The sequence below is a fragment of the Musca vetustissima genome, unplaced genomic scaffold, assembly GCF_032173495.1.
Source record: "Musca vetustissima isolate MV318-11 ecotype Yass unplaced genomic scaffold, APGP_CSIRO_Mvet_v1 utg38055, whole genome shotgun sequence".
Taxonomy (NCBI): Eukaryota; Metazoa; Arthropoda; class Insecta; order Diptera; family Muscidae; genus Musca; species Musca vetustissima.
This window is the reverse complement of record NW_026877003.1, coordinates 122,398-194,486: the sequence shown is the minus strand read 5'-3', so window position 1 is coordinate 194,486 and position 72,089 is coordinate 122,398. Positions and strand designations below refer to the sequence as shown.

Here is a 72,089-nt window from a genome sequence, read left to right as displayed (position 1 = left end):
AATCAAATATTAGAGTGATTTCTGTATTTCCTTTAATTATATATGTGTATACTTATAGTAGTCTTTGCCGGTTGATAAAATATGTAGCCGGTCATCCCACCGGTTGGGGCGGGTGTGAGTGGCGTGGGACCGAACGAAAGACGATTTTTCTATGCAATGAGCATCGAAATATTAAAAAAACAATTAAGCTTAAAATGGACAGAATAATCAAAATACCGCAAATTATGTTGTAATGTTATATGGAGGCTACCTAAATTGGACATATACATATATAGAGTTCAAAATACTTATTTACTGCCAATTTTGTAATTTTTGATAAGGGGCTTTGCTACCCAATGAGAATGTAAAATATGTGGACCGATATTTAAAATTCCGGTAAGACAATTTATTAATCAATGGACAACCAAAGTTACATATTGCAGCTAATTTGGTTGTGACATGACCATAATTCTCAAAATACCGTCAATTTGCAGATACCGTAATACGTAGGTTAAACCCAAAAGAGAAACCGATATATCCCATTGTTATACCCTCGGCCTTATGGCTGATGTGGGGGATATACACATTGGTGCACCAAAAACTGAATATTAGTTTTAGACCTCATATTTACTTGGACCAACTCCTTTTCAGACAATTTTGAAAAGATTTACAAATGTCCGTCCCATTGTGTCTGGCTGCTTGGTGCGTACGATAAATCTCAAAGTGAGTAACCGGTTTTCATCAAAAACTTTGGACGCATTACTATTTTTACCTAAGATGGTCCGATATCAAAGATGAAACCCACTCCTTCTGGCACCTCTTCCAATTTTTCAACATTTTCAAAATTTGATAATCCAATAACACTCGTAATCGGTCAAAATTTTTCTGAATATTAGTTTTATAATATCAAATAATAAAAATAATATATCAATCTTGAAATGGGTCCCGTTGGTCCACTCCTTCTGAAACCCCACCCACAAAGTGTAACATTTAAAAAATTTTGTAAATCCAATATCGTCTGAATGTCTGATTTAATCCAAACTTTACAAATCGTAATATTTTTCCAATCCAATCCGCCATACATTCATAGTTGAGTTTTGACATAATCTACCTTAGCGGTCCAGAAGGAGGATTTTACATATAGAAGGTATTTTACCTGAAGAAACAGCCATTTCTTCTACCAGACTATAAACAAACGTTTAACTATTTGTGTCCCGAAATGGCAACTTACCACCACTTCAGTTCTAATAGTGTGGGTTGAATCTACATATATTTGAAAGTCCTCCTTTGTCGACATGTCGATTTAGAAGGTTGAAACACATTAAATGCTAAATATAAGGGTAGAATATTGTTACTTTATTTATACATTGATATTTTATGTATGTATATTTAGCAAATTACTATAGAAACATTTAAAAAAAACTACAACTGCAAATATACAATCCTCCAAAATTAATAATGATTTTTTTGTTTCAGAAAATTTCTACATTACCGATCAATTTTTATTCAACCATGTCGTCGACTGCACTCGGAACAAAACACAATTGTTATAGCATCGGCAGTTCGTACACCATGGGGTTATCCTTTAGGTGAAATATCATTGGTGCGATCAAGTTCGCTAATGACTGTGGCTCTGGAGGCAGCTGTCAAACAATCCGGTGCCCCATTAGAGAAAATAAAATACATTTGTATAGCTGAAAAATTTAGCAAAGATTTACAATTAAATGTAGAAGAATTGTGTAATGGGTATTTAAAGAAAGCTAACTTTCAAATTGTAAAAGAGGAAGATAACACGGCCTATACATATATCGTGAAAAGTATTGGCTCACTACTGGCTGGTACTTCTGATTTTGTAATTGTTGGAGGTGTGGAGACGGCCTCGGAAAATCCAAATAAACAGGAGGGTATACTTAATGGTGATTACTACAAAGCATTACACCATAGGGCCACATTTCAAGGTTTCTATGATGCTGAATTGGTACCGTTGCGGATACTACAACAATTACCGAATCAAAGAAGATTTCAAATTGAAATTGAGCAAGATGAAGTTAATGAGGAATATAGCTCAACATATAATGGAGCTGCGGCATTGGTACTTACCACCATGTCAAAGGCATTGGAGTATAACATAAAACCTTTAGCTAAACTAAAACATTATAATATTGTGAACAACTCCCCTGTTGAGAAGATACCCCAAGAAGCAAGAAATTTAGTGGAAAGATCAAATTTGGATATAAGCCAAATAATTCATTGGGAAATTAATAATAATGCATTGTCCACAATTCAGGATAAATTTAATATAACCGAAAATATAAACCCATATGGTTGTAGTTATTTAACTAATAACTCAGCAGCTTCATTATGTCGCATGCTGACCCACATGAGTCACAACTTGTGGCCTAACAATTCTGGTGCTGTAATTCATTCAGATGACAGCAACACATTTATGGCAATCATGGAAAAATTGTAAGTAGTACACCCATTTACTATTGTATGCACTTAACTAACATAATTTTTTTCTAGACATTATCCTAATCCAAATGGTGGTCTACCTCGTTTAACATTGTTCACCAAAGATCCGTGCCATTTGTGTGAAATGTTGGTGGTCGATTTAGAAATGAACTTCCTTGGAGAATATGAACTAGAAAAAGTATATATCGACAAGAAGGAAAATGTAAGATTTTTACGTTTATATCGCCATGATATCCCAGTTCTATATTTGAATGGTCAATTTTTGTGTATGCATCGTTTGAATGCTAGACTTTTACGACAAAAATTGAACTTTTTGAAGAAACGACAAATAGAATAAAGGAAGAATTATTACTTACTCGTGGTGAGAATTCATTATTTGTGGATAATAATCAATTTTTGATCTCAATAAATTATACTAATGCGAAACTGAAGACTAAATTATTTTTAAAGATTCTCTATAACTTGCAAATTCGAACACATCACTGTTAAATTCGATAAACAATTTTACATAATATGGATTTTTAAGTTTATATCGCCATGATATCCCAGTTCTATACATTAATTGTAAATTTTTGTGTATGCATCGTTGAATGCTACACTTTTACGACAAAAATTGGAAATATGCATCATATATTCAATCTTGTGGCCCTTTCTATGCTAGAAATATAAAAACACCCTCTACGAACTTCAAATAAAAATGTCATTGAATATATAGGCGGTCAAGTTGCTCGGCGGCAGCATTTGTGTCGCATCAGGCTAGAAAATATAGTGTCTCCTCATTGACAGGCAAAACCTTTCCAACAGACTCCTGCGGACAGTTCGAGAAAACAGCTATATATATTTTTTTCTTGTTTTCGTTAATTTAAAGACCCCCCTCATGATTCAAACGAATGACACCTATTGTATTCAGCAACCCCTAAACTATAACGATATATTTTTAAACTAAGCGCACAAATGTAGGTGCAATTGAAACCTTATAAATGCCAACGTAAAATTGATTTGCGACATTAGAGTAGCAAATGTGAATATTCTTTTCACAATCTGCTCTCAACATGGAACGTTGGCACAATAAATTGGCAATTGTTACCGGAGCCAGTGGAGGTATAGGTGCTGCATGTGCCAGAACTTTAGTTGGAGCCGGGCTAAGAGTTGTTGGTTTGGCTAGAAGGGAAGCCAAATTGAAAGAGTTACAAGAGAGTTTACCTGAAAGGCAAAAATCTCTCTTTATACCACGAAAATGTGATGTCTCTAAAGAGGATGAGGTCATTAAAACTTTTGAATGGACTGAAAAACAATTAGGCGGTGCTGATGTTCTACTAAACAATGCTGGGTAATAAAAATCAAATTTGTAATTACTCCAATTTAATTTTATTCTTTTTATTTTCCGTACAGAATAACACGTGAAACGGAATTAATTGCTCCCGGCAATACCGAGAAAATACGGCAAGTAATCGACACTAATGTCATGGGAGTACTATGGTGTACACGTGAAGCATTCCAGCGCATGCATAAACGAGGCAATGAGGCTCATATATTGATTATAAACAGCATTGCAGGTCAACAAGTGTTAAATTTTATAGATGTCTTACCATCATTTAACATATATCCGGCTACAAAATTTGCCATTACCGCAATGACCGAAACATATCGTCAAGAATTTCAATTACATAAAAGTAAAGTTCGAATTACTGGCATTTGCCCAGGTGCTGTCAATACAAATATCTTTCCCGAAGAAATACATTTTTATGTTAAGGATATGCCACGGCTGGATCCGGATAATATTGCCGATGCTGTAGTGTTTGCACTGAGATCACCACCCAATGTTCAGGTATTTTCAAAAATAAATTATGAGATTAAAATTGAAATTAATTTTTTTTGATTATTTTTAGATACATGAAATTACTTTGAAGCCAATGGGAGAGATGTTTTGAATTCATGAATGAATGCTAATTCGTATACTGAAATAAATATTCATATTACAAAACAAAATAAAATACGTATGATTGGATTATTTTAGTAAGAATCCTTATAAAGAGAGTACAAGTTATTGCTGCTATAATGAATGGTATTTTCTGAAAAAATATATGGAAACATATTACTAATTCGCTGTATGAAGGAAATTAGGATTGGAAGATAGTCGGAAATTTGTTGTCACATCTATTCACTTTAGGCACAAGACTGGGGAAGGAATATTCTGTACATTTGAATATTGAATAAATGATGCGTATCGTAAGGGCTTGTAAAAACTCCTATTTATTTTTTATCTATTTATTTATTTCATAGTGCCCAGGCTGTAAGCTACATTTCACAATTAAATATAAATTTTATTGTATTAAGCGGCTTAAATGTAAAAGGGAGGGATATTGAACTACTAAAGAATATTATACCGATTAAATTACAAAAAAAAAAGTTTTTGATTATTATAGGTTATGATTAAAAAATTTGATTAAGTGGATTATGACTACTCCAGTAGGAATGGAATGGAAAATTATTATATATAAAAATGAGTTGTGTTTTTATCTAAATAATTTGTATCACAAATATAAAAAAATTAAACATACATACGTACATTAAAAAATTTAATTGATAACAGATAACAGAATACCGGCTATGTCGCAGCTGCAGGTGATCGGTATGGGCCAAAGGGTATTTATAGGGCTTGTCTGATATTATCATACATACCAAGTCTATGGGAAAATGTAACTTAAACCTTAATCCGAAAGCTGGGAAGCCAAGTCATACGTTGCCTTTGGGCTATATACCGATTATCCTCTGCCTTGTTTCTATTCAAGGCACTTGAAGGGTTAATAGACCTCGAAATTAGGAGCACCATAAATTCGAACAATATCAGCAAATCCCAACATGCCTACATCAAAGGCAAATCTGTGGACACTACCTTACACGAGGTTTTCGGATATATCAAGAAGAATATGAAGAATTCTAATTATACATTGTATGCGTTCCTCGATATCGAAGGAGCCTTCACCAATGTGAAGCTGGACATTCTGGGGGGTTACTCTGTATTGCGTTGCGAAAGCCAGTGCGATGCGAAAGCTAAATGCGTTAAGAGTGCAATTTGGTACTCTGTATCGTTCACGCAAATGCATTCGCAAAATAAATCGAAAATAGGGCAAAACTGGCACCACAAAGTAAACAATAACGAAGAATGACAAAAGGAAACGTCAAAAAATTGTAAATAAAAACATATTCTTATGTGGTACGAGTGTTTTTTTTTTTTAAACAAAAATGATGAACCAACTAAAAAAAGAATTTTAAGAGATCGATCAAATATACTCTACCTAAGTGAACACGGGTATGAAAATAGAAGTACGAATAATGTGACAAAAAATTTCAAATATTTAATTTTTATAAATTTTTACAAAATGTTAGTCTCAATAAAGATGCGTTTATGTTTTTAATAAACGCTATTAAAAATGACCTCGTCGTTCCAAATAGATCCACAGCAATTTCAACTCCAATAAAAGTGGCCACTGCTTTGAAATTGCTTGGACAAGGTGGCTATTAACACCAACCTGTAAATATGCACACATAGTTTCACATTTTATATATAAAATATTACTTTTTTCCAACCAGCGACATCTCTTACAGGAGGTCCATCTGAATTAAGGTCATCATTCAGTTTTCTCTACAAATTTTTGGCGCGTCGTTTCGCATTTGAACTCTGCAACTGGCCCCTTGCCAAATCGCTGTATTGCACCATAAAATCTACTAAAGTTTGGAACTGACGGTGCTGAGTCGTCAACTGTAACTTTTTTTGGCTTTCACCCAAAATAATTATCAATTTAGATATAAATAAAAACTTTAATTGTGCTTACTTACATGTTTCGCTTCAGTTGCGTTTGCTATTTTGTTAACGCAAGATATTTGCGTTTAACGAACGAGTTTGACATGCGTTTTCGTATTACAGATTGCGGTGATGCCACATTTGTGTAAAGTATATGCGAAAGGAGATACGAAAACGAATTAGAGAGTACCAATTACGCGATGCGATACAATTTTTCTTACGCATCGCAATACAGAGTAACCCCCCTGCTCTCGAATCTTCAGCTGTCTCTTCTCGCATAAAGGAATGCATTGATAGAATCCTGGAAAGCAAAATTATCAATTCATCTATTTGAGAGAGTTACGTGAGGAAATCTGTCAACTGGGGAACACCGCAGGAGGGAGTACTATATCTTCTGGTGATAATTTTTGTATTCAGAAGACAAGAATTGACCTACAGATTTGTATAATCATTTCAAATTTTAGATATGTTTGTTTGACTGCTCACCACCATTGATGCTATCTCAAAAATGAATTTTTTTGCCAGATTTTTACTCTATAATATTCCATATTATAATAACACACATTGTTTGTTTATTTTTATTAATTTTTCATTTTATTTTTATAATAGTTTATCTTTATACGACAAAAATTGTTTATTGTTATTATTTTATATATATATATATAGTTTATATTATATATACTTTACTTTTCACAAATACTTATTTACTTACTAAGCAGTTTGTTTTATTATTTATAATTAAATATATATTATTTATATTGTTATACATATATAGGTATATTTATATATATTATTTTAAACTTATATAATATTTCACAAAATAAACATTATTTTTTATGTTTGTTTGTTATCTTTTTCATACATGATACAACTTTTCGTTTTTTTAATTTATGAATATTTTAATTTGTTATTTTATCAATGTGTGTGTGTGTTTAGCCAATTGGGGTTTTTTATTGGTTAGCAAAATGCGGAAATATATTTTTTTTGAATTTATGATTTTTTTGGTTATGTGGCGGGGCGGGTGGGAAATTGTTCATTATTATTTTTTATTTATTTGTAGACTTAAAAGCAACAGGTGGAAGGTTATGCATACATGTAATACAGGAAGGTAATTTTAACCATTGTCTGTCAGTTGGATGGGCCGACTCTGTATTGAATTTTTATTATATCTTTAAAAATATTTTTAAACATAAATGAAGACTTGCTGATAAATTACATAAATAAAAAATACATTTTACAAAAAAAGAAATACAAAAAAAAAAAATATACAAATAGGTAATGGGGGTTTTCTGGGAAATTTTGGGATTTTTTGTATTTTGAGTTTTACTGCTAAAATCATAATGGAAGATAATATTATTAAAAAAAAATATTAAGAGGATAGATTTTCAGCCTTTGTTTTTAGTTTTGGTAGACGACAAGTGTTGTTTTTTTTGCTAAGCTAAAAAAAATTAAATTTTATTATACCCTCTTAATTTTGTTTTTGGTTTATAAATTAAAAATTGTTTAAAAATATTTTGAGTTTTATCCATCTACATACATTTTTGTATTGTTTCAGATATTTGAAATTTTGTAAACTAGAGTTTTTATTTTATTTTTGCTTTATTAATTTTTTTGTCAACAATTTTATTTTAACTAGTTTCGTGTCATGGTGGTTTTCTCAAATTTCAATTCCATATTATTCCTCAAATAAATAGATTTGTATGTAGTTCTAAAGAAAAAAAATTAAATTTTAAAAAATTTATTTTTAAAAAATATTGAAGAAAAAATATCATAATTGGGAAATAAAAATACAAAAGCGAAGACTTATGTGGAGTTTAATGCAGCAGCGAGCCTTGGACTATGCGATGCATAAATTGAAATATTTTTTTAAAACAAATTAAATTATTTTTTTAATAAAATGATTTTTTTTGTAAATAAAGAAATATAATTAACCGTTTAAATGCAAAAAATTCTAATTATATTTTTAATACCAAACACCCTGGGAGTAGTGGCAATGCATGTGTAAAATGTTCAAGTTATATTGCGTGCTCTACGTTTATCTTCTCTTGATATTAAAATAATATTTTAATTAAATTTTCCACACTGTTTTTTCAAAATCCTTTGCATTTTAAATAGTTTAAATTTCCATGTGAATATTACGTGTGGCCAATATACTGTGAAGATGGATGTATGTAATTATCATGTGTTTAAAAAAATAATTTTTTGGGGGATATTCATTTCTTCAGTTTAAAAAGTTGCATATTATTGTTTTTCTCTTTTCTGCAAACGGTAGGTAGGTTAGGTCTGTTTGTTTGGGTAAAATGGATTAGTATATATTTTTTGTTTGTTATTGTATATAGATTGCAGTTCTACATTCAAATATATATAGAGTAGTTGTAGTAGTAAGTTGTATTTGTTTTGTTGTTTCCAATATTTTGTAAAGAATATTTTTGTTATAATATATGTTTATTTTGAATTTTTCTTTTTTGTTTTATTTTCAAAAATCGTATTTTTGTTTTCTATTAATTTTTGGTATATTTCTCTTGTTAATTTTTTAGAAGGAGGACTGCATAGTTTCCGGTTTTTTTATATATAACATGCAGTATATAGCTCTGGCTTAAGATGTATTGTTATGAGTTAAGGGTGATGGGATGGGGGGAACAACACTGACAATGCTTAAACACAATAACTGAAAAGTCTGTAGGTCAAGAGGAAATAGTTGTTTAGGGATTTATTGTAACATTAATTTCATAATTTCAGAAATGTATTTCGGAAACTCCGACTATGGCAAATTTTCTTAAAAGCAGTCGACTTGTTTAAAGATAAACAATATTAAATAAATGATCGCTTTATTTCTATCTTTCAATTAAAAAAAATTCTGAGTCAATAGCCTTTTTTTAGATGATCCAAATAAAATTATTTAGGTTTCGATTTTGTTCTATATGAATTGGCATTGTTTACAAAATGTGTTATGTACCCCTTAATACAAAAACATGATATTCTGCAATTCTACTCCGCCTCCAAGATCTAAAACGACAAATAGATCTGAATATATTCTAAGCACTTCTATAAATGTATGAACTTTTGGAAGTTTTCTACCAAAGGAAAGACTTCAACAGATATAAATAACAAAACTGCCTTTTCGCCGGTCTTCAAATTAATTTTTTTTAATGAAAGAATGTCTTCAAGAGGTCTACTATTAATAAAAGGGATGACAATCAAATCTGTCTACTATAGATAGAAGGATTGCGAGAAGTTATTCTAGAAGAATATTAACAATAAATGCCCACAGGATTTCTATGAAAAACACTTATTATTACATCTACTGATAAACGAAAGGACTACAGGTCTACTATATTCTTTCACTATCAAGAAGGACATTCTACAGATTTTCTATATAAGTAATGTATCCGTCAGTCCTAATATATTACAATGTTTTAGAAATTCTACTGAAAAGAGGCCATCGAACAGGACTTCTATGAAAATTATACCTTCTACAGAGAGACATTCTACAGATCTTATACAGAAATAATATATCCGTCAGTCCGAATATATTGAAATTTTTAGGACCTCTACTGGTAAAAGGCCTTCTATGAAAAGTATGCCTTCTATAGTTCTGCTATATCATTTAACTTTGCAAAGAGAGACAATCTAAAGTTCTTCTATAGAAATAGTATATCCGTTAGTCTTTTTTATTGAACATTTTTAGGTCCTCTACTGATAAAAGGCCATCGAAAGGCCTTTTATGAAAATACTGCATTCTACAGGTCTGATATGTCCTTTTATTATCAAGAGATTTCTAAATGACTTTCACCGATCATAAAAAATCTTCTGCAATCACAGAGACCTCCTATTTTCTATAGAAATTATGTATTCGTGAGGTAAAATAAATTTAAAATTTTTAGGACGTCCACTTATAAAATGCCATCGAAAGAAATAATGTATTCATTAGGTCTAATATATTTCTAAATGACTTTCACCGATCATAAAAAATCTTCTGCAAACATACTTCTATAGTTTATATTGAAAGTAGTTTAAGTCCATTTTTTCTTATAGTAACATATTTCAAGGTTTTTGGTTTGATTTGTTTCAAAAATATTTTTAAGTGGTATTATTTTTGTTTGTGGTTTTGTATCCTTAAACACGATATAATATATAAACTTTTCTAGAAAACCTAGACTTTTATCAAAACCTAAAATGGACTTAAACTACTCTCAAAATAAACGACTCATTTATTCTATAAATGGAAGGCCAATTACTTTTCCTCGTCTTTGGAATAAGCTTTCAGTGATAACTTTACCGGCCTGTTACTCAGTCTTACATCTGACACACAGACTAAATTTCAAATCGTTTTGGGTCGCCAGTATAATTTATTTCTATATGAAACACCTGACAGTATTTTCATATGGAGTGAACCACCATATAAATGAAAAACCTTATACATATTTATACAAAAATAAAATCTTGAGCCGATAGAAACAAATCATCAATAAGGCCTACTACAGTAAAAGCAGTAAGGCTGCTACAACAACGATAATAGTTTGGCTCACCTTCAAGGGGTTTTTAAATCACTGTTGGAACTTATTTCCATGTGAAAACCTTGATGCCTTTTTCATATGGAAGAGCGAATCACTCACAACCATTGGCCATTGACCGAAGACATTTTGATTGTGTTTTTTTTATACACGAAGGTCTTTTACAGGCTTCGTATAAGGCAATTCCAACCCTTCCAAAAATACAACAACAATAACAGTTTGGAACACATTCAAGGGATTTTCGGATCACGGTTCGAATTTCTGTTATTTATTTCTGTGTGAAAACCTCATTTTAATACGGAAGAGCGAATCACTCTCAACAATTTTCCTTTGATCGAAGACATTTTGACGGTGTTTTTTATACACGAAGGTATTCCACAGACTTCATCCACATAAGGCCTTACTGATCTTTCTGGAAATGGAGGAGCTTAAACATATTTGTATATACAGTTGAAATCACTTATTATGACGGCCAAGGGACCTCAAACGATATGTCGTTATAAACGATGTCAAGAAAAAGCAGAACCTTTATCGGGACTTTGGACATAGCTGTTATAACCAACGTTATAAATGGCGTCGTTACAAACGATAAATAATTTCTACACAAACAAAGTCTTCAACCGATATAAAAACCTTCAGTAAGGTATGAAGCAGTTTGGCTCATTTTCAAGAAACTTTTGTTGCATTTCTTTTTATTTATATAACTTAAGACTTTTCAGTTGGTGTGTTACTAGCTTTGTTATATATTCAATGAATGTGTATTTTGTTGATGAAGTGGGCGGCGTTTAGACAACATCGATTATTTTTTTAAACTTCCATTTTAAAATTTTCTTTTTGTTATCGTTTTAAATTTCAAAAATTAGTTTTACTATTTTTTACTTGTTTCTGTATAACATTGATTGAATTTTTTATTATTTTTATAGCAATTTTTGTTGTTGTTGTAACAGTAGTGTTTTTTATTTATTTTTATTATTATTTTATTTGTTTTTTTAATAGTTTATCATATATTTATATATTAGGTATTATAATAGGTTTTCTTTGTTGTTGTAATAGTAATAGTAGTTGTTGTTTTTGTTTGTTTTTTCAAATAAAGAAAAGTCTTGTGTCCAACAAATATATATATTATTTGTAAATATATGGAATTTATGCTACTATCTTGGATTTTCCATAACAACCTGTTTGAATGCCCCTGCTAAGACACGGGACTTTACCTCATGGTTGCCAAATGTGGTGGTGCCATCCTTAGCTATGTACAATTGTAAACCAGAAGCTGTAAAAAGGGGGGATGAAAAGGGGGAAATTAATTAAATTGAAATAAATATTATTTTTCAAAAGCATGGGACTTACTTTCCGCCGCCTCCAATTGATCCAATTTTGTATCCTTCAAGATTTCATCAATCAATGAATTCGGATTGACCCTTGTCTCTTCCACACGATCCGAGACCCGGGGACCATCGTCCAGTGGCCCCTTCTTGCCTTTGACGGTATTTTTCATGCGATCCAATGAACCAGTTTCACTTATAACTAAGGAGCCAGAACTGGGATTCCTAAGACAAATTTAGCAGAGTTGTTTGTTTTTGTATTTAGATCCAGAAGTTGTATTTGGTTTTGGTTTGTGATTGGTGGGAGGTTTGGGTTATTTATAGCAGCATAATTTGTAAGCGTTATGAAGAATTTTGTTTTTTTTTTTTGAAAACATAATCCATAGCGAAGAAGAAAAATGAAAAAACAGAAACAAAAAACAAATTAGTAAAATTTTGTTGAAATAATTTTAATATTATAATAAGACGATGATAGCAATCACCAAACATAAATATAATAATAAATTGAATTGAATAACAAATGGACAAATTTTTTTATTATAAAAATATTTTTTTGAAATACAAAAATTTGAATGTTGAACTAAACTCAAAGCTTAACTATAGACTTAGATTGAAAGACAGATTATAGAAAATAGAAAAAAACGAGTGAAAGAGAGAGTGATAGAAAGTAAGGAGGCATAGAGAGCGCAGATGTAAATTAATAAAGACGTATGTGTAAATTATTGCAAAAGATCAAGGTTGAAGTGGTAAGAATATTCAATTATTTTTTAAATTTCATATCAAACTATTGAACTAAAGAAAATTGAACTTATTCTGCAAGAATTTTGGCATTGATTGGTGGAAAATGTTTGTTTGGTAGATTTAAAAAAAAAATAGTTCAGATATTAGGCCGTAAATTAATGGATACGGTTTTGATATTCAATTAATTTTTAGTTTTTATAAAAAAATATTGGGCTAAAGAAAATTAAATCTATTCTGGAAGACTGTGGCAAAAGAATACATATTTTTGACATTCAATTGTTGGAAATTTTGATTAAATATATTAAAAAAATAGTTCGGATGAACAAATTTTTTGAATTGCAAACAGAAATTTTGCTTTTGAATGGTGACATCTTATTTTTGATTGCAATTCAAAGACAATTTAATCTACGACTTAATATCTGAATTATTTTTGTTTCAAAATACTAATTTAAAATTTTCATCAATTGAATGCCAATTGATGTGTTCTTTCACCACAATCTTTTAGAATAGATTTAATATTCTTTAATATTTTATTATAAAATCTATATCCATTAATCTACGGGGTAATATCTGAACTTTTTTATTAATCTTCTGAATCGATTTTGCTTTTGAATGGTGGAAAAAATAATTTGTGGATTTTACAATCTTACATAAAATTTGTTTGTAGGAGAATAATATTTCAAACATATTTATTTAAATTTTTTAATAGTAATGATCCAAAATAGGATTAAAGGAAACATTTTAATTAAAGTAGACCACTAAAAAATAAAAAAAAAAAAAACTTTATGAATCCATTATTTAAAATAGCCTTACATAGTACATTAATTTTGATTGGAGGAGAAAATATTGGGTAATATATTTTTTTTAATATCTTTGTGGAAGTTTTTAATATACCTTTAATTTTTTACAGAATTCAGAAGATTTAAAAAATCCATATTTAAAATTCTTTTTTATTAAAAAAATAAAGTCCGTTTACATTTCAACCACTGATTTTTTTGCTGTAAAGTGAGTAGCAGTTTTGATAGAGGTGTTTTCTTTTGTGTGATATTGAAAAGTGTAGGTAGGGGTAGGGTAGGTAACACAACACATACAAAATTTGTATATAAGTATATAGTTCCAAAATAAAACATAACATTGCCAAACATTTATATAAGTTTTTTAAATAATTGATAACAGCACACACAACAAAGTTTTTTTTTGTGAATAACAGAAGATTGGTTAGTTTTGTTATAAAGAGAGAAAAAAACACAACAACAACATTCAATACACATGGACAAAAAATAATGAAAAATGATGTATCAAAAATCAGAAATTATTCGCATTACAAAAAATAAAACAAATTTAGAATGCAAAAAATGAATCTACCATTAAATCAATTTTTTTACTTTGTAAAAAAAAATTGTGAGATGAAAAGATTCTAGACAAATAAAAAATAATAAACTGAAGGAAAAAAATTGTAATTGGCCCTTTGACAATTCTACTACTAAATTTAGTACTGATATTTAGCACTACCATATTATTGTACAGAAGAACTATGTTTATATGTCTAGTAGTAGAGTTTACAATAAAATATGGCACATGACTTCGCCTGGCAGAATTCAAAGCTGTTCACTTCATGGACGCGGTGAAAGGTTGCTACTATTGGAGAGGCCAATAGATCCGAAGTTTGTTCAAACAATGTGAAGATTTTTCGTAGCCAATAATATTCAAATTTGGCACGTATAAAAACAAGCTCTTTCGTTTTTAATATCTATAAAATTTTTACAAGTAGAATCTACTGTGTCAATCTTTAATTTACTTGAAAATAGTGACCTTTACTCTCGGTCGATATTTGAAAGTGGACGTGGATATTTGAAAGTTGACGTCACAGTCATTGTCTTTTTCTTCGCTATCTGACACCTCTGTAAGAAAAAATTTGTATGACATGGGTCAAGACACAGGCTAAAAAACTATGTGGAAACTGTGTACACCACATTCCGCAGGTGTTTGGTATATGGTTTTCTCGTATGTTGAAACCGTTTTCTATCGAAGAAACTGAAGGCGTCTTCTGTTGAAGAGTTGAAGAAGTTCTTTTATGAAAAAACTTGGTAGGTGGCTTTTATAGAAGAATTGAAGGCATAATCTGTAGAAGAGTTGAAAGCTTATTCTATAGAAAATTTAGAAGTAGACTTCAATAGAAGGGAAGAAGTCGTATTCTACAGATGAATTGCATGAGTCTTCTATAGAAGAAATGACGAGTTGAAGGCAATTTCTATAGAATAGTTTCTATAAAAGAGTTAAGGTCGTTCATAGAAGAGTTGAAAGAGAAATAATTGAAAACTTATTCTTTAGCACATTTAAAGGAGTCTTTTGTTAAAGCGTTGGACTTTTAAATAAAGAAGTTGAAGGAGACTCTTCTGTAAAAGAGTACAAGGTAGCTTTTATGGGAAGACTTGAAGGCGTCTTCTAATGAAATAGTTGAAGGCGTCTTCTATCGTCGTTCACAGAAGAACTGGAGACATAGTCGAATAATTCTTCTTTAGTGGATTTTTTGTTAAAGAGTTGGACTTGTAAATAAAGGAGTTGAAGGAGACTTTTATGGGAAGTGTTGAAAATGGTCGTTCATTGAAGGTGAAAATTGGAAATGAAATGGGAGTCAATGATTCTCCTTCCGTTCTTTACCATGTTTAGAGGTCTCATTCAACTTCTCCGTTTAAAAGTGCAACTCTTCAACAAAAGACTCCTTGAAATCTCTTAAAGAAGAATTTTTCAACCTTCTTTAAGAGATTTCAATGAGTCTTTTGTTGAAGAGTTGCACTTTTAAATAGAGAAGTTGAAGGAGACCTCTAGGCATGGTAAAGAACGGAGGGAGACTCATTGACTCCCATTTCATTTCCAAATTATTGCCCATTCCATTGTCAATATTATTATTTTGTAGGTACAATTTCAGTGAGGAGTTTCAAGAAAATTGCCCAGGTCCACGTTTTGTCATTTCCAATTCAGGAGTTGGGAATTTATTTTGCCTGGCTTCCCAAAAAAATTGCACAACTCGGGAGGTTATATAGTGCTTGTTATATCATCCAGCAAAAATGTCCTTCTTTCATAACTAAAAAATAATAAAGAAAAAATACCCATGAAATATGACATAAAAAATGAACGAATAATAATATCATCATGCTCTCAAGGATAACAAGCAAATTATAAAAGAGAATGACAGAAAAATCCTAGAAGAACAAGAAAAAACAAAAAAAAATTCTATGGAAAGAAGAAAAAAATCTTGCAACCATTGTTGTGACTACGTGATGCTTCGTTAAACTACAGCAACATTTCAAAGGATAAATAATGAAAGGGATAAAGAAAAAAATCCACTACTGTAGGGAAAAATAAAATCAGAACCAAAACTGAATATCGAAAAACAAAATTGTATGACATTTAGCTATGAAATGAAACCGTTTAACGCACATAGTAACGCTGGGACGTCGTATAAGATGTGTAGTCGTTGCCGACCCGGCTGAGGAAAGTGGCGAAAGCGTAGCTGAATTATTGCCTATAACCCCACCGGGAATGCCGGCAGTAGCTGATGTTGTGGTCATTTCGCCTGCAGCCATTAGAGAGGCAGCCGAAGGATTTGAACGCATACTACAGGCATCGGTGGGGCTGGCAGCCAATGAACTTAAAGCTGCATCACCCAAACGTGGGCTATTGCCGCCGCTATTCGTATTAAAGATGTTGGGCATGTGACCACCACCGCCGCCACCACCACAACTACCACTAGTTATGGCAGCCGCAGCAGCGGAGGTGTTATAACCAAAACCAACACCTGCACTACCAGCAGGTGAACCTACTAACGATTGTTGTTGGTGTTGTTGATGATAATGTTGCTGTTGTTGTTGTTGCTGATGCTGTTGTTGGGCCAATGACAAAGACGATGAGGTGGAGGGCAAACCAGTAGCCGCACCACCACCGCCACCGTCCACCGTATCCACTGAAGCACATTGAAATGTTATGACATTATTACTACTGCTGCTACTGCTACTTTGACTACCATTCGATGACGAAGACGATGAATGGTTAGATTTGATGCTCGACAATGTGCCATAGGGTGAGTTAGAAGAGGAAAAATGGACATTATTATTGCCAGCGGCGGCTGCTGCGGCATTATTTGCATTAACAGCAATTGAGGAAATTTGACGATTACTGCCATCCAATAAACGACGAGGTACACCACTAAAATTGCGGCTGCTAATGGGTGATGGTTTTCCCCAAAAAGTTATTATTGTTTTTTTGTAATAAATTTTATATTTGTTTGTCATTAAAAATCCATTTGGAGTAGCAAATATTTTTGGTTATTGTAGGAAAATAAATATGGAAAAAAGCATTTAAAATTTGATATTTTCGTGTTAAGAAAAAAGCATTTAAAATTTGATATTTTCGTGTTAAGAAAAGTGAAAGTAAAAAAATAAAAAATTTAATTTAAAACCAGGACGATAAAAGGACAAAAAATTAAGGCAGACTTGAAAAAAAACTAAAAATAATAAATTTGAAGCAGAAAGGCCTTTAATAATTTTATATATTTATACGATATATATTTGTAGACACAAATTTTCACATTGAGTAAAGCTAATTTTTGGTGTTTAACATTTAGTGTGTCTGTGTTTATTTTTTGTTGTTGTTATTGTTCTTGTTTGGTAGATTGTGCGTATCAGTGTAGTGTCTATATATATAATGATGTGTTATATATAAAAAAGTTGGTGTATTTAAACAACATACAAGTTTATATAAATATTTGTTCATGATTTAGAATTCATACACGAAGAATTTCTAAATTCTAAAGTTTATAATATGAGAAAATCCCTCATTTTTTTAATATTTTTTTTTAACATGAGAATATAATATTTAAGAAGAAAAAACTTTTGAATGCCTTTTTCTATAGGATTCCCAAAAACAATATATATAATTTTTTATTTTCAGATTGTTGTGAGATGAGATATGAAATTATAATTAATACTGCAGAACATGATTAAGCAACGATTAAATGGAGTCATCTAAAAACAAATTTAATTTTTGAACAAGTCCTTCCTATTGTTAAAAATTGGACTTTTAAATAGAGAAGTTATTGAAAGTGTCTTCTATGGGAAAAGTGTTTTTACTCGCTTTGAAGTGTATATTATAGAAGTGTTAAATGTGTCTCCAATTGGAAGATTTGCATGATTCTTTTATAGAAGTGTTGAAAAAGTCGTTCATAGAGGAGTTTAAGTAGACATAACAAATTCGACATAAAATACAAATTGTTTAATAGAAAAGTTGAAAAATTATTCCCTTGGAAAAAGTTTTGTCTTCCTTAAAAAATTAGAAAAAGTTTTCTATAGAAACGTTGAATCAGCCTCCAATGGAAGAGTTGAACCAGACTTCTATAAAAGAGTTGAAGGAGTCTTCTATGAAGGCGTCATCTATAGAAAAGTTAAATGAGAGACTTCTATTAAAGAGAAATCTTCTTCTACGGGAAGAGTTGAAGCGATCTTCTATAAATGAATGGAAGTAGTTTTCTATAAAATAAAAGTTGTCTTCCAAAGAAGTGTAAAATAAATCCCATATGTGTGTTGATATGATAGATTTGAAAGGGTGTGGTCGGAGATGTCACCAGTAAAACATTTATTCATAAGTAGTGACTTTAAATAATATCTTAACCGACGATAGCGGCATATGGGGAGTGGTCTTCTACTAGTTAAAACCCGAAATTCCAAGCTTTTTATATTCTTGGAAATGTTATTTGGGCCTCAGAAATGTAATGCCATAATAACCTTATATTTTTAGAAGGTATCGAATTTATTGAGTAGCCGGAATACTCATATCTATAATTGTTATTACCGGGGGTTCTATCCATTTACAGTTCGAATAATTGGGACTCAAAAATGTTTAAAATCGGGCGATACTGTTGTATGGAAGTTATCATATCTTATATTTTTAATAGGTCTCCAATTTATTGAGTAGCCGGAATACCAATGTCTATAATTTTTATTAGTAGGGGTACTATCCACTTAACACCTGATAGTTCGAATAATTTAAATATTAAAAATTGGGGGATACATTTTTAAAGATGATTAGTGGAATTTCTAAGAAGGTATTCCAGAATTTGAAATTCTAAAATTCACAGTTGTAGCCTGTTAGGTTTAAATTTTTTACTTGGAACTATAAGAGTGCTACTTTATATTATGAGGGGTAATACATAACCTCAGAACCCGCTTTATAGGAGACCATCTGTGGAAAAATTTTACGAATTGGTCTAACAATTTACGAAAATGATTAAACATTCTGAATGAGAAATGCAAAAATGAATTCAATTTTAAAAATACAAAATGCTGCAATAGTCTTCGAATTGGAGGATGTAACAATTGAAAACGAGAATTCAAAAGTAAAAATAAATAAATGATGTCTTAGATCTTCAATAAATCAAGGAAATTCCCGAAGGTGTATGATAAAAAGTGGGATGGAATCTATAATTTGTGGATGTTATCAATTAGAGTTGAGTCTTTACGAAACGAACTAGTTCATTTGAACTATACCCATAAAGGAACGATAAGAACTAGGTTCTTTTCTGTAGTTCCTATAGTTCCCTTCTCTGATCTCTGTTCCTTTATTTTTACTGATTTCGTTTCTTTACTCCCAGCTCACGGAGAAAGAATAAGCAAAGTTGTACTCAGACTAGATTTAAACACTGACAGCTTTTCCTACCTCCTTATAATGCCATATCCAAGACGTCCATTATTTATTATAGTTAGAAGGTCATTGAAAGTTCTTCTTTATATGATATATAACCAAAGATTTGAAAGAAACCCTTGATAAGTCTTTGAAGAGCAGGGGTCTAAAAGCAAATTTTTATAGGATTTCCACTGATACGATATTATTTTTTTAGAGACAGCAAAGGGGCTTGTGAGACGTACACAAAATATGGAAACTTTTTTCAGGACTTCTTTTTCATTTTTATATAAAAGAGGCTCCAGAAGGCACCTACTGATAATATAAATCATTAAGGTATATTCACATTGAAGAAGTCATTTAAATATGTTAAAATTTGACACTGAATTGGAAAAAATTACAATATATGAGTCAATAACTGTCAATAATAATCCCCCACAGTGAAATTAAAGTAAAACTAAATTTTTTCTGAATTTTTTGGATACTCCAAAAATTACTGTGGCCCACGAAAATAAAACCACTTCCCCTAGCTATTGTTCATTTCAATGTTAAAATTCAATAACTTTGACATAGATATGCGTCACATGAAGATGAAGAAATATACATACGTGCGTATGTGTATGTGCGTAACATAAAAAACTTGTATTGTCTCATCTGTCTCAAAAGAATCAGCAGCATTCAGCCATGTCGGACAGAAAAGCAACTGCTATTGTTTGCTGGTAGCACACATAGTGTTGTCCATCCGGTGTAACAATAACTGAGCAAGTTCATGCTCTTAGACATGATTCTAGGGTGGCTGTTGTTGTATTTTTTATTTTTGTAATTCGCTTTAGCATCGAAAAATAAAAAAGAAAAACAAAAAATAGATTTATAGCTGAACTTTTCTTTACGCTTTCGGTGTGTGTGCACTTTTTTGCCAAATGTCCTTAAACATTGTCAGCTACACACATTCACACTTGGGAGATCCTTTTACCCATATACATATATTCATTCACATATACGAGTATATAAGTAATTTATGTTCACACTGCACTTGATTTACAAATTTGAAATGGTTGGGATGGGTTGTGCTGGTCGGGATTGGATTGTTTGTTATTATGACCCAGATTGAATCACAACAAAAATAATAAAAACGATGACGACGACGCCAGAATGTCTCTTAGCCGCTATTTGCTATCCCCATATATTGTTGTTGTTCTCAGTGGTTATACCCCATAATACCAAACATGACGACACAATAGTTTATTGTTGTCGTCCCCACATCTCCACAAATGGTATGGCATTAGATTTGCTTCTTTGAAAATTATATTTCAATTTCTTCAATCCTAATGCAATTTGCAAATCCTTAGATGCAATTTGAGATCCTCGAGAGAAAATTATGTATTGTAGAGTCATTATGTATTATTACAAGGTATGATCATAATCATGGACCAACGATTTTTCCAGGAAGATTCTTAAAAATTCCGGTCCAAACATTAAAATAAAATTTGAAATATTTCAAATTGGATCTCATGCATAAGAAGTAAATTAAACGCCATATCTTCGAAACAAATTTAAAAAGTACCGTCTTTAAAATATCGGAGCTCGTCTTGTTGAAATAAGACACAGCTCTAAAAAACACAAAGCTAAATAAATTTAAGAATATAATGCTGATAAAGCTAAAACATATATACATGAAGGGTTTTAGATAGATATTTCGAGTTGTAAGAGAATCGAATGGTAGGACATTAAAAATAATATTTTATTGAAAATAAAATATTGTCTTCAATTCATTCAGAAAATCTCCCAATATTAAAGTGTTAGAAAAGCATAATTTTTTTTCAAATGTCCTTTAGGGATTCCAACACAAAAATCTTTGTTACTAGTATTTTCCTTATCTCCTTGCACACAACAAGTGACAGATATTATCAAGGTATTTCTGACAACAATTTTTTCTCGAAACTAATACAATGTGACAGACGACAGTAAGAAGAAAAGGACACTTGGTGAATACAATGTTGTAGTGAAGTGAATGGTGCAGTGTGTCAAGGTATAACAATAAAAAAGAAATACAAAAAAAAAAAAAAAAAAAAAAAAAAAAAAAAAGTAAAAAATAAAACATAACAAGATGAATTATTTTAAACAGACACAAAAATACAATGGTAACAAAAATATTAAAGTTAAACAAAAATAACAGAATTTAGATATAAATAGAATGTTAATACCAACAATAAACAAAACAGAATTAACCACAAACCCAACAAAACCAAATTTATAATTGCAATCAATTAACAAAAAAAGTAATAAAAATGTTAACAAAATATTAGTGATTCTTAAATTTCTTAAATAGATTATTAGCTTAAATGATGTTTTATTTTATTTCTGTACTTATACTAATGCTATAAAATTGAATATGCATGAAATTCTATTAAGAGATTTGTTAAATTTGTCCATTAATAAATAATTTTCAAAATTCTTCAAATCATGAGGTTTTATTATTAACTTTATTAACCAATATTGCCCTTTTTTGCTTTAAGTTTTCTTACTACGCTAAATGAGAAAATTTTACGTAGAGCCATAAAATAGAATTTAATTGAAAATAGTAATGCAATTAGGACAATTAGTAGCATACTTTTAGGATCTAACAAATAAGTAGACAAATTATAATTAAGGGAACCCCACCCATTCTCGATTTGAAATTTCGACGACTTATAACTAGGCATATATATATATATATATATGATAAGAAAATTAATTGATTTGTTTTTGTTGTTCTTGTTTTTTGTAACTAAAGTCCTCTTCGATGGCGGACATGATTTCCGACCACTGGAAATACATTTCTGGCTAACTAGATTTTTGAAAAAATTCATATTTTTTACCAAAACCAAGTTAGGAAATAGCGAAGATATTGACCGATTACATTTATCCTAGTACATATGATAGCTATGTATGTACCGAATAACTTATTAAAATTTGAACGGATTGAATTATTAGTTTTTGATTTATCGAGCCCGCCATTCTAAAATACAGACGTGAGATTCTGAAATTCCCAATTATAGTCGTTTGGAAAATGAGACTAAAATACCTTATATGGATAGGGCTAAAACAAAAATATAAATATTTTATTTGTATTTTATAAGAAATCCAAAATCCTCTGTGAACACCCACTTTTATTGGAAATTCCCCTAGAGCCTTTAAAGTGCCTACATGTGGTGACCCATATAGAGAATCCGAAATGCCAAATATCAGGGACTGCAGTTGAAATATACATTAGGTACTGTTAAAATAATTGATACCTTGGATGGTCCAGTATTTGAGGGCTGTGTTAAAAATACATGGACCTACATTTAATATAAAATCAATGAGCGGAGCAGTATAGTCCGACGGAGTCGACCATATGATATCCTTCACAACAGCTCCACATTCTAACTCTGGCAAATCTTGTTTTACCGAGGTGAATATTCACGCCACATTTTTGTGGTTTGTGGCGTTTAGGTTTTTGGTTGATTTGACCCGCGGAAGATTGACTGATCATCATCTATAACACATTGAGTATTTATGTATAACTCCCACATCCGAGTACATACAGCTTTATATTTGGTAGCAATTCAAAGTTCAACCAATCCTCCTGGATATACTATCAAGTTCTTGCGTCTATGTCTTTTAGAATTAAAATTATACGCCACACATGCATCAAAACAGTCATGCTCATTCTTTAGCCAGATTCACTTCCTGGTGTAAAATTTCGTGGTGTTCGGGTTATAATTGTTGCCTCTAGAGCGATCAGAAAATCGGACAGAAATAAAGTTTTTAGTCCATTTCATACCCCAAATTTTAACGGAACTTTAGCAAAAACAATAGGAGCCTTCTTTGGCCAGAATCCGTCGTACATGCATGCGTACATTTTGTGACGATTGGTCATAACTGTGGCCTGTATCGTGATTACAAATTACATATAACTAGAAACACATGTCTTGACCGACTTAGCTAGACAAGATACAAAGACAATCCTGCATCTAAATTGTATTTACCCTCTAAGTTCTATTTCCTTCTTCAAAGCTAGGTTTAAAAACGATGCAGCACAAATAAATCATCACCAAATCCCGATGATAACTTGTGCTAATGATTGGTTACCTAAGTAGTAGCGACATAGTGATAAACACTTCTAAAACATGTTTGAATCGGGCTTACGAACATGTGTCAAAATTGGGCAATTTAATGATTGAAGTGTCTGCACATGATGATAGGAATAAGAGGATGGATCTAGAACTGGACATGTTCTGATGACATCAAGCTACTAGAGTTGAAATCTATGATGATAAAAACCTGCCAAGCTGCATGAATTTTTAATTATTTCCGAAAAATTTTATCAATATTATATGCATATCTAAAAAATGTAGTTTGAATAGTTTTAAGCTAATTATAATTTAAATAATGTCGATTTTCCATAAGCCGAACTATGTTCTTCAAGTTAAAGCACATTTGGGCACTAAAATAGCAAATTAGAATTAATAGCATAACTCGAAATCCCAATAATTCGAAGATAATGGTGGTTCGAGTTATGGAAGTTCGACTGATTATAATATATATATATATATATATATGGCAATCTCTTAATAGAATTTCCGAATATTCCCCGTTAAACCACACCTAACTAGGACAAAGAAAGTGACACCATTAATAACGTTACCATGTTTTCCCTTCACAAATAAAATTCTTAAAATATCACACCATACTCGATAAATGAATAAAAAATACGACATTTTAGTAGCTTTTAATAATATTGAGTGCTGTGGTATAGAAAGAGAATTGTGGTGCTGTTATATGGTTAATATTTTTACTCCCTACAAACTTAAACCACAATGTTAAAATGTTAGCCTAAAAATATGCTAAGATGTTCTCTCTAATAAAACACAAGCCTTCAAATATTTTAAATATATAAAAAATGGGAATATTGGTAAGCAAGAGGAGGTAAGAGAGAAACGCGTGATAGTGCCTCTGTCTAAATATCACATACAATTTATTATTATTTTTTTATCTATGTAATTAATGTATAAAAAAGTATTAAGAGGGGAGTGATAATGAAAAAATCACTAAAAAGTGTTCAACCATACAATAGAGCTTTGATGATGGCTAATCTAAATTGTAAATAATTTTTGTAAAGATATTTTTTTATTTCAAATTACATCACTCCCTCCTTTTGAAAATTGTATTGGGGAAGTTTGATAGTGAAGAAAGTTGAGTATCTAAGTGTTATTATTAAAATTGTTTTTTGAATAAAAGGTGTGCTGTTTGTTGTTTGTTTTCTTCGGGTTTTTGGAACAATAATGGTAAAGCAAATGTATTTTGATACTAGTTTTTTCTTTTCGTTTTGGGACAAGGACTTTAAAAAACTACCATTTAGACGTAATAATAATAATTATTATTTTTGTGACATCTCTAGCTAGTTACGAACCTCATTAACTCATAAACACCGGCATTATGATTGGAATGTCTGACCGCTGCAGTATAATCTTCCGTCGTACCGGCCATCATTTCACTGTTGGTGCCGCTGCTGCTGGCCAAACCAAATGATTGTCGAAAGGGTGTTGAACTTTTCAATAAAGTTCGTCGATAGGCTCTTTCAAAGGGTGTCCGTGACATAAATGATGTATCGCTGGCCGCTCCCATAAATTTACCCATACGGTCGTGCGAATACAATTCATTTAGAGAGCTATGTGATAGATGATTTTGTGGCGTGTGTGCACCATCTACACAATCATAGTTAAGTAGACGGGCCACAGCATAGGAGGGTGCGGCAGCCTTCTCCGCCGATTGCGTTTCCATGGGGAAATTGGGTCTGCGACCAGAGGTTGGTGTTAAAAATGGATCTGGTTCGATACGTTCGGTGACCACATCTGGTATTGTGCCCATTGAACGCATTTTCTGTATGGGAAAATGTATAATGGCACCACCGGCTCCGGTTCCGCCTCCTTGTGATTGTTGCTGTGGTTGGGGTGAGTCATACTCATTGCCAATAAATTTGGCATTACCCACTTTGGTATGTTTAACAAATAATTTACCCGAATTTGTTGAGGAGGTGGAACTTTTACGATGTTGAAAGTTAAAGCGATACTTCTCTTCCAAACGCTGCTTCCTTATTTGTTGGAATTCCGCCCGCACTTGTTCCTCAGAATAATCATCGAAACAGAGATTATTCAGCGATTTCATTTTGGGCATTTGCTGGCGTTCCTTATCGGCCAAAAGCTTAAGACGTCGCGGTGAATTACGATCCAATTCCTGGGAGGCTTTATGAAATTCCATTTCCAATATGGAAAGATTTTCCATGGATTTAATTTTGGCCACACGTGGTGTGTGGAAATTCTCATCCAATCCGGAATCATCGGCTGTTTCACTTTCACTATCACCGCTGCCACGTTGATTGAGATCTGAATCGCGTGAACCATATTGGCTGTTGCTGTTTACGCTACGATATGTGGGCGAGGGTGTATTCAAATAATTCATACTATAGACCGAATTGGCTGATAGGGGTGGTGGTGAGGGCATTTCATTGAGGGGTGTACGAAAATCATCCATGGCATAATCTTCACGGCCCGAACAGTTGGGTGTCTGGAAAGCCAACTCATCATTCTCATCGATATTTATCACAGCAATGCCTTTACAGGGTACGACACCAAGACGACCACTGCCAACACCACCACTCGGAGTTGTACTAGATCCATCACTTTCATTATCCAATATAGCTGGCGGGGGATTGTGATATTTCAAAGTGGGTATATGTAAGCGCATAGCATTCATAGCTCTCTGATTAAGTCTATTCAGAAGAGAAACTGATTTGCTGAATCTAAATGTGTTTCTTGTTGTTCGGTTCGGGTTATTTTTAGAAGTTTTGGGTTTCATGGAAAAGGAAAATTGATGTTTTGGACCAATACCATGTTTATTTGTTTTGGGGGTGCAGTGAAAGGGTTTTTTGGTTGTTGTTTTTGTTTTGTTCATTTGTTAACACACAAATAAAATTTGTTTTATAAATAAAAAATAAAATATAAAAGAAAAACAAATTAACATAAAATCTAAATAAAAGAAAAATAAAATAAAAAATCTTACAAAATACTATAAATAAAAACTCAGACTTAAATTAAAATACAGTATTAACCCAGCTATCCAAAAACCATCAAATAGAGGAGGGGAAAATATTACAAATTTAAGAGGGAAGAAGATGTAAACAAAATTTTTTATTACCAAAAATTATATAAATATACACACTACCACCAAATATTAGGGAAAACACACATATATAGGAACGATCTGTGATTGCTTTTTAAGTGGCAATGCCAAAAAAAAAAATTTTATATATTAAAAGAACTATTATTATGTATCATGTAGGTGACCCCCCGTTTATTTTGGATAAATAACATTAAATTGTGAACAAGATAATCACTGCTTTTCTATTACATTTTTGTAGATGTGTTGACCTCCAAGATCGAGTTTAATATATAAATAGAATTTTAGATTACTTTTTGAACAGTCCTCTGAACATGACCTCACTTTAGAGGAGATGCCATATTCCAATAAGGCCGATCGCCTTCTATAAAGAATACAACTATACAATAAACGATCAAGCAAAGATTATCTCTAAAATCTGGATTAGTACAACCTAGTTCCCAGGTAATATTTTAAAAACGGAAGTATTTTTTTAATATGATAATGATTTATCATTTATGATATCGAAAAAAATTTATTTATTATTAGATTCTTGCAGTACGAGAAGAAATCATTAAATAGAAGACTCTTAGATATTCTTCAATAAAAACCAGGATCTCCGATGTCATTTTCCGAGGAGAAATTTTTCCAAGATCAAGTCGACCAATGAGGTATAAATTATTCACATTTAATGGTAATGGGGATGTTAGATACCAAGCAACTGCTCTGATTGGCTTTAACATGGCGTAGTCCAGGCTTATCTTGGTCCCTCTTTCATCTCAATTGTGGACACTGACCTCCCCGCGGTGCCACCTGGGGAGCTATTCTCATCACCCGATGAAATAGTGAGCTAATATGTGCCGCGAGTACACCCATAAGAACTATAAAAAATGAGTTGAGGCGTCGGGTTAGTTGCCCACTCTCGGAAAACCCAACCTACTATGAAAAAGCTAAGGAAAAACAAACCAAACCCCCCTAATATTGACGACCCCCACAAACATATAAAGGACCACGATCTGCGAATCTGCACTTGGAGTGTGCGCACGTTGTACAGAACAGGCGCAGTGTTCGCTTTGGCGGATGTACTCAAGAAGTACAAAGCCGATATTATTGCCTTACTGGAAATGCGATGGAAAGGGACAGGCGTAAGTAAATCAGACGATTACGCCCTGTATTATAGCTGCCACGAAAAGAGACATGAATTTGGCTGCGGATTTATGGTTAACAGGAGAATAAAAGACCTTGTCTCCAGATTCACTCCAGTAGATGAGCGAATTGCTATAATCCGTATAAAAGCGAAGTTCTTCTACATCAGTCTCATTTGCGCCCATACTCCGACCGAAGATAAAGATGAACAGACTAAAGACATATTTTACAAGCGCCTAGAAACAGCATATGACCGTTGCCCTGGCCATTTCATTAAAATTCTGCTAGGAGATTTTAATGCAAAAATCGGAAGGGAAAATATCTTTGGCCCCACCTTCGGAAAATTGCAAAGAATTGTCCACAATGGCAAAGAATTGCCCACTTCCTACAAACTGCAGCAAAAGCAACACTTGGGTACCAAAAACCACCACCAAGAAACTCATGGTACGATTAGGAGTGTCGTAATGCTACTGATGTGAAAAACGCAGCGTATCGGGCAATCCTGCAGACAGTAGCAACACGTAACGTGATGGAGAATTATCGGGAGAAAAGGAGAGAGGAGAAACGTTTCAGAAAATAGAAGAAAGAACAAGAAAAACGTGAGTGTGAGCAAATCGAGATGTACAGGAGCCAGAATGAATTCCGGAAATTTTACCAACGAGTAAAACACCAAACCGAAGGCTTTGGTGCAGGCACATCCTCCTGTAGAGATAAAGAAGGAAACCTGGTGACAGATACAGACAGCGTGAGGATCTGGAAGGAGCATTTTGAAAAGCTTCTGGTATCAAATAGTGGCGTTGAAGAAGATACCTCAGAACCAATAAGAGATGATGGTATAGAGTGTATACCACCTAGCCAAGATGAGGTCATAAATGCAATTAATCCGCTCAAGAACAACAAAGCAGCAGGAGCCGATGGGTTACCAGCCGAACTATTCAAGACTGGTGGCCAGATGCTGGTCAGGAGCATGCACCAGCTGATTTGTACAATTTGGCTAGATGAATACATGCCCAATGATTGGAACCTCAGCATCCTGTGTCCCGTGCACAAAAAAGGAGATAAGACGATATGTGCCAACTATAGAGGAATAAGTCTCCTTCCCATCTCATATAAAGTGCTATCCAGTGTGCTGTGTGAACGATTGAAGTCAATGGTCAATGACATCATTGGACCATACCAATGCGGCTTCAGACCTGGCAAATCCACCATTGACCAGATTTTCACTCTGCGCCAAATCCTGGAAAAGACCCACAAAAAACACATCGACACATACCACCTATTTGTCGACTATAAAGCCGCTATCGACAGCCCTATCCGTTCAGAGGTGTTTAAAGCCATGTCTACGTTCGGCATTCCTGCAAAATTGAGGCAGCTCTTGGGGTGTTTGAAAGAAAAATTCTCCGAAAGATCTACGGGCCGATCTATGTCGACGGTGAATATAGGCGTCGAATGAACCACGAGCTCTACAATTTATACGCGGACATTGACATAGTCAGTCGTATTGAGCTGCAGCGACTACGCTGGCTAGGCCATGTTGTGCGGATGAATGAGAATGCCCCAGCTCAAAAGGCATATAAAAACGAGCCTACTGATGGTTCCCGTAGAAGCGGAAGGTCACGAATTAGATGGAAAGACAAAGTAGAAAACAACATCCTGAAACGTGGTCTTCCAAATTGGTGGAATTGCGCACAAGACCTACGCGCTTGGAAATCTTTTTTAAGCTCGGCTTATGGAACAACCGTTCTGTAACAAGCCAGCTAAGTAAGTAAGAAAATGGTAAATACACAAGAGATAACGTTCTATATGGTTTCACATTTTATGGCGAAGATCATCTCTGAGCCCATCAATTGGAGATCTACATGAGGCCTAAATATTCGTGTGGAGTTCTTAAAATTGTTTTCAAACATAGGTGTTGATGAATGGAGAAGGTCTGCTTGCTGGTATTTAAATTTGCTCCTTGAATGTGAAAAATCGCTGCCAAGAAGATGTACCGGAGAGCGCTTAACAACCGGTTTATCGGACGGGACATCGACTCCATAACGGATAAGAAGTTCCTATTGATCAAGAGGAATCTCAAATTCATTCGGAAGTTCTCCAGGAACTATCCAAACGATATTGCGAGAGACTTCTTGAATGTTAAAAATCGGTCTTAAAAATCATCTAGGAAAATTAGGACTGGTCTGGAAGACTATCTTTCTATAAACTGAAAAAGGTATTGATATAAGGGGACATTGTTATGCTACATAAAGTAGGAATTTCTGTCCTTTGATTTGGTTTATCTAAGGTCTAATCGCCGAATATGAAAAATCGATATTTAAATCTTAGGAAAATAGGAACTCCGGATCTGAAATACTGATAGATTTATAATGAAGTCTCATACTTCTACTCTAGTTTTGAGATTTGGGTTTCTTTGTAACAAGAAAAAAAAACGATTATTTTTTTGAAATATATTCCATTTAAATTCCAAACAACTTCAAAATGTTTGTTGTTGATTTGAAAGGCACATTAAAAGAAAACAAATATCTTATGAAAATATATTTCATGTAAATTTCAAAGAACTTCAAAATTATTGTTGATTGGAAATACGCAACAAAATGTTCAAGGTCATATATTTATTATTCCAATAGGAATAAATTAATTTAATAACAATACATATGTATATACAAAAAGATTCAGAGATCAAATACCCCGAATGGAGAAAATATAAAGGAATTTGTGGTTCAAGGCCACAAAATATTTCTTTTTTTAATTTTCATTGACAAAAAAAAACTTCTTTAATAAATAATCTCAAGATCCTCTTCAATATTCTTGTATATATATTTTCTGCTTAAACACAAACGATATTAAGTGGAAAATAAATTCCTAAATTATGTAAATAAGAATAAAATTTACTTTGAAACAAACAATTCGCTCAAGGTTGTTTGTTTTCAATTAGCAAACGAGAAAAATAATGGTTTTCATCATTTTGATTCTGCGAAAAAGTTTTGTTAGCAAAACAAAAAAAACTGAAATGTGTATGACCACATTTCACTTTTTTCACATACCTCCCCCCTCATCGTAATTTTGGGTGGATGTTGGGGGTGTCTATCATTAAATTGAAAACAAAATCATCACAACCAACATCAATGTATGATTTCGGTATATTGAATTTACTTTAACGACAAAGACCAAGAGGGATATAAAGGCGCCAAAGTTTTTTCTCTAAAAAAAATGTATGTTCAAAGGAAACAAAAACGAAAAACGCATAATAAATGAAGAATACTGGGGCTGGCACATAAACAAATTTTAATAACCCGCAGAATTTACATTTTGTATTCTTCCAATCGCCAACAAACGCGAGTGGAAGGGACGTGGATTAGAGAAGCAAGCAAATATTTTATCGAATCGACACATACTTTGTATAATTTACATTTTTGACTTGTTGCCAAAAATCTAAAGAAATTATGACTACATTTGAAAAACTGCAATGTATTACAACGTATTATCATCAGATTACATTGGAAGGGAAGCAGAGAATAGTTGCAACAACAAAAGTCTGTGTGTAACCTTAAACTTTTTTCAAAACAAAACCATATATCGAAAATTTTCCAATTTGAGAAGAAAACTAAACAAATTTAGAAGACGAAAAAACAATTTAGCATACAATTTTAAATAGTCATTATCGTAAAGAGCCAATAAAAAATTTAAGCAGATTTATTTTGCAACAAATTATGGATACTTTTCTTCATACTGTTCGAAGTTTGTAACGGACAAGGGTTCACTCATCATTAATTTAAGAAAAGATTACTTTAATATTACCTATATGTTAGAATAAAATCACATAAATTGGAGTCTTTTAGTATCCGACTAGTTATTAGGTCATATGTCTTCACCAATTTGACATTTGAACATTTGAGCTGACACAATCTCCTTATTTATCCTCTCGATTAATATTTACAATTTTGAGATTACAAAGTGTGGATTCCGCTGATTTCTACATAGTCTACTTTCAGGCGATAGATAAAGAAATTAACACCAAAATTTGAATAGAGACTTTTCTAAAAAAATTGAGGGTTTTTATAGAGAGGATTTACGGTAACCTACAATAAAATCAATTGTGGCGTCGAATCGGATTTTATAGCAAAAATTTTACAGTGCGTTTTTAAAGAAGCATTTTAGATGCCTAGATTCATCAGCCATTGTGACAAACATGGTCTGAACCAAACCATTAATTTCAAGATGCAACTAGAGGATGAAAGCCGTTGAAAAGCCTAACTCATTTTCGAACCGAACCTTTTAGTTTTGTATGAGAAGATACCAAACAAAAAGGTTCGGTGTATTTAAAATTCAGACAATTGGGATGAATCATTATATGAGGGCTGTGCCTAAATGTGGACCGTTGTAGCAGATTTTCGAACATTTAGTTCGGACATTTAGTTTTGTATATCGATACTCTCTGAAGTTGGTATGAATCTAACATATGTACAGTCGGATGGAAATGGTCATGAAATCATCTAAGAATTCCTTACTTTGCAGGATATAAGTACACAATTTAGATTTCAGAATATCCCTCTTTCTATTATTATTATTTCTATTTATATAAAAAAGGAGTTATATGGGGACTACCTCCAAAAGGGTGCAAATATTAATAGTTTTTAGTAGAATTCTGTAGAAAATTGCGCCCCCAAAATCTCGGTACCGTTATAATTTGGACCAAAATTTAAAATTTTTGGCGCGAAGATTTGGTAGCCAATTTTAACCCAACGTACCAAATTATAGCGAATTCTATTCAAAAACTTGATCTAAATTCTCAAGAAAAAATTTACCGATATTGATAATTTTTAGTACGCAGATTACTACCTTCTTCAATAATAACACAATGTGCGAATTTACAGCGAATTCGATTGAACAACACGCTCAGAAACTTCTAAATTCCGAAAATTGGGTGGTGCCGTTATATGGTGACTACCCTGAAAAATGGATCGAAATAGACAAATTTTAGTGTGTAGGAGGTTTGGTACCTGAAAAGAACCCATAGTGCCCATTTATAGCAGATTCGGCGAACAAACGCGCTCAAAAACCCCAAATTGTTTGGGTACCGACACATCAAAATATCGAAAATTTTGAGTTACCTTTATATGGGGCATACCCGAAAAATAGACCGATATTAATATTCTTTTTTTTGTGGAATCATTTGGTACCCAATAAGAACCTAATGTGTCAAATTACAGCGAATTCGGTGGATAAACACTCAAAATACCCAAAATACGGAAATTGTTGGGGTACTTTAATATGAGGGTTACCAGAAAAAGTGGACCTATATTTGCAATTTTTTGTGGAGAGATTTAGTATGCAATAAGAACCGGACGCACCAAATTTCAGCCAATTAGATTGAAACGCGCTTATGGGGCCATAAGGTTTCTGAGGTCATGGACGTTTCTTTATAGAAAAAATCGAAGATCACAAAATACTCTAAAAAGGAGCCCAATATTTATAATTTTTAGTAGGGATTTGAATCCAGAATATGAATCCAAAATATGAAAAATTATTTTGAAAAACTCTACGCCATTGTTAAAAATTATTTTTAAAAAATCTTTTTAATATTTGTTAAGTGAATAAAGAAAACTAATTTCAAAAATGAGTGTAAAACCTTAATCAAAAACCAATTTCTAATTTTTTTTTATTTCTAACATTACATATTATCGTACATAATATTTTACCTAGATTAAAAGATAGATAGTAAAACAACAAATTTCAATTACATATTATAAAAAATTCACATATATATTATATTCAAAATAAACGAAAATTTCTTTTAGTTTATTTATTTACGTTCAACTAAATTTAAGTTCTTGTTTAAAGAAATACACAACAGGCGGCATATTTAAGAGAATACAAGTTATGATGTTGATGAGAGAGAGGATGTAGTATTTAGAATCATCATTAGTTTCATGATTTCGTTAAGGCAGTGTTGTTTTTGTTTGTGTGTTACAGTGTAAAAAGTAAGTGAATTCTTGTTTTTTAGTACACATCATGTTAAAATGGAGGCGTTTTTAGTAGATTCGGTTATGTATATATGGTTTGGTTTGTTAAGTTTTGTTTCTTTGTAAATTATGTACAAGTAGTGTAGTTGGTATCGTATTTTCTTTTTTCTTGGCGAATGATTTTGTCGAATTGAGTAGTAGAAATAGAAAATAAAAAAGAGAAATAGAAACTAAACAAAAAAGTTTTGTCTAGGGAACTCTAGGCTGAAGATTCCCTTTTTTGATTTTTAGCTTTCATTGCTTTTCTTTTTAAACTGCTTTTGATTGCAAAGCATAGCAAAAAAATATTTTTTTTGAAATCTTAAAAAAGAAAACTAAAAAAATAACTATATTTAAAAAATAGTAAATAATCTCTAAAGAAAGCTAATAAAAAAGACTATAAAAAAGAAACATAAAAATAATTATAATATTTTTTCTATATAACAAAAAATAATAGAACTTAAAATGGGGCAACTTTTGTAGTTGTAGAAAAAACAGAACTTCCAAAGCTTACCTTGCATGCCCTGAGTCGCCCTCAGAACTTTGACAAGAATGCTGACTGTGCGAAATACTACTATAACCGGAACCTTTTGACATCTAAAATAAAAAAGAAAAGGAACAAATAAACAAAAATAAAAAAATGTTACACCATTTAGTGTAGAAACATTTGAGTAACCCATTTGGGGCCCAACTTACTTGACTAGTATTACTGGAATTTCTTGAATGGCCCATTTCCAGGCCTGGAACTGTGGCACCTGATGTTGTTGTTAAGCCAACACCCACACCACCTATCGATGATGATGATGTGGTGCCACAATTAATGCTGCCAATAATACCAACACCAATGCCACCAACATTTATGCTGCCACTACCAACGCCAGCAGTATTACTAGCACCGCCGCCACCACCACCACCACTGCCACCCGTACCACCAATGCCACCATAGCTTTGTTGTTGTGCATTTGTTGTTGTTGTCGTTAGTGAAACACCTGGAACTAGAGTTGCAACAGATGATGACGATGATGGTGGGTAGGAAGATGATGGCAAATGCTGTTGTTGATTGTTTTGTTGTTGCTGATGCTGCTGTTGTTGTTGCAACTGCAATTGTTGCACAAATAATGCATCTGATGTTAGTGTAATGGCAGATTCTGATGATTCCGAATGTCCCGAATCCGTAACAATGGAAGCTATTACATGTTGTGGATCTGAATCTGAAATGAGGGAAAAAGAGGAAAATATTTGGTGATAAACTATGTAGATTGAATAAAAATATACCAAATTTATAAAAAAAAAAAAATAAAATACTTTAATAATACGCAATGCGTTTTTGGGTAACATTCAATGAAATACATGTATATAACTTTTGAGGTGAATAAAATCGTACGCATGAATTTAGGTACGACCCTAGTAAAACTTAGTAAAGTAAAAATTAGGGTCTCAGAGGTCATGTAAAAAACGGAGTTAATGGAATTTTTCTGTAGGGAATTTGTGGAAATTAGGACATGGAATTTATTTCGTAATGAAAACTAGATCTAAGAGAGCATGGATTTAGCTGTAAGAAAAATCAAGGCCCAAGAATCATTTTTTATAAAGATCAAATGGGAAGTTTGCGGGATCATGGAAAAAATCATGTAACATCGAAAAAATCATTCAAGCCTCCGAGTATCGTATTTTTTCCAAAAGGAAACTCAAAAAATAATGACATCGAAAAAAATTATTTAAGCCTCTGACTATCGTACTTTTTACAAAAGGAAACCTGACTAAAAAATCGTTGGCTCTAATGTGCTCTTCTAATAGGTTATGGAAAAAATTTTAAAATCGAGTCGATTTTTTAACAGATTATGGAAAACTCAGTTTAAAACATCTACTCCACTGATATACTATTGAAAAACTATTTTATATAAATATACTCCTCTGATATGGGAAAAAGATGAAAACATTTCTTAAAAAATATGCGCCAGTGTTGGTTTATGAAATAAATAGTTTTAAAACATCTTCGCCTGTGTTGGTTTATGAAATAAATAGTTTTAAACCATCTACGCCTGTGTTGGTTTATGAAATAAATAGTTTTAAAACATCGACTTAGCTGTTGGGTTATGAAAATTAATTTTTAAAAAATCTATGGCAAATAAGCCATAATCTACTCCTGTGATGGGTTAAGAAAAACCTTTTTTAAATACGCCTTTGTTGGGTTTTTAGGTTTATTTTAAGAAATCTGAACCTTTTAATTTTCTTAGGCGTTTGATCAGATATTATTTTCTTATCTTAAAATTGTGTTGTTTCTTATCCGAACTTACCATCATCTCTTATACCAGATACAGGACGTGTTGTTACCCCAATGCTGGGTAATGTTGGTGTTAGCGATGTGGGCGATTGCAGACCAACACCCGTTGATCCGGTGACCAAATCATCTGTGGGTGTTTTTTGTTTATTTTTTAAATTTGGTGTAGGACTGAAAGTAAACAAAAATAAGGTTATTTATTTTAATAAATATTCTCGGGAAGGAAGTAGAAGGAAAGCCATTTGAATATACTTACGCCTTAAATAATATGTCACCACTTAACATTAACATTTTTATCGATACAGTTAACATGGAATTATCTAAACGATGCCTCGAATCATAACCTTCGAGTAAAAATCGTCGCGAGGTTAAACCAGCGCCAGCATATTCGGCAAGATTTAAATCAATAAAACCTAACTTATAATAACTACGGCCACCCTTCATCTCTTTGCGTATCGAAATGCGCAAATAGCATGGATCCAGCACGCCCGTTGAGGCATTTGCTGACATTTTGCAGGGGAATTCGAAACTGCGATTCCATTCTACGCGATGATTGCGTACCTCCTCCCTGAAAAGAGATAAAAAGAGAAATAAAATGAATAAAATTGAATAAAGGATGAAAGAAAATTATGAGCTCACCTGCTGCTGTATTCTTGAAATGAACCACCATCTAATAGACGGATTTTAGCAAATAGCACCTCATTGACGAGTGTTACATTTTCTAATTCTTGCAATTGAACTTCAACATTGAAACGATACTTTTTCTTTTTCATCATAAAGGCCATAACCAAGGGCACTTAGGCCCTTTTAAATTTGCGTGGAGAAAAGTTGTAGTTTTAGTTGTTGTTGTTGTTGATTTAAATTAGTTGATTAAACGGCGAGTTGAAAAGACGCCAATGTCGTCTTTATTTTGAGGGCTGGGATGTTACGGGGTAAGGGGTGCTTTTCCTGGATTTGGGTTTATTTAAAATCTTTGTTTAAAAAAATATCTATTTTTTAAAAAAATGTTCACTTAAAAACAAATCATTGGGAAACAATTAATTGAATGTTTTTGTAAAATGTTGTTGTTGTTTTTGCAATGTATTCAAAAGAGGGATTGTACAACACTTTAGGAAAATTAATTTTTTTATTTTAATGATTTTGAAATGTCCTTTTTTGTTATTGCGGGAATGAGGGGTATGGTATGGATTTTGTTGCAAGAAGTTGTTAAAGTTTCTCTGTGTGTTATCCTTGGATATTATGTTGGTAGCCACCACCACAACATTGTTGCAGGACTCTGATAGTCATTGAATTGAATTTCTCCTTCTCCTATTTTTTCACTTGTCGTTTATTGTTGGTGATATCCTTGTGGTCAGCTCGGCAGACAGGACATGCCACTTTTCACTTGATACGAAATGACATTAAATCTATTAGAGAGAATGGGAGAAAAAAACAAGAGAAGAGACAGATATTAATTAAAATTCAAAAGAAATGAGGACACAAAAATGTTTTATAAAAAATGGAGATTTGTAATTAAATCAACTAAGAGATAAGTCCTTTCAAATATTCCTTCAGAGACTCGAGATCATAAATTTATTTATTAAAAGAGAGTATAAAATTCAGTAGAATTTTGAAGGACTAATAAAAGCATAGGAGTGTTTTTTTTAATGAGTTAATGATAATATTTGGTTATGGGGAAATAATTTTAAGATACTCCACACAAAGGAGAGATAGTGGAAAATATATTTTTTAAAAATCTACGAATGTGTTGGGTTAAACAAACAATTTTTAAAAAATCTACGCCTTTAAAAGTTTATAAAAAATAATTTTTAAAAAATCTATGCCTGTGTTTCATTATAAAAAATAATTTAAAAAAAAATCTAATCTAATTTTCAAAAATCTACGCCTGTGTTATGTTACGGAAAAATTATTTCAGAACTGTGCACAATATTTTTTCACTTCGTATATTAAAAAAAAAATCATTACTTATATTATAACAGGATATGAAAAATAAAAAAAATCTCCGCCCACAAGAGTGGATTTTTAAAAATATTTTCCAATGGTTGATTTTTTTTTCTTATTGCATTAAGTCCCCCGAATTACCCCTTTAAAATCCTCCCTTATTAATTTATAGTTTTTTTTATTCGCCTATGAATTCCCTTTGAAAAAATGTTTTCCATTTCCATACAACTTCGTTTATGACTTTGTTGTTGTTGTTTTGTTCTCTTTTTTTATGAGTTCTAATTTTCAAAACTAGAGCCATTATTAAGAGCCTACAGACCATTACCAGCCATATCCTAATGTCGTTTGCTGGTTTGACTACCCTGCCTGCCTTACTTGTCAAACATTTCAAATCAGTTTAACCACAAAACAACAAGCTTTGTTTTTTGCACAAAATTCTATCATCGTCATCGTTGTAGAACTTCCGATTGAAGTAGTTTGGTAAATGGTTTTCGGAATAAACATAAAAACCAGCAACAAGAACTACAACCACACCCTTATCAATAAATATTTATTTCCTTTTGTGGAGTAGGAGAAGACGACGACGGAAAAGAACATTTTTTGCTCGAGAACCATTAAAGTAATCAGTGACTTTTCTAATAGTCTTTGCTGTATAACTCATTAAGATGGTAAAAGTTCGTTTTATGGCTGTCTAAAGGACAAGAAATTTTCTAGAAAGAAAAAGAAAAAACAAAAATAATTTTGATGGACACGCAACAATGAGGTCAAATAGCTTGGCGGGTTGAAGGATAATTGTTTATGTCGCCTTTGAACAAATTAAGCCTTTGAAAGGAATAAACGGTTTTGAAAAAAATTAAAACCCCTTTCAAAATGCCATTTCTAAATTAAAACACCTAAAAGTATGCAAATAGACATTTTAATGTTACGCCTAAGAGTATACCTTAAATTCTTTATTTAATTTGCAAAAACGTCAAAATGAGAATATAGATAAAGGCGTACTAAATTTATATGACTGTGTCAAATGTTTTTGTTTTCGTCTTCTCCCTCCTCCAGAATATAGCATAGCTTTAGGCGCTATAATGCGCTGAATAACAAGCACAAAGTTTGGTGTTGTCGCTGGTGTAGACATGATTATTTCAATAGGCCAGTTAACCTTTGCGTGTTGTTAACACTTAAAATTATTTACGCCATGCTTGTTTAAAAAAAATATATATAATAAAAGAACTTAGCTGGTTAGGATATATATGAGTAATTTTATGAGGCCTTGGGGCAATGAAGAATTACGGAAAATTTTTTTGAAGAATATATTTCATTCATATTTTAGCCAATTTATAATCCTGTCTCTAATAAAATCTTCTTTATTCGATATTATATTTTTAATTTAATCCGAAATATATATTGAATTCCCTATACAAAATATACCGTACAAATATATACGAGGAACAACCTTTGATTCTGGAAAAAATCATATCTATACCTTATTTGAGGTATGAAAAATTATTTTATTAATTGTGTTATGAAAAATAGTTTTAAAAAAATCTACGCATTTACTAGGTATTGAAAACATTGTTTAAGAAATCTACATCTTTACTATGTATTGAAAAAATATTATTTTAAAAATCAACGCATTTACTAGGTATGGAAAATAACGGTTGTAGTTAAAAAATCCATTAAAAACCTTTGAAATCTTAGCTATTCTGCATATTAAAAAATCGTCCATTAGTGCGTATGATTTATATTAATTCCAGATAATTTTACAAAAGTCGCCATAACTCCCCAACGAAAAAAGATAATTAGATAAATTAAAATGAATTTGATAGCTAACAAAATAAGGAACATATGAAATATAGAGCTTATTAGTTCTAAAAAATATTGGTGAAGTTATCTAACATACAATGCCTCATATATGGTTTTTATGACACAAAAGAAAAAAACTAATATAAAAGTTCATGTGTACTTAAAATATTTACTTTGTAAGCTAAGTATTTTCAATGAATGAAAAAGCGACCTTATTTCAAAAAACAAAAACTAAAACCACATAAAATATTCAAAGAATATATAGAATTTTTGTTGGTGTTAATATAAACCACATATACATACAGGAGGCGTACATTTAAGCGATTTGTTTATGGGAGTAACTTTTGTTTGCTGTTTTTTATTATTATTTCTTTCCGTTCTTAATAATCCATTTACCACGGGGGGTTTTTTTTTTGTTTATTTTTACGTATTTAGTATATAACAAAAAAAAAAAAACTTTTCCCACTAAATAGGTGTGCTGATGACGACGACGATGATATTGAACGATGACAGTTTATTCCCTTAGAAAATAATTAAGTAAATATATACTTAACCTAAAAGCTTCTGATAGAATAAAATGTCAATTCGCCGCGACCAACAACAAACAAGGACGCACATTAATCAACGTCAGAGTGTCTGATTAAAATGAAAGGATAAAATAAATAAAAAAATGGTAAGGGAAAAACTAACAAAGAAAACAGAAAACACACCAACTTCATTGAGCCAGAAATAAAGTTAAAGTGGTTCGAAAAACAAACACATTCGCCCTGATTTGTAGAACAAGATAATGGCTGAGGAAATGTTGCTAAAAATAACAATGTTAATAAATTTTGACTAGACATGTTAGGAGTTGTATGTTAAAAAAAAAGAAAGAGGAGCGAGCTAGAAAGACATGTCGTCAAACATATTTAAGTTGACGTAGTTTCTATTTTTTTGCGAGTTTGTGCTTTGAAAACGCCAGACAAAGAAGTTTTTGGGTACACGGAAATATGGGTTTGGATTTGGCACAGTTTTTATTCCTTTGAAAGCAATAAAAACGAGGAATGAAATGTATATAATAAAATTTTATAGAATTTAAGGAGACAACAAAAAGCATGAAATAAAAAAGGATAATACATTTTATTAAAGAAATTCTTTCTTGTATAAATTTTAAAGAAAAATACCATAAATAGAACTATTTTTAACTAAATGAGGTAATACTGCAGGCTGAGTGATTTTGTTTACTTTGAAGTGCATTTAATTTTATGAGAATATCTCAATTCGTTTGAATGTTATAGCAATATTACTGAAAATATCCATAAATTAAAATAAATCATAGGCTCTAATGGACAAAATTTCCATCATAATGATTTGATGTTTTTTTTTATATCTCAAGGTAAGGGAAGTAAATTTTTGGATATCAAGAAACTTCATGTGACGATAGGATTTTGAAATTAACCAAAACACTTTTTTTAATTTCAACTTTTGAACCTATTGCCTAAATGACTTCATGCCAGGTACAATTAAAAATATATTCAAGCAAAATAAGTGACATTGCAGGCCGGATAAACAAGGAATATTATCACTGATTTTGTTTGCATTCAAATTCAATTTATTTTATGAAAATATCTCAATTTGTTGGAATGTTATAGCAATATTACTGAAAATTCCCAAAAATTAATATAAATCATACGCTCCAATGCACGAAATTGTAAAATTGCCAGAAATCGTAGACTGAAAAAATTTTCGATGATTTTTTTTTAATTTTTTATATATCTCAAAGATATCTTTGGAAGAATGATATGTTTCAGAACTTACTATGGAAACAGAGGACATTTTTGTATTTTCGTTTTCAACAAGAAGCTTCATGGGAAATAAACTTTTTTAGGGAGCAATAGGATTTGAAAATTAACCAAAACGTTTTTAACTTCAACTTTTGAACGATTGAATGCTACAGCAACGAATTTCCACCACAATTAAAATATTTTCAACCAAAATAGGATATCGCCTAAATGAATTTATTTCCACCACAATTAAAACTATATTCAACCAAAAAAGAATTACTGCAGGGCATATTTAGAAATGTGTATTACTACTGATTTTGTTTACTTTCAAATTCAATTTATTTTATGAAAATATTTCAATTCGTTTGAAAGTTATAGCAATTTTACTGAAAATACACAAAAATTATTATAAATCATACAATTGTAAAATTGCCAGAAATCGCACGATTTTTAATGGGATTTTTTCTATATTTCGAATATATCTAAAGGTTTTTTTAGAAGAAAGCAAATGTTTTAGAACTTTCTATGGAAACAGAGGTCATTTTTGGACATTCGAAAGGTGCAATATGAGAGTAATAAATTACTATAAAGAACAATAGATTTTTAACATTTTTAATTCGTCGATTGAACTTATCTCTAACTCCCTGCCAGGTCGATAAGTTATCTTGACATTGCGTGCCGAATAAAGTAGACAAATAGGTATTTAAAATGTTAAATAAATTATTTTTAATCAAGGGAATTCTTCAGTAAAACGTGTAATTATATGTGATTTAAGTAAATTAATTTTGTTCAGAATCAGTAGGGAATAAAAAAATTAGGCAATTTATATAAATTGATAGCCTTTAGTGGACTATTTTTTAATTACCGTAATCTTAAGATTTTAAAGAAATTTTAATATTTTATTTTAATTTTCATTCATTTTGTTGTTAGTCCAATTCGATGTATTTTATTTTAACATGAATAGTCCCTAAAAATTGGTTGATACTGTCTTACCCAGCAAAACCCATCTTCAGCTAATAAATGAAATTACTTCTTAATTATTTATGCGGTCTATACATTTTGCATCGATAAAATGTAACATTCCAAACCTCATTATTTGAATTGCCGTTAAAATAAATATAAAAGAAGTAATCTATAGTCTCAATGATTATGTTACAATTCAAATAGAGTTTATTGTATCTTAATAGCTTAATTAGTAAGGAAATTATAGTAATTTGAATAAAATTCTAAGGAATTAATATTAGTCATACGCTCTAATGGACGAATTTATAAATTGCTCAAAAACCTTTGATATCAAAGATTTTCCATGGAAATTTTAATATTTCGAATAGAACAAACGATCTTTGAATTGATTATTGATGTTATGTAAGATTTGCTTTGAAAATAATATAATTATAAAGCCAAATATATATGGATTTAAACGGAAAACTTTTTACTTCTTAATTTTGTATACGTTATATATATATTTTTGTAGCATTCCGATCCTCAAAGTTTGAGTTAGAATCTAGGTAAATTTAATATAACTTTCTTATAGCCTGCACAATTTTGTTAACTTTCAAATATAGTGTATTTCATGCGAATATCTTAATTAGTAACGACGATTTGTAATTTTAATGAAATTCTATGAGAATTAATATAAATCATACACACTAATGAGCGGATTTGTAAATTGCTCAAAATCCTTATATATTGAAGATTTTCCATGGGAATTTTTATATTTCGATTTGTTGCACACGATATGGAAACAAATAATTAATGTTCGATATGATTTGCTTTGGGAGATGATGACTTTTTAAGACAAATTTTTGCAATTGATTGGCGATATAAACAAAAACGGTTATGATTTTTTGCAACCCACACATTATATTGCTATTTCATAACATCTACCAAATTACGAAATTGAAAATCCCTGAAACATTTTTTAGTGCGTTTCATTTATTGTAAAAGCACAAGTCATCGCACATTTTATATCATTTGGATTTCCCCAGGCAGCTAAACTCAACCCATACGTATATTCCCAATTCGATAAAAATATTTGCGATAAATATATAACAGCAAAGAAAATTACAATTTGTCATTTACACAAATCGCTCATGACAGATAAACGAAAAACGTATAAAATGAATGGAAAAACAAATATTTTTGTTTTCCTCCCACCATCGAAAAATAATATAATCTTGATAACAAATTGTCTCAACCGAGTCAAAAGGCAAAATAAGGAAAAATTGTCACGAAATGTTTGTAATATTTATTTTATTTTCTGTACTGTCTAATAATAGAGGGCGTTTTTTATATTTTTAATCTATAATATTAAACGAACGAATGACAGGCTTGCCTGTAAAAATGCCAAAGTAAATCACATACCACAAAAAATAATAATCATAATATAATTATAATTATATTTAATGGGAAATTTGTTGGGGGATATGAAAAGAAATAAAAATATATATTTTTAATGTAGAGAGAAATGAGATGGGAGAATGAGATAGAATGGTAGATATAAAACAGAGATTGTTAATCATAGAAATTTAATAAAACAGCTCAGTTGCATTTAAAAAACTGTAAGTAATTTAGTAATCTAATTTTCTAAAGTAAATTGATTTAAAACGTGAAATTAAAATCTGTGGAACATAGATGCGTATGATTAATATTAATTAAAAATATTAATATGACCTTGGAGCGTATAATTATTATCAACATTATTAAGTGAATACGAAGGAGATATGAAGCTTCAATATAGGAGTAAATTGTTTAAAAAAATTTTAAAGCTCCAATACAGGACTGGATTTTTGAAAAATATTTGTAAAGCTCTAATATACGCCTGGATTTTTTAAAAAAATACAATTAAAGCTCCAATATTGGCTTGGATTTTTTTTTAAATATTTTTGTAGTTTCAAATATTTTTGAAGCTCTAAATAGGCAGGTTTTTTATAAAATATTTTGAAACTGTAGAAGGCTTGGATTTTTTTAAAAACTAACATTTTTGAAGTTCCAACATAGGCGGGGATTTTTTAAAATATATTTTTAAAGCTCTATATATTTTTTTAAAAAAATATTTTCGGAGTCAGATTGAATTAAAAATTCTGGTGAACATCGGTACGTGTGATTAATATAAATTCAAAATATATAGAAGACACTAGAGCCTATAATTATTATTAATAATAATTTAATGGTGCTAAAAAATTGGAAACGGAGAGAACGGAAAGTATTTTTGAGTACCCTTTAAATTCCGTAGGTTAATTTCTTAATAGTCTTACGCACACAATTTGAATATTATTAATATAAATCATACGCACTATTGTCCAATATAACTAATATCAGTCATACGCAACTAAGTTCAAATAATAATTGTAAGTTTTCTGACGGCAATTTATCTTTAAGAATATTTTCGGGTTAAGAGGCGTGGACAATTTAAGTTTTCTGGCCGATTTTTATCTGTATTCGTATATTTTCGGACTTGAAAACCTGGGTTTTAAGGAATATATTCGAGCATAGAATATTGAATATTTTCAGACTTAGAAGGGTGATTTTTGAAATGTGAATTTTTAAGAATATCCATGTACTAAGAGAGAATTAAAAAGAAATCGGACATTGAAGAGTGTTTTTTAAGAATATTTTCGGATTTTTTGAACTTAGAAGCGTGGATTTGTTGAATATTCTCTCAGAGGCTTTAGGGCATAGAAGCGTGGGTTTTTCTGAATATTCTCTCAGAGACTTTGGGACATAGAAGCGTGAATTTTAAATAATATTTTTTAACATAGAAGCGTGGGTTTTTCTGAATAGTCTCTCACAGACTTTCGGACATAGCAGCGTTGATGTTTAACAATAACTCAAGACTTATAAGCTTGGGTTTTAATAATATTTGCTGACAGAGTTTCGAACATAGAAGCGTGGATTTTTTAGTAATAATTTGTTGATAATCGGGCATGTTCTGGCATTCACTTCAACGGCAGAAGTGTATCGAACACACGCCGAGGTGTTCTGTAACACACTTTACACCCATTTGAGGTGTATTCTTTACACTTACATTTCCATAGTGAGAGTCGGGTGTATTCCTGTTTTTTCATATAAAAGAAAATCTTTTTTGAAATAAAAAACGCACATTATGATAGATTGATTTGTTATTATTGCGTATAATTTGTTTAAAATCACAAAATGAACATGAAACACCATTAACAACAAATTTTAAATAGATACTAAGGTTTGTCTTAAATTTTCTTCAATTGAATTTCTTGCTTGACACAAACAACTGATTTGAAGTAAGGCCGAAAAAGATAGGGTTACCAAATGTTCCCCTTAAAACAATCAAGAAATTAATGTTATTACAGAGGTTTCATACATATATTTTATGTTGCGAATAAAAAAATATTAAAAAATAATAATAAAATTGTCGTTAAAATTAACGAAATTACTAAAAAATTACAGAAACAATGTTAAAAACGAATACAGTTTATATTGAATGGCAACACTATTTCTGCAAAGTACCATGTCGACGTTTATTTTTGTCGCAGTTCAAAATTTCAATTCACGTGAGAAGCAGAACAGGAGGTAGCTTCTGAGGTGAAGTGTATGTGTAAAGTGAAAAGAACACGCCGTGAGTTCCAGAACATACCCGAATATTTTTTTAATAATAATTTTTTGATAATATTTTTTTTCAATATTATGGATTTTTCAATAATATTTTCGAATTAAGTAGCGTGGATTTTTTAAGATTATTTTCCTAAATAACTTTGACATTCATATGTAATATTAATCATACACACCCATGTTAAAAAAATAATTAATATAAATAATACGCACCCACGTCAACACACAATTAATATAAGTCATACGCAACCAAGTTCAAACAATAAATTTTTGTTTTCTGTCTGGATTTTTATCTTTTTTAATGGAGATTTATTCTGATTGACACATTCAAACTGAACATTGAGGTTATTTGGGAATTTTTCCATAGATATTTTTTTTTCTCCCGAAAAATAACAACAAAATGCTAAAATCAAAAAATTACTCTGAATTTATATTCATGGGCAAACCAAAACCTCCTGCGAACAATTGTATACAGATCTATAGCGAAAATGCTAAATTGAATTTAATTAATATTGAATTTTTCAATTAATTGACTAGAAAAAAAATACACAGAAATATTTTGTTAAGGTAAAAAGAGTGGGGTGGGAAGAGTATGTAAAACAGTCGAACAGTTTTCATCATCAAAAGAAATACCCAGAGTGAAATGTGAATTTTTCAAAGAATTTGTAATATTGAGAAGAACAAACACAAAATTTACATATACATGATACACACCGATTTTCTTGGCAGAAATGCGGCTAGTTTGTCCTACAATGAATTGGCACTCAAAATAAACTGTTAGTTCAAGTTCAAGATCATAATTTTGTGTGTGCATAACAGCGAAACGAATCAAAAATTCATACTTCACAGTCAATTTTAATTCGAATATATTTTTGTACATTTCATATATACAATCGATTCCATAAAAATGTAATGAATATAATATTTTCTTAGATACACAAACATAGGATACAGGCCTGGTTTTTTTTTTTTTTAATTTTTGGAAAAAAGGAAGGGGGGTTTTTTAAAAAAAATATTTTTGAAGCTCAAACATAATATAGGCCAGAATTTTTTTAAAAAATATTTTTGAAGCTCAAATATAATATAGGCCTGGATTTTTTTAAAAAATATTTTAGAATCTCAAATATAATATAGGCGTGGATTTTTTTAAAAAAATATTTTCGAAGATCTATAATAGGTGTGAATTAAAAGAAAAATATTTTTGAAGCTCCAATGTAGGCAGGGTTAAAAAAAATATATTTTTGAAGTTCCAATATAGGCAGGGATTTTTTAAAAAATATTTTCGAAGATGATATGGCGTAGGGGATGATAGATACAAGCAACGGCTCTGATTGGCTTTAACATGGCGAAGCCAGGCTTATCTTGGTTCCTCTTTCATCTCAATTGTGGACAATGACCTCCCTGTGGTGCCACCTGGGGTAGCTTTTTTCATCACCCGATGAAATAGTGAGCTAATATGTGCCACGAGTTCACCCATAAGAACTATAAAAATGGGTTGAGGCGTCGGGTTAGTTGCCCGCACTCGGAAAACCCCTCTTACTATGAAAAAGCAAAGAAAAAGAAAACCAAACCCACCTAATGTTGACGACACCCGCAAACATATAAAGGACCACGATCTGCGAATCTACACTTGGAATGTGCGCACGTTGTACAGAACAGGCGCAGTGTTCGCTTTGGCGGATGCACTCAAGAAGTACAAATTCGATATTATTGCCTTACAGGAAATGCGATGGAATGGGACTGGCGTAAGTAAATCAGATGATTACTCCCTGTATTATAGCTGCCCACTCCCTACAAACTGCAGCAAAAGCAACACTTGGTTGGTACCCAAGACCACCATCAAGAAATCCGTGGTACAATCAGAAGTGTACAATCAGCGTATAGGGCAACCCTGCGGACAGTAGCCACACGTAATGCGATGGAGAAATATCGGGACAAAAGGAGAGAGAAGAAACGTATTTTCAGAAAAAAGAAGTAAGAACAAGAAAAACGTGAGCGTGTGCAAATCGAGATGTACAGGAGTCAGAATGAAGTCCGAAAATTCTACCAACGGGTAAAAGACGAAACCGAAGGCTTTGGTGCGGGCACATACTCCTGTAGAGATGAAGAAGGAAACCTGGTGACAGATACAGACAGCGTGCTGAGGATCTGGAAGGAGCATTTTGAAAAACTTCTGGTATCAAATAGTAGCGATGAAGGGGATACCCCAGAACCAATAATAGATGACGGTATAGAGTGTATATCACCTAGCCAAGATGAAGTCAGAATAGCAATCAATCGGCTGAAGAATAATAAAGCAGCAGGTGCCGATGGGTTACAAGCCGAACTATTCAAGACTGGTGGTCAGATGCTGGCAAGGAGCATGCCCAATGATTGGAACCTCAGCATCCTGTGCCCCGTGCACAAAAAGGAAGACAAGACGATATGTGCCAACTATAGAGGAATAAGTCTCCTTTCCATCGCATATAAAGTGCTATCCAGCGTACTGTGTGAACGACTGAAGCCAATGGTCAATGACATCATTGGACCATACCAGTGCGGCTTCAGACCTGGCAAATCTACCATTGGCCAGATTTTCACTCTGCGCCAAATCCTGGAAAAAACCCACGAAAAGCACATCCACAAATTCCATCTATTCGTTGACTATAAAGCCGCATTCGACAGCCCTATCCGTTCAGAAGTGTATAAAGCCATGTCTGCGTTTGAAATTCCTGCAAAATTAATACGGCAATGCAGGATAACTTTAACTGGCACAAGATCAAGATCTTTTTAACATCCTGCTGGAAAAGGTCATACGAGAGGCAAAAGAGAACAGAAATGGCACTCTGTGCACCAAACAACACATTTTACTCACCTACGCCGATGACATCGACATAATGGGTCGAACACTGAGAGCGGTAACAGCCACCTTGAACAAATTGAGAAGGAGTCTGCCAAAGTGGGTCCGGCAGTAAATATTTTCAAAGATTTATAGGCGTGGATTTAAAAAAAATCAAATATATGCAAGGATTCTTTGAAAAAATGTTATTGGAGCTCCAATATAGGCATAGACTTCTTAAAAATATTTCGTTTTTTTTTAACAATATTTTCTGTATAGACCCAAGAGACATGTAGACACACCTTCCTGTAAATTTTCAATTTTGGCACATATTTTACACAATGCGTATGTCACCTAACAAAAAATAAAAATTAAATGAATGAAGTGTTGATTGTCATGTGGTTATGTTCCTGTGGTATTGGAGGGCGGGGTGAGGGAAGTTCTATATAATTTGTGTGTCGTATTTTTTTTTTTTTTTTGTTCAACAATAATTTATGAATATTAAAATTGTTGTTGACATTAACATATCACCGTTACGCCAAACAACAACCAAAATGAACTCAGTCAGACACACAGCGAACTCAGCTCACTTCTCGCAACGCATATTTGAAATTCACTTTCAATGTCAATGATAAAAATTATAATAAATATTTTCATATATTTTTTGTATGGCGGCGGCGGAATAATTACTAATATTTGCGTTTGTAATTAATTTATTTTAGTTGAATTTTGCACATTAGTCAATTCGCACAAAAACACACACACACACACTCTGAAATGTTGAAGGTTTAGGAATTAGAATGAATTTATAGACAGGCAATGAGATGAGTCAGTCATGCGAAATCGAATAGTAATTGAGGTTTCAATGGGGAAAATTTGTAAAAGGTCGGAGCGGGATTTAAAAAAAATAAGCTCTAACGCAGACGTGGATTTGTTAAAAAATATGTTTTGAAGCTCAAATATAGGCGTGAATTTATTAAAAAATATTTTTGAAGCTCAAATATAGGCGTGAATTTATTAAAAATATTTTTGGCGTGGATTTGTTAAAAAATATTTTTCGAAGCTCAAATATAGGCGTGAATTTATTAAAAATATTTTTGGAATTGGATTTATTAAAAAATTATTTTTTCAAGCTTCAACATAGTCGTGGATTTTGTTTTTCTCAAGCTCCAAAAGTTTTTGTTTAATTTTATTATTATTCTCCCTATTATATACCTTTTTGAAATTTACACACAGTCATATTGGTGTAATTGATGTGACGTTTATTTTTTTTAATTGATTGATGACTTGACATTTTATTGTGTACCAAACATACAATAATAAAAAGCCTGTTAGTCTGGTTTGCTGTTTAGCTTACATCAGTTTCTGTTTCTAATATTTGTGTAAAGGTCATTTTTGGGTTTGTTGTTTAACATTCAACTTGACTATTTGATACAGCAATTCCCTTAAAAAATGCTACTATTTTTTATATGGATACAAATGTATAAACATACAAACATATTATTTTTTTTGAAAAAATTTGTTCATGGCATTGAACTTTGTATTGGTGTTTCGTGTGCTGATATATTGCATGTCTGTATGTACACATGTCTGTACACGTCAATATTTAACTAATTAATTATTTTTGAATATAACTTGAAGTTCGGTTGGCTGGAGTTCAGGTTATAGTCTAACAAAAAGGCGGAGATGGATTCATGTGTTTTTTGTTATTACTTATAAGGCGGGCTTGAGGTCATAATGAAATGAAACCGACATTCCTAAATAGTTGCCTTTTGAGGCAACTAATAAAATTATTTAATTAATAAAATTATTTAGAATGTAGTTTGACTTCCCATCCCTGCATTACAACTGGTTTTATTAAGAAATTAATAACTTCTTATGATTATAATAAAAACATATGTTCCCTTCATTGAATGACAGGGAAACCTTTAATCTGGCTCTCCCAACCCCTCCTCCACAAATCAAAAAAATACCTTAAATGTTTTTCATTTGATTGTAATTGAAATTAATTGAATGAATTATTTTGGTTTTTACCAATTTGACCATGAAAATTCATTAAAATGTTGAAAGTGGTTATTGTTGTTGTTATTTTTTGGGGTTGGTAGGTAATTTGCAGCTTAAATTGTCATAAAAAATGCGCTGATGATGATTACCCCACCCCATTACAAGGCAGCCAATCAGTCGGCCGACCAAGCATTCCGTGATCCAACTATGTCAATCTAGCTATGTCAATCATTCTCCCAGCCGGCGGGGGGGTTAATAAAAAACATGGGATGGTTGGTCGTCGGTCTTGATTACACAGCTAAGCGCTGACAGTTGAAACAACTGTTATGTGCATGTGTACTTGACAACAGCAACTACAGCAACAATCATAATAACTGTTACACTGAACTTGAGTTGCATTATGAAATAGTCAGACAGACAGTGAGTGAGAAAAAACTAATGCACTGGGTATTTGTGTCCCATAGCCGGTTGTCATAATCGTTGGGATACCTATGACTGATAAATATTTTTTTTATTGTATTGTTGTAGTTGACATTCAATTCTAATGTCAATATATAGCAGTTATTGGCTTTAGATTAGGAATATATGAGTGCAGAGATAAAATATTTTGAAATATATAAGGGTCTCACACATACATCACACCTACGACCAGTTAATACTATTTTTTGAAGGAGCTTTAAACCATTTTCGGATTTTTTATAATATTTTTATAAGCGTGGATATTTTTTAAAAATATTTTATTTGGATGTGGACTTTTTAAAAAATATTTTTCAAACTCTGGTATTGATTTAGAATTTGAAAAAAAAACATATTTTTTTAACTTCCAAAATAGGCGTAACATTTTTAAAAATATTTTTTCAAGCTCCAAGATAGACATGGATTAAAATATATTTTTTTTCCAAACTCGAACTTGGAGTTTTTGATTTTTAAAAAATATTTTTAAGCTCTATATAGGCTTGTATTTTTTTAAAATATTTTTTTCAAGCTCCATATTCGCGTGTATTTTTTTAATATATTTCAAGCTCCAGAATAGGCGTTGATAAAATAAAAAATAATTTTTGCAAGTTCCAACATTGAAATAGATTTTTTTAAAAAAAATTTTTGGAGGTACAACAAAGGCGTCGGTTTTTTGAAGCTCTAACATAGTTGTAGATTAAAAAAAATATTTTTTTAAACCACGCCTATATTGAAGCTTGAAAAAATATTTTTTTAAACCACGCCTATATTGAAGCTTGAAAAATATTTTTTTAAACCATAGGCGTGGTTGAAGCTTGAAAAAATATTTTTTTAAACCACGCCTATATTGAAGCTTGAAAAAATATTTTTTAAACCATAGGCGTGGTTGAAGCTTGAAAAAATATTTTTTTAAACCACGCCTATATTGAAGCTTGAAAAAATATTTTTTAAACCATAGGCGTGGTTGAAGCTTGAAAAACGCCTATATTGAAGCTTGAAAAAATATTTTTTTAAACCACGCCTATATTGAAGCTTAAAAAAATATTTTTTTTTAAAAACCACGCCTATATTGAAGCTTGAAAAAATATTTTTGTTCAAAATCTACGCCTATATTAAAGATTGAAAAGCTAAAAAATCCACGCCTATTATGGGACTTCAACAAATATTTTAAAAAATCCACGCTTATTTTGGGGCTTCAAAAATACTTTTAAAAAATCCACGCCTTAATTAAAGCTTAAGAAATCTACGCCTATTTTGGGGCTTCATAAATACTTTTAAAAAAATCACGCCTTAATTAAAGCTTAAAAAATCTACGCCTATTTTGGGGCTTCAAAATACTTTTAAAAAAATCCACGCCCTAATTAAATCTTAAAAAATCTACGCCTATTTTGGGGCTTCAAAATATTTTTAAAAAATCGACGCCTATATTGAAGCTTAAAAAATATTTTTTAAAAAAAAATCCACTCCGTTGTTGGAGCCTTAAAAATATATTTTTAAAAATTCGCGCCTAAGTTGGGACTTTAAACCCATGGCCAAATTGAGGCTTCAAAAAGTACTTTTAAAAATCCACGCCTACGTTGGGGCTTCAAAAATATTAAAAAAAAAATCTGTGCCTATTTTTTGTCTTCAATAAATATTTTATTAAAAATAAGCCTATTTTTGGGCTTCAAACACAGATTAAAAAAAAGTAAACTATCTTAATTGGTTGTCAATCAACGCCTTTAATAGGTCTCCAATTTATATTACTGTGATAGATTTGTTATGGAGTTTCAAAAAAATATTTTTATAAAATCTATGCTAAAACATTTCTTTATTTTCTTTAATCTACGCCTCAAAAAAGACCTATGACGCTTGTCATAGGTATATTTTTTTAAAAAAATTTAAGATTTTCATAGGTCTTCAAAAGTAGTTTTTTTTTTAATCTACGCTAGGCATAGGCTCCAATCCCACGTCTACATTGGGGCTTCAGAAAACATTTTTAAAAAAACCAAAAAACATTTTTAAAAATATACGCTAATGTTGTAGCTTCAAAAAATTATACTTTTTAAATCCACGATAATGTTGGGACTTCAAAAAAATGGTTTTAAAAAATCCACGTGCATTTTGTGGCTTCAAAAATTTCTCTTTAAAGTTCCGCTCTTATAGATCACATAGTGACAATTTTTTATCTTTTCGTTGCAGTAAAAAAAGTTTGCAATTTATGACATCAAACTTGGCAACAATGCAAACAACAACAACAAGAAAATCGTCACTGTCACACAAGTAGTATCCGAAACGCAAATATATATCTCGCCGGGGCATTTTTGTGTTATATATATCTACACTTTTTTCTGTCTGTCCCATACGAAATGTGTAAACTTGACAATCATTTTATTCAACACAGCAACAACAACAAAAAATATTACAAATAAATCAACAGAAGAAACCAACAACAACAAAAGTCATAACAATAGCGATCACAGACAGCAATGATAACTAAATTTGCATTTATTTTATATTTATTTATTTTTTTTTGCATTTTTTTATAAATAAAAAAACGCAAGCGGGAATGCAGCTTTCAGGCAATTAGAGGCAGAATCGAATTCACACACACTCGCTTTTACATTGAATTTTTTGTAGTTGAACATGTCTGGCCGTGTGATGTAGGCAACAACAATGTTGCAATGCAATGTTCAAAGGAAAAAAATCAGCTGATCGACCAGTAATGATGAGGAAGTGTGGAAACGGAGGTTTTCTGTCTCTGAAAATTATTCTTAAAAAGTCCACACCTCTGTTGGTGTCTCTGAAAATTATTCTTAAAAAATCCATACCTCTGCTGGTGTCTCTGAAAATTATTCTTTAAAAATCCACGCCTATGGGTCTGATAGTGCCCTAAAAATACACGTTTTCTTGTTTTGTTATAAACAAAGAAAACCGTTTATTCGGTTTGTCAAGGTAAAGGTCAAGTTGTTGACATAACTTTAGTTTCTCCACATTGCTGTTGGTTTGCTTGTGTCATTCATTTGGCTCAGCTATGCCTCTCCACCTGCTGCTGCTGACTGACTGCCACCAGTATTATCGCCACTCACCACCACCCATTAAATAAAGTCTTGGATACTTGGAATTTATTTTTACGATTATAAACACTTTACATTGCAGTTTTTATCTACATGGTGTCTATCTTCATTCACCGCTTCGGCTGTCTTCCACCGCTCACCTGTCTGCCTGTCTGTCTATCTGTTTGTATGTCTGTCTAATTTGTTTGTTTGCTTCTTTGCTTTGTTTCTTCGTGGAAATAAATTTATCTTGGCTATATATCAGCTGATGATGATGGTGATGTTAATACCTCTACCGGTGCTTCTACCACTGCTGCCGCTACTACTTCTGGCAGCTGATGATGCGGCGGCTATCTATCTAACGTTCGTTCATTGTACCCCAAACAGACATTTTAGTAATTTAATTTGAAGTACAAAAACATGGACAAGAAATTCCATCGATGTGTCGATGCCGATGATGATGATGATGTTTTTGATGAGTTCATTTGCCGCTTGATGGAGGGATAGATCTTTGGCCAAAAGCAATTGAGGGAACTATTATTGATGGGGTGTCTTGCGAGTTTTTGTTGTTGTCGATGCTTCTGATGATTTCGATTTCTTTATAAAAATCTATTTAACACACATGTCAATTAGATAAAAAATATCATCGGTATTTTTGTACATGAGAAAAACAAAACACAGCTCATCAAAATCATCAAGTATTGACTGTTGAGAGAGTTCGTTGGAGGTCAAAATATTGAAACAAAATACAAAATTTGAGTGCGACTACTTTGGATGTTTAAAGACGAGATATGAATGGATCTCCTCACTCGTATGATTGTTCTTCAAAAATATTTAAAAAAAAAATCTAACCATATGTGGGGGGCTTCAAAGTAATATTTTTAAAAAATGTTGAACCTTAAAAATATAAAAAAAACAAGACTGTGTTGGTCCTTCAAAAAATATTTTAAAAAATACAAGCTTGTGTTAGACCTTCATAAAAATATTTTAAAAAATCCAGGCCTATGCTGGACCTTAAAAAATATTTTTAAAAAAATCCAAGCCTATTTTGGGCTTCAAAAAGTATTTTTAAAAATCCAAGCCTATTTTGGGCTTCAAAAAATATTTTTAAAAAATCCGCGCCTATGTTTGAGCTTCAAAAAATGTTTTTAAAAAATCCACGTCATGTTTGGGCTTCAAAAAAATATTTTATATTGCAAAAACAAAAAAAAAATTAAAGAAATCTACACTTATGATGGACCTTAAGAGAACATTAAAAAAAAATCCAAGCTTGTGTTAAACTTTCAAAAAATGTTTTTAAAAAATTCAAACAATTTTTCTAAAAAATCCCAGCTTGGAGGATATTAGGGAAATTAACATGGACATTCTATAAAAAAAATTCTTAGAGGATATGTGGAATTTTTAAGAATTTTTTTATTAGGATTTGATTTTAAGAATATTTTCTCAAGAGGGTCGATGGTTTGAAGATTAATTTCGAAATAGTGGTACTTCCATAATTTATTTTTAATTCCATAATTCGAATTTTTATTTGTCCTAATGATTGACTCGAATTATGGAAGTTCCAATACCAATCACTTTCTTATTATTTCATTATTGTTTTTCTGTTTTTTTTTTTTTTTGATTTCTTAATTACGTATCGATTATGACATGGACTTGAAAAGAACTGTTATATAAATGAGTAAATATTTATTGTCTTTATTGGTAGTGATTTAGTTTTTGGTAAACAAGAATGTTCTTGCTGATAAGATTAAACATACTGGATCCGGACATTATTAAATATTGTTGTTTATGAGGTTAATACGATGTTTTGTTTTGGGAAAAAAACTATTATCAATAATAACAAAAATATGAAATTATTATAAGATCATAAATAAACGAATATCTGAGATTATGGGGTCATTAGTGGAAGAATGCGGACATTAGAGGAAAATAAAATGTTTTCTATTTTTTAATATTAGGGATCAATAGATAATTAAGGATCGATAAAAGCGTGGAATTTTTTAAAAATATCTTTTTGAAGTTCCAAGAGAATGGTGGATTTTTTAAAAATATTTTTTGAAGGACCAACAACAAAAATTGTTTTTGACCAACAGAAGCGTGTAAAAACTCCACATTCTTTACAACTACATTTTACTAAAATATTTGGAAAATCAACCATAAAAAAAGCTAAAGCGAAACATATCCTATAACAATATTTTTAATAAATATTCAAAACATTTCAAATAAAATAGTTCATCTGCTTTTAGGCATTATAAGATATTTCCAATAATAAAATCGAATTAAAATTATGTTGCATACTTATAGGCATTATATAATATTTGTAATGCAAATATGTTGCCATTATTTTAGGGGTTTCATTGAAATTGTGCAATAAATAATTCTGTATCTTTCTTTCTTTATTCCACTTTCAATTTCTGTGAATTGCTTCTACTTCATTTTATAATCATTTAACAAAAAATTGAATTCCAGTGCATACTTTTAGGAATTGCCTCGAAATGCAAAAATAAACAATTCTGTCTCTTTCGTTTTTCCGGTTTCAATTTCTTTGAGTTGTCTTCCCCTTTATTTTATAATAATTATAAAAACACATTGTATTCTAGTGCATACTTTTAGGTGTCGCTTTGAAATCTGCAAAAGCTGATTATTATATTCAAAATCCCCCCCAAAAAAGAAAATAATTTAAATTTAATTTCTGTTACAAAACTTTTCATTTCGAAATGAAATTAAAGAAAGAAAACAAAAATACAGCGAAATGCATGAAAAATAAAGAAAAATGAAAGTGTTTCACATTAGCAACACCCCACATTTTTCATCGCACCCACCCCCGTCCTTATGCACTTCAGCGTCTTGTCTTCATTACCATCAGCAAGAAAAACGAAATTGTACAGCAGTGGCAGCAGAAACAACAAATCTGTAGACACAATGATACAGAAGGGGTTCTCTGGTGGGTGGATTTCGAATTTTGAAGATGGTTGTCTGTTGCATTCTGCCGCCGCCTTCGTTCAAGTGTGGGAGAGTTATTGCCATGCTGGCTGGTGTGCTGCTTGGTTGCAGCTGCACTACCAAGTAACACAGAAAAAAACATATTTTGCTAAGCTCAGCAGCAATCAAATGATTTGCAATTGCATGTGAATACACATCGCATTTTTAAGTGCCTGAGAAGAAGACGACGACAACGGCTACAACAACGAAGATGAAAAAGCAGAAGGCGAAGAAAAACGCTTTAGGATTTCAATACTGGTGAACAGTAGTTTTTTTTTGTTTTGTTTTTCAAGCTAACCTAGTGTAATAATGAGTAACAATGCTAACGCTTAGATGAATGGCCCTGGGCATGATGTAATTTTTTCCTCCCTTTCTACGAATTTTTTATTCTTCAAAACGAAGGAGATGAAGAAAAATCACACGAATTAATAAAGAACAATTTTCGTAGATTGCTTTATTCATTGTCGTTGCTTTGTAATGCTGCAGAATATTAATTTTAATATTAATAGAATTTATTTTTAATTAAAATAGGCTAAAATATTAAGGCAGAGCCTAAAAATAGGGCGGTTTGATATACAATTCAAAAGAATGCCTGAAAGTATGCACTATCTTAATATATAAAAGAGGTTAGTGTTAAGTGAGTTAGTGAGTGACTGACAGATCATCGCCCAGACGAAACGGCTAAAGCTAGAAGCTTGAAATTTTGAGTGTGGGTTGTTGTTGGTGTGTAGGCGGAAATTCGAACTAGAAGGGTACAAAAAGTACTAAAATGTACCAAATATGGTACCCTTTGAATTAGGCGAACGAAAAGAGCTAGAATTCTAAAATTTAGAATGTGCGTCACTGATGGAAAGGTAAAAAAAATGTGCAAAAGGGCTTTTGGAAATTCGACCTATAAGTTTACTAAAAATTACTACTAAATTTAGTTCCAATTGTATATATATTGAATATATATAGCTAGAATCTTGAAATTTTAAATGGAATACAGGTTGGGAAGTGGTGTTGATGTACGTAAATGGTTTAAAACATTCGTACTTATGTGTATAAACAGTACAAAATGGTACTATTTTGGTACTATTTCCTGATAATCGGAATTAGGACTACTATTGGAGTACAGGATTGAGGTAGCTTTAAAAAATCGTACTTATTCGTACGAAAAGTTCTAAATGGTACTAAATTTGGTGCAAGATGGATTTAGGTGAACAGATAAAGCTGGAGTCTTCAAATTGGGAATTAAAATGACTGTTTGGGTGTAGGACTGAGGTAGATTATGAAACTCGTATTTAAGTGTACGAAAAGTACTAAACGGCACTAGATTTGGTACAATTTTGATTTGGGTGAACGGAGAGAGCTGGAAACCTAAAATTTGGACTAATAGTTGATGTTGGAATATAGAATTTTGGAATTAAAATTACTGTTGGAGTGTAGGATTAACATAATTTATGATTTTTTTAATTATAGAAACAAAAAGTACTAAATGGTACCAAAAAGTTTACAAATTGTTTTTGTGTGAACGGATAGGGCTGAGAAATTTTGATTTAATAGTACAGTTGGATTGCAGAATTGAAATATGTCGGTAGTTTTGAAAATTCGTCATTATTTGTACTAAATGGTACAAAATTTGGTACAATTTTGATTAGAGTTAACGGATAGAGATGGTAAACTTAAATTTGGAATGAAAATTACAGAATTAAGGAAGTATTGGAATTTCATACCTATGGATACGAGAAGCACTAAATTGTACTAAATATTGTACAATTCGTTTTGTGTGAGCGGGAAATTAGGACTTAAAAATAAGGTTGGAGTGTAGGATGAGACATGCGTAATTATGTGTACTAAATGGTACTAAATTTAGTACAATTTAGATTTGAGTGAAAGGATAGATATGGATGGATTTGAACATAAAATTACTCTTATAGCAAAGGACTGAGAGTGTGTTGGATATTCGAACTCATAAGTACGAAAAGTACTAAATAGTACTAAATATGGTACAATCTGGTACAAGCTGGAATCTTTAAATGTTGATTTAAGGTTATTATTAGAGTGCATGACTGAGGTATTTTTGGAAATTCCTATTTTGGGTACGACAAACACCTTATTTGGTACAATTTGGACTTTGGTGAACGGGTTGAACTCGAATCCTGAACGTTGCAACTTAGGTTACTCTGGGAGTGAAGGACAATTACAGAATGATACCAAATATGGCAGAAATTCTTAAATTTGGACTTATGATTAATATTTGAAAGTAGGTTTGGAATATTGATGGTTTGGTATATGGGTACGAAAAGTACAGAATGGTACCAAATCGGATATAATTTGCTTTTTAATGAACAGACAGAGCTGTAATTCTTAAATTTGGACTATTTGAAAGAAGGATTGAGGTACATTTGGAAATTTGTACTTATGAGTATGAAAGGCACTAAATTTGGTACAATTTGGACTTTGGTGTAAGTAAGATTACTTTTAGAGAGTAGAATTGATGTAGTTTTAGATTACTTTTAGATTTAGATTACTGTTGAAGTGTAGTATTGAGCTATGGAGACAACATTGGAAACTCGGAGTTTTGTGTACCAATAGTAAATAGAATAGAAAATTCACGTTTTTGCTAAAGTGTGTAATGGAAATAAGAAAGAGATTTAGGAAAATAGTGCTTATGTGTATGAAGAGTACATAATGGTAATAAACTTGATATTAAATGTAGGAATAGTTTTGGAATTCAGAACTATAGTACAACAAATTATACATTATTCACGATTTCCATATGAAATATTATTTTTTTATTCCCTTTCCGCATACGAAGTAGCGGGTACTTTGCTAGTTTTAATATAAATGGATTGCAAAGGTTTCAAATACAAATTTGCGGAATATATTTTTGTTGAATTTTTGAGAGACCTTTAAAAGAGTGATTTTTTAAAATATTTTTAGAAGAACAATTACAAGCGTGTACTTTTTCAAAATATTTATTTTAAATATTTTTTGAAGGATTAACACAAGTATGCTTTTTTTCAAAATATTTTGAAGGATTTTTAAAAAATGATTTTTCAAGCTCCAACATAGGCGTGGGTATATAATTTTTTTAATATTTTGTAATTTTTTTTTTAATATTTTTTGTAAGATTAGCACAAGTGTGTTTTGTTTTCAAAATATTATATATATATATATATATAGCGTGGATTTTTTAAAAATATGTTTTTTTAAGGATTTTCTAAGTGTGGATTTTTTAAAAATATTTTTTGTAGATCCAACACGGGCGTGAATTTTTTAAAAAATATTTTTTGTAGACCCAACATTGGCTTAATTTTTTTTTAAATTGGCATGGATTTTTTAAAAAAAATATTTTGTTGTTTTTTATTCCTTTCTCCTTCAAATATGCAATTTAAATGTATCCTATCGCAAAAGTAGCCAACACATTTTGCAAATATCTAATTAATTAACTGTGAGAGTGATCGTTATTTTCTCTGTTTAAATCTTATTTTCCCACATTACACACAATGTGATTTGTTCTATTTAATTACGTTAATGCAGTGAATCTCCCTTCGATCCCTTCCTCTCCCTTTATGTGGAGGTTATCTTTTAGAAAAGAAAAAAAAAACGGAATGCCATTAAGTTTTATATTTTATGCTTAATGACATTAATATTTTCTGCCTTCGCTTATCTTTAATGCCCCACTTCCCCCTTCCACAACGCTTCTGCTGCTGATGCTGTATAATTATTTCGTTATGTTTCTGTTAAATAGATTTGTTTTTGTACAAAAGATCAAATCGAAAGTTCCGTCATCCGTAACAACAAAAATTCATAGAGATTCGTAGGGATGCTGGGGGAGGGAGGTCAGGGAACATGTGTGTGTATTTTGGTTTCATTATTATCTGCCTCAATGGCAATTACATTTGCTGTTGTTTGCACTTCTTCATTTTCCCCATATGATGAGCTCCTCTTCCATTAACCCAATATTGTGGTTATTGGCCAGGCACGAAGAAGGGGTGGCAGGGCAGAATGTACTTAACAAAGTCTCTTCTACATATTAGTGCCATAAATTTAGCATATGTTTTTGTTGCTGCTGTTGTTGTTGTTTTTGGAACACATTTCATTAAAAAAAATTCCCATTAATTGTCTGTATACGACCACTGGGTTCCACAAAAATTTCGATGCATATGTTTTAGACAGTAAATCAATATTGGGGTTTATAAATTTGTTGGTGTTGTTGTATTTTTTGAGGATGATAATTTCCAGAATATTGTTGTTTTTGTTGTGCTGCCAAGATATCAACTTTCCAGTATGTAAATGAATTGACATATCCAAACACTTAACCGAACGAACTTCATAAACACATGGGGTTTAAATTGTCCGGGCTGTTTCGTCAGGGGCGTCTGAAGGGGTGAATAAATAATTTTTTGAGTTTAACTGGTGGGGTGTATCAAATTGCAAAAAAAAGAAGAGAAAATAATCCAAAACATTGTTCAAACGAAACAATCAACATATGGCCAACATGTGTCCTCCTTTTCTTTAGGTTCGTATGTGTGTGAGTATGTTAAATTTGTGGGAATATTTTGTTTGACCTCAAAACCAAAAAAATTGGAAATGCAAAGTTAAGCGATTTTGGAATTCAGTTACACGAACAGAGGAAATGGCAAAAGGGTGAGAGATGGTGGAAATTGTGGATTCTTTTTAATTTAAAAAAATCAGCAGTAAAATATTTCAAATATTTTTTGAAAGTTCAACACAAAATTGAAGTTTTTAAAAATATTTTTGAAGCTCCACATAGGCATGGATGTTTTTTAAATATATTTTTGGAGCTACAAAGTATGTTGGATTTTTATTAAAACAATTTTTTTGAAGTTTCAACATAGGCATGGCTTTTTCATATAAATATTTGGAGCTCCAACATAAGTGTGGATGTGGCTCTAGAGGCCGAAATTTTACATGGAGAAAGGCATGGGGCCAAATAATAAGCGTACCTATTTTGATAATGATTGGTCAATATTTAGCGGATCAAATGGAAATGACTTTTGTGTGAAAAATTACAAAATTTGTATTCAACGACATATATATTTACTCCTGAAGGACATAGACTCAAGAAGTTGATAGTATATCCAAGACTCGGATGTGAGAGTTATACGTGAATATTAACAGGTGTCTATGTATTCTGATATTATTTAGTAACCCATTACCATACTAGAAGGCGGAAATATAGTGCTGATCGCTGGAAAATATCTCCATGAGGTTATGGTCAAGGACAACGTCTATATTTTGGGTAATGATCAGATAATAATTTTGGGATGAAGTGGGCCGAAAACTTAATTTTTTGTGTTCTTTTTTTGAGTCAATCTATAGGCCAAAATTTTAAGCAGAACAACACAAGGGAATCTGGACAAGTAATTAGAAAATGCCAGTGTAAGGAAGAGGTGATGTTGACCTCTAACCGGGCAAGGGGGTGCAACTATCATGAAATATTCCCCAGGCTCGAAATAAACATCCACAGAAAGTTAGAGATCCGTGGTAGTTGTGTAGAATATCGTATCATCCCCGTCCGACTATACTACTCCGCTCATTAGGTTTGAAAATATTTTTTGATAAGCGTGGATTTAAAAAAAATATTTTTTTGAAGATCAAACATAAGCGAAAGAGAGGATTTAAAAAAAATATTTTTGAAGATCAAATATAAGCGTGGATTTTAAAGAAAATATTTTTTGATGAACCAGTATAAGTGTGGGCTTTAAAAAAGTATTTTTTTGATGAACCAGCATAATCGTGGATTTTTAAGAAATATTTTTGAAGATCGAATATAAGCGTGGATCCATCTATATAAAAATTTTAAAAAATCTGCACATGTGTTTGTTGTTAAAAATATATCTTTTTACAAAACAGTTAAAAATTTAGTAAGATTTTAAATAACAAAAAAGTTTTGCCTACATTTAGAGTTATATATTTTTAGAGCATATTTCCAGGAGTACCGTTTAAAAATATTTTGGAAAAATGTCCTCACGAAAATTAATTTTATTAAATAACAATAAAATTACTTCACAATAAGTAAGTGCATACTTTTAGGAAATCCTCAAAAAAATCTATTGCATAAATTTAGGCTCAATACTAAAAGTCCAGCCTGTAACTACAGGTTTACTTCTCATATCTTGTATCCTTATTTGTGTGTTCCCAATATTCCCCTTTCGTTACAGGTATTTTTTCCTAGACTAAAAAATGTGTGTGTTTTGTAACAAAAATTATCATACAACACTTACCATTTTATGTTCGCAGAGCAAACAATTTCTTTTTATTTATCTGCCACGTGCCTGCAAAAAAACATGGAAAAATAAGAGGGTTTCATTAATAATGGCAACGTTATAAACAAATTTCCGCAATTTGTTAGATCTGACGTGGAAATGATGAATAAGTAAGGAGGGAGGGGGTGGGAACATTAAAAAACAACACGTTTTTCAATTTACTGACTGATAGCAACAACAATAAAAAATGTAAGACAAATGTAGGTTGATTTGTTATTTTTAAAGATTATTTTATAGAGGATCTACGGAGCGTTAAGCGTGGATTTTTAAAGACTAATTTCTCAGGGTCATTATGAATTTTTAAATACTATTTTATAGAGAATCTTCAAAGTTTTAGGCATGGATTTTTAAAGAATATTTTATAGAGAATTATTTAAGCTTTAGTCGTGAATTTTAAAAAAACTAAAGATTATTTTATTATCTGAGCTTTAGGCGTGGATTTTTGAAGACTATTTTATACAGAATTATCTGAGCTTTAGGCGTGGATTTTTTAAGACTATTTTATTGAGAATTATCTGAGCTTTAGGCGTGGATATTTAAGCAGGATAGATGAGGATTTTTAAAAGAGAATAGAGGATCATCTGAGCTTTCGGTGTGGATTTTTAAATACTATTTTATAGAAGATCTTCTGAGCTGTAAGCGTGGATTTTTAAATACTATTTTTAGAGGAATCTTCTGAGCCGTAGGCGTGGATTTATAAAGACTATTTTTAGAGGGATCTTCTGAGCTGTAAGCGTGGATTTTTATAGACTATTTTATAGAGGATCTACTGAGCTGAAGACATGGATTTTTAAAGACTACTTTTAGAGGAATCTACTGAGCTGAAGATGTGAATTTTTAAAAACTACTTTATAGAGGGCCGTATAAGCATAAAACCTGATTTTTTTAAAAAAAGCTTTATTTTAAAGTGCGGATTTTTAAATAGAGGATCATCTGAACTTTAGACGTGAATTTTTAAAGACTATTTTATAAAGGATCATCTGAGTTTTAGGCGTGGATTTTTAAGGGCTATTTTATGGAGGATCTACTGAGCTTTAGGCGAGGATGTTTAAAGGCTATTTTATGGAGGATCTACTGAGCTTTAGGCGTGGATTTTTAAGGACTATTTCATAGAAGATTATCTGAGCTTTAGTCGACAAAATTGGTCGTCGGTCTCTTCAGCCTCGTTATAAACGATTTCGACAGTGTTTTTATGCTCTAATAAACCAATATGACCTCCCTCGATTATTGGTACTTGACCTATTATTTGAGTACTTATTGAATTGTTAGTGGACTTAAATTACTTATTCCCTCTCTAAAATATGAGAGGCTTTTAAATTTCGAAATACTTTTTTTATTTTCTATAAATAACCGAAAATCTTATAGAACTTTATGACCCCAGCTGAAACTAATTGTTATTCTCACATAAAGATATATTTTAAACAATTATAAAAAAGTATATATTTAATAAAATATTCAGACAACAACATTTTGAAATGATGACTGTTGGATGTGAAAATAAAAAGTTCCGCAGCATTGAACAATTCTTATCTCAGATGACACACTCCCGAAAGAGGAAGAAAATATAAAAAAAAAATAATAAAATTAAAACATAACCTACTAACAGACATCATAGACTATCTGGCAGGCGGGCGGGTAGACAGTCAGACCGACGACGACATGTGAAATGTCTATTTCCTACAAAAACAAAAAAACCGAAAATAATAAAAACAAAATATTTAAAAGCTAATGTTTTTTGTTTGGTTCTCCAGATGGAGGAGGATAAAGTTCTTGGGAAGAAGATACCAAAAAAAAAAAATATGTTTGAATTTATGAACCTGCCCGCTCTTCCACCCACCCCCACAACAAAGACAAGATGTTACTGATAACAACAAAATGACAACAAGAAAAGTATTCTGAACACGACTAAAAGTTATGCCGCCGCCGCCGCCACCGACACTGCCACACAAACCAATTGTAAATCTATAATTTATTGCCAAGAAATATAGTTCTAAAAATATTGTTATGACATGTCTCCGAACATGGATGGGGGGTATTTCCTGAGATATTTTTGTGTTGTTGTGGACCATGTTTTTCTTTGCCGTTTACATTTGTAAATAAGTGTTGGCTTTTAATTGTTGTCTGGTGTTGTCATCGGTTGTATTTTTTTTTTTTTTTTTTCAATTCTAGAGGAAATATTATAAGGGGATATCGGAGCTGTAGGCGTTCATTAAAAAAATATTTTTAATATTTCTTTTGGATGGTCAGAGCTATAATCTTGAATTTAAGATTATTTTCTCTATTTTTATAGAATATTTTCTCAGGGCCATTCTGAGCTTTAGACGTAAATTTTTAAAGACTATTTTATAGATGATCTTCAAGGCTTTAGGCGTGGTTTTTAAAGACTATTTTATAGAGGATCTTCAAGGCTTTAGGCGGATTTTAGGATTTTTAAAGACTATTTTATAAAGGATCTTCAAGGCTTTAGGCGGATTTTAGGATTTTTAAGGACTATTTTATAGAGGATCTTCAAGGCTTTAGGCGTGGATTTTTAAAGACTATTTTATAGAGGATCTTCAAGGCTTTAGGCGTGGATTTTTAAAGACTATTTTATAGAGGATCTTCAAGGCTTTAGGCGTGGATTTTTAAAGACTATTTTATAGAGGATCTTCAAGGCTTTAGGCGTGGATTTTTAAAGACTATTTTATAGAGGATCTTCAAGGCTTTAGGCGTGGATTTTTAAAGACTATTTTATAGAGGATCTTCAAGGCTTTAGGCGTGGATTTTTAAAGACTATTTTATAGAGGATCTTCAAGGCTTTAGGCGTGGATTATTTTTAAAGACTATTTTATAGAGGATCTTCAAGGCTTTAGGCGTGGATTTTTAAAGACTATTTTATAGAGGATCTTCAAGGCTTTAGGCGTGGATTTTTAAAGACTATTTTATAGAGGATCTTCAAGGCTTTAGGCGTGGATTTTTAAAGACTATTTTATAGAGGATCTTCAAGGCTTTAGGCGTGGATTTTTAAAGACTATTTTATAGAGGATCTTCAAGGCTTTAGGCGTGGATTTTTAAAGACTATTTTATAGAGGATCTTCAAGGCTTTAGGCGTGGATTTTTAAAGACTATTTTATAGAGGATCTTCAAGGCTTTAGGCGTGGATTTTTAAAGACTATTTTATAGAGGATCTTCAAGGCTTTAGGCGTGGATTTTTAAAGACTATTTTATAGAGGATCTTCAAGGCTTTAGGCGTGGATTTTTAAAGACTATTTTATAGAGGATCTTCAAGGCTTTAGGCGTGGATTTTTAAAGACTATTTTATAGAGGATCTTCAAGGCTTTAGGCGTGGATTTTTAAAGACTATTTTATAGAGGATCTTCAAGGCTTTAGGCGTGGATTTTTAAAGACTATTTTATAGAGGATCTTCAAGGCTTTAGGCGTGGATTTTTAAAGACTATTTTATAGAGGATCTTCAAGGCTTTAGGCGTGGATTTTTAAAGACTATTTTATAGAAAGACGTGTAAGCTTTAAATGTGGATTTTTAAAGACTATTTTATAGAGAGTCGTGTGAGCTTTAGGCGTGGATTTTTAAAGAAAATTTTATAGAGAGTCGTGTGAGCTTTAAGTGTGGATTTTTAAAAACAATTTTATAGAGAATCGTGTGAGCTTTAAGTGCGGATTTTTATAGGCCTATTTAGAGAGGATTATCGGAGTATTTGGTCCGGTTAAAAAAAAAATGCTTAAAGGTAATATTGTGAGCTTTAAATATGATAATTAAGATCAAGGACCCATATATCGGAATTTCCTGGGAATATGTTTCCAAATTGTGCATAAACAAACGTATTATATTGCATTGTATTATATCAGTACAAGTGTACCGATGTAGAAGATAGGTCTTTCCCCTTTATATTTTTATAAAAATTCTGATGACGCCATAAATTAGCACTTAATCATATATTTTGCCGCCGTACAAAGATATAATAATTAATATTCAATTCTATTTTTAATAAACACATTCACACCACGATCTTCGAGCTGAATCAGAGAGCCAAAGAGGAGGAGGAGGGGACAGGGAGAAGAAAGACAGCTATCTTACAGATCTTAATCAGAGAAAAAAATAATGACGTAAATTTGCTTTAAACTGAACTATGAGGTGATTAACACCACTTGAAATGATTGGGGGACTCAAAATAAAGACATAGAGAGAGGTGTGTGTGTTGATGACGCTAGAAAATATTATTTTTGTTGTTGATTTTTTCATTGTTAATGTCATTCTGTTTAGTTTGCATTGAAATGCAAAAATGTGACATATATTTCGTTATTGTTCTTCTTCATCGTTAGTTTCTTCCTGAACTTTATTTATGTATGTATATGTTTTGATTATTGTTTTTCTGTTCGGTTTTCTTTTTTGGCTACAATATTGGTCTCTATGTCACCTGGCCCAATGCCAAATGTTATAATGATCACCGCTAGAATGGCTGTGGCCACTACACCATGACCAAAAAACAAACAAGACACACATACACACAAATAACAAAAAATTTTATTCGCAAAAAATGTGAGTTATTTTTTTTGCACTAAACAAAAGGAAAATATTTTCTTCCAACAAAAAAATAAATAAATAAAAACACTGCAAAAACATAAACATGAGAAAAATATATTTTAAATTTAAATTTGAATTTTTATGCGTTCCATTTTCTTGGAATTGTAAATTTTAAATTCAAATTCTAAAAGGATATTAATTTTCAATTTGGCAAATGATTTTTTTATGCCCATTTTTGCGTATGAATGGCAATGACACAGTTTTTTCGAAACATTTGTTATACTTATTTTGGGGAAAAAAAGTAAAACAAATTGCAATATCTTTCGAAAGTTTAATGAACCTCATTTACCTTGAGATGACAGAAAAAATTATAAACAATAATGACATGTTGGCAGTAAATCAGGTAATGCGTATTTAATGGCTATGGTTCTCTTCGGAGTATATTTAAAAAAAATTGAAGCTTGTAATATTAGTTAAAAATCTATTATTAAAGCTCAGATGATTCTATATAAAATAGTATTTAAAAATTCACTTTTCTGCAAATATTCTTAAAAAATGTTTTGGTTGAAAAAATCCACGATTTTTAAACATCAATCTGCATTTTTATAACAAATATCATTTAAAAAACAATTTTTTGAATTAAGCGCATGTCAGGGTCCTTGAAAACATATTTGTTTCAAATCCACGCTCATTATGGTATTTTAAAAAATTATTTAAAAAATCAGCCCGTGCCATATATTTTTAAAAGATCTACACTTCGGATATTATTTCAGGAAATGTTTTTAAAAGACCCATCTTTCGAATATTCCATAAAAAATACTTTTAGAAAATCCGCACTGAATATTTTTTCAAAAAAATATTTTTAAAAAATCCACACCTGTCATGACTCTTGAAAAAATATTATAAAGAAACCACGCTTGTCATGATCCTTGAAAAAAATTTAAAGAAAAATACTCGCCTGTCTTGACTCTTAAAAATATTTTAAAAAATCCACGACAGTCATGACTCTTGAAAAATATTTTAAAGCATCCACGCCTGTCATGACTCTTGAAAAAATATTTTTAAACAATCCACGTCTGTCATGACCTTTGAACGCCCTATTTTTAAAAAATTCCAAGCTTGTGTGGACCTTTACAAAATTATTTTACTTAAAAAATCGGACGAAAATAAATATGTAGCTATATATAAATTTCGTGCAAATCGATTATATATCCGAAACTTAACACACATCATTGTAGTCTTAATTTAGTGCGATATGCCAAATTTCGTGCAAATCGAAAGATATATAGGGACCTTGGTGCACCATTTTCATAAAATCGGACGAAAATATATATGGGAGCTATATACATATATCTGAACCGATTTGTACGAAACTTAGCACACATCATTCTAGACCTAATTCAGTACCCTATGCCAAATTTCGTGTAAATCGAAAGATATATAGGGACTTTGGTGCATACATCGGACGAAAATATATATGGGAGCTATATCTAAATCTGAACCGATTTTCACCAATTTCATCCTTGCGCCAAATAAGTGACTTGTGCCAAATTTCATCCTAATCGAAGAATAAATGCGACCTGTACTTTGTTTACAATTTAACATCTGCCGACGTACGGACATGCATAAATCGACTCAAAAAGTGATTCTATGCCACTGTGTGGTACAGGGTATTATTCACCACAGTGTGGTGAAGGGTATAATATAAAATAGTTTATTAAAAAATCAGAAAGTATTACAAAAATAAACGGTTATGGGCCCTTTGAAGACCCTTGAAGAAAAATTTTTAAAAAAACCCGCGAATATTGAAAATATATATAAAACGTTTGGAAATATCCACAGTATTTGTTAAGGTCCTTAAAACACTATAAAAATTAAAAAAAACTATTTTAAAATATTCACCTTTAAAAGCATTATTTAAAAATTCTGCACTATGGACTTTCCAATTAAAAATAAATGTCCACTTTATGGTATATTCATAATTAATTCTTATCAGTCGACTAAATAAAATATTTACAAAAGTTTATTACACCCACTGCCTACATTTCCCTCAGTCCACTCTCCAACCAGCAATCCCATCTACCCATCCATCACTAGCGATTAAATGACAAAGTAAACGTTATCACCTTCCATCCAGTTAATGTTAAGTGAACAATTTCACCTTCCACTCACACTGTTGTTGCTTGGAACTACTTACTACTGCTGTTCGCTCCTCACTCAATCTTATTCAGTCATAATCTGATGAACCTTTTTGGCCCTGATAATGAAAAAAAACTCTAATCATAGAATATTAACACAATAGTTGAGTGACTGGCTGGCCAAAGACAAGACTTTATGTGTACGCTGAACCCCTTTTCAGATGGCGATGATGATAGACAAAGGAAGTGACTGACTGTTTGCCACCCGACTAACCACAGATATACCTAGTAAGCTTATCAGCACTACAGCGACAGCGGCGGCTCGTTTTGAGGGCAAAAATGTCAGCGTCAATTGTTTTACGTGAAAAACTTACAACAAATAATTGATGTTAATAAACTTGAACTTAACCGATTTCTGTTGTTCGTTCGTTAAAGGTGTTGTTGGTTAAAACACACTAATAACACCCAACTGCACATCCCATCCCTCCCATTACCTCCCTTACACTCTAATGAACGTTCACGTGAACAATGAAATCTATTGCTATAACCCACCGGCCAATGTCAGGGTCTTGGTTAGGATTCGATAAGAAATATCGCTTGTTTTTTTTTGTTTCTTTTTCTTCTTTATCGGTTTCTCATTTACAACCCCTACTAAAATGTAATGTGGAGAACATTATAAAAACATACACACAATTTACAACAAACATTTGTTGTCAGCCATTATCAGCAAAAACAAAAAAAAAAAAAACATAAAATCGTCCGTGCGTGTCTGTGTGTGTTTGTCATTAATACCCAGTTGTTCAAAAAATATCAATTGTCTGCTATTATATAATTATATAGCTAGTTACTTCTTCAACCACAAAATATTTTTTTTGTCATAGACCATAAAAGCGTAATGCAAAGGGTAATGAATCGTGACGTGTGTGTGTTTGCCATTAATATTTATTTGTTAATAAACAAAAAATATTATTTTTATTGGAATTTTTTTTTTTGCAAAAATACATATGGACTTAATTGTTTTTTACAAGTTCGACCCAACCATATATATACCCGTCATAAGAAGGAGGGATTTTTGTAAGACCTATTTTCCTTTTTGTCTTTTGTTAAAAAAAAAATATTTTTTGTTCTTATCGGAATTTTTTGCACTTAAACAAAAATAATTGTCTTTCCAATGAAATACTTTTTCTATGGAATTTGTTAATATCGATAAAGGTTTTTTATGATAACGCCAATTTCTTTTGATGATGGCATATGGTCGCGTTGGTCGGACGGCCTCTCTTCATTCGTTGCCTATCTTTCAGATAATGGGTGGTATTTTTTGGTTTATTTGTTGAGTGAAGTGGCACTTTTAATAATGTGATATAGTCATCAATGTCCTTAGCGTAAAGAGCACACCAATAAATAATTTATTATTGATTATTGTTTTTTTATAAAATTTCTCCAACAAATAAAAAATATATATTGCAAAAGGTATACCTAAAATTCCGCCACACAAGGACAGGCGTGGTTTTTTTAAACAAATATTTTTCAAGGGCCATGATATGTGCGGATTAAAAAATGTGAAGAATAAATATAATTTTTCAAGAACAAGTCAAGTATTCCTATAAAAATAAAACCAACGTAAGTGTTGTTTTTAAATAATTTTTTTTAAA

The 72,089-nt window shown here is 31.5% G+C and overlaps 2 protein-coding genes across 2 annotated transcripts; one reads left to right on the top strand and one right to left on the bottom strand.

The window, feature by feature from the left end:
* The first annotated feature begins 3,503 nt into the window (after positions 1-3,503).
* On the top strand, positions 3,504-4,382 carry LOC133321525 (farnesol dehydrogenase-like). Its single transcript, XM_061530609.1, has 3 exons — positions 3,504-3,781; positions 3,844-4,279; positions 4,341-4,382. The coding sequence occupies exons 1-3, from the start codon at positions 3,504-3,506 to the stop codon at positions 4,380-4,382; spliced, it is 756 nt and encodes a 251-aa protein (XP_061386593.1).
* Positions 4,383-11,870: 7,488 nt separating this feature from the next.
* LOC133321524 (serine-rich adhesin for platelets) lies at positions 11,871-36,917 on the bottom strand. The gene is made up of 10 exons (XM_061530608.1): positions 36,756-36,917; positions 36,373-36,684; positions 36,133-36,287; positions 34,532-35,046; positions 34,350-34,432; positions 24,943-26,331; positions 16,759-17,054; positions 16,275-16,653; positions 12,118-12,317; positions 11,871-12,040 (listed from the first exon to the last, which is right to left on the bottom strand). Exons 1-10 carry the CDS (start codon positions 36,899-36,901, stop codon positions 11,922-11,924), a joined length of 3,594 nt encoding a protein of 1,197 aa, XP_061386592.1. The 5' UTR covers positions 36,902-36,917; the 3' UTR covers positions 11,871-11,921.
* Between the last annotated feature and the right edge of the window lie 35,172 nt (positions 36,918-72,089).

Bases quoted from the DNA above. Each gene is read 5' to 3' on its own strand.
- LOC133321525 (XM_061530609.1), top strand. From the start codon at position 3,504: ATGGAACGTTGGCACAATAAATTGGCAATTGTTACCGGAGCCAGTGGA. The intron at 3,782-3,843 runs GTAATAAAAATC...TTTTCCGTACAG, and splicing joins GTTCTACTAAACAATGCTGG to AATAACACGTGAAACGGAAT. The intron at 4,280-4,340 runs GTATTTTCAAAA...GATTATTTTTAG, and splicing joins GATCACCACCCAATGTTCAG to ATACATGAAATTACTTTGAA.
- LOC133321524 (XM_061530608.1), bottom strand. From the start codon at position 36,901: ATGGCCTTTATGATGAAAAAGAAAAAGTATCGTTTCAATGTTGAAGTT. The intron at 17,055-24,942 runs GTTCGTAACTAG...ATCACCCATTAG, and splicing joins GGTGTTTATGAGTTAATGAG to CAGCCGCAATTTTAGTGGTG. The intron at 12,041-12,117 runs GTAAGTCCCATG...CCCTTTTTACAG, and splicing joins TCAATTGGAGGCGGCGGAAA to CTTCTGGTTTACAATTGTAC.